Here is a 71,141-nt window from a genome sequence, read left to right as displayed (position 1 = left end):
CGTTCATGGGGATGGGGGTGGGGACGTGAGTATTTCATTTATACGGGGACGAGGACAGGGATGGGGTTAAAACCCGGCGGGTGCAACCCCGTTGCCATCCCTTTTTGTAGCAAAGGCAGTTCGAGTTGTCTTCGACTCCGCCTCTGCTTGCTTCCGGTTGGGGGTGTCAATACCATATATAAATATGTGTTTTTGCACGTGGCCCGTGCTGTCCACTGCCCACAATAATCAATTTTAGAGATGGTGGATAGAGAGCATCACCTATAATAGTAAATTTTCCACAACAAAAAACCCAAAATTAAAAAAAAACGTCTTCACCACCTATGCTGGATTGGACTACTGTCATCGTCGTTGCCTCCGCTCGCCCCGGCTCACCGCCGTTGTCATCATCGCCACCTCCACTGGATTTGGCCTCCGTGCGGTCCAAAGGCCAGATTTGGTAGCCGTCGCTATTGTCGTCACCTCTGATATATCCAACATCCTTGTCGTCATAGTAGTCTCTGTCGGTGTGCCGAGTTGCCACGCACCGCTCATCACCGTCTCCGCTAGATACTCACACTACTGTCATTGTTCCTGTTTGGATCCCTGCATCACAGTTGCCGAGCCACCGTGTGCCACTCAAAGCCTCGCCTAGCCGTCACAGGACACAGATGAGAGAAAGTGTGTGAAGGAGAGCTGAAGGTAGGGAGGTGAGAGAGAGCGGATGAGATGGGGATGGAGATACAAAAGTCCATCTTATCTCTTACTCACAAGTGACACACATGCCACATAAGAGGCCCACTTAAAAAAACATTTTTGGAGACGAGCCTCCTTATGGGCTGTCTATGAAAATGCAGTCTTTTAGATTAATTTTTAGGCGGCCGCTGATTCACCTGTTTATAATTTCAAGTCTAGTCGTATACAAAATATATTTTGTAGCAGTGAAAGTTTGATATAATTACTCTATTAAATACCATTACTATGATTTAATATTGTTGTTATTATATACATGTTGGAAAATATTTTCTTATTATTATATAGTTATATCACACAAGTGATATATCAGTTATTATTTTTAATCAAATATTATCCTTAAGAAATAAAATACAACCTTACATTTTTTAAATGGAGGTACGAAGGACATCATCTTTTTTGCTTTCGCTTATGATGATCATTCAAATTTTGGATTTTCAAATTTTCAATTCAGTGTTGATTTTAGGGTTTTTATATGATTTATTTTTATGTCTTTGTTCTTAGAACGCTAAAATGTATATATAAAAAAATTATTTATAAATTATTTTATTTAGAAATATGTTGTTTATTTTTTTAAAAAAAAATGAGACGGCAAGGGCCCATTGCGGCCAAGTCAATCGATCGCGCACTTCTTGGTGCCGCTGCAGAAGTCTACGAATATAGGAGTATATACTTTTACAGCATGTTCTTCTCAGGACTCATGGTGATGGACTGATGGCCACATGGACTAACGGGCTACTGGGTTGTTTTTTTAAGACTAAACGATATGTTTATAAATAAAAGGATACTTTTTTAGCAAAATATATATATATATATATCTATTTTTAGCGAAAATAATAACGGAGAAATAAACTAAAATTAAAAATATCTAAAATTAATTTCAAAATTAAAATTAAGATCTAAATTTTGTCTTGGAAGTAAAAGCAGAGGACGATATTCGGCTGGAGCCTACAAATAAAACGAGAGATTAAGGCTGCCATCGTTTCGTTTTTTGGAGAAATAAGCGAAAACGTGTTTTAGCGCACGAAAAATAATTTATAAATAAAACTTTTATATATGTATTCATAGTGACTCAAAAGCGAAATATGTAAAACAATCCATGATGAAAGAACCATAAAATCAAATTAAAAATTAAGTTCTAAAATTCAAATTTTAATTTATAAGTAGTTGTAACTTAAACGATGGAACCTAGATTACTGCAATCATGATATGCGGTCATCATAGTGTTCGCCGCCGACGTCCGGTCGATCATGATTGATTGACGGCCGCCGCATGCACCGCCTGGCTAGCTCGGCGTGGCAGCACAGACATGGCTCCGCCTCGTTTGCCGTGCTACTCGGTACGTGCGTCCATCCGCCCCGCCACAAGCGCCGCAGACACGTACCCGCGCTGCCCCTCAGGCTTTACTGTCGAATTCCGACTATCGTCCTTAGGCTGTGTTTAGAGCCAGTTCAATGGTATACCATCTACCGTCTCTAATTTATCTATAATTAATCTAATATCTATAGTTAATCTAATAATTAATTTATATAATAGTTACATATATAAAACATTAATATATGGTCTCATATGTCATACACACATGATATATTAGAGCTCGTGCTGTATCTAGCTTCTCTCTCCTTTCTTTTCTCTTTAAAATATGTTTATAGCCAGCTATACTTGGCAAAAGTTTTGGGAGACATGTCACATCGACACGTACAATCACACATTTGAAGTATTATACGTAGTCTAATTACAAAACATATTTTAGATTCCATCTAGAAACTGCGAGACGAATTTCTTGAGTCTAATTAATCCGTCATTAGCACATATTGGTTACTGTAGTACTTATGGCTAATCATGCACTAATTAGGCTCAAAAGATTCGTCTCACAATTTCCTCCATAACTGTGTAATTAGTTTTAATGTTCATGTATATTTAATGCTTTACTTAGGTGTCCAAATATTCGACGTGATGTTTTTGGAAAAAAAATTTGGTAACTAAACAGGGCCTTACGTTTCTACGCGAAAATTTAAATTTTTAATATAATTTTAAAGTTAATTTCAAAAAAAATTCATGTATTATGTTTGTCTTTTCCTTAGATCGGCAAGAACGTCTAGTATAAAAGTTGGAAAAAGAACTACTGCATGTCCCATCCTTACTATTTGAAAACGAAACATCTTCCCATCAAAAATTCGAAATGTATCAGTAACATGTCATATAGTCACACAAGACTTTTTTCCCTTTTTATTTATAAAGACCCTTTATTTTTGATTTTTTATTTTTCTGTATAATTATTATTTATAATGTATCTATCGAAGGTATGAGCCCCGGGTATCCCCTGCGTGCGTATGACACGCGGTGACCATGGGCCCACGGACCGAAACCCCCAGAAAGCCACGCGCCCCCAGGGGGTCAGGCCCGAAAGGTTGGCAGGCAACCGAACGCCGGAGGGGTCGGGTCGTCCTCGGCCTAGGAGCTACGCATTGCGGGGTCCCCCTGCATTTACGCCAGCCACGATGCCCAACCACCACATTTATGGCGATGGGAGGACGCCTAGCGCGCCGCTCTCATGATGGGCGCAAGCGTGCCCCTGGCCACATTAAATACGATCGCATACGCACGTCTTCGTCCATGCTCTCTTCGAGAAAAAGCAGGGGAGACGAGACATTCCTGATAGCATCGTGACGTCCCTCCCTCTCACCGTAGGGATAACCCGCCTTCCTTGCATCGCCGTCGCATTAAATGCGATGGACGATCACGTGAGAGGAGCGGTGATCCCCCGTTTGGACCGCTGAGTCGAATAGGGGGTGTTGCCTACTCATATCGACTGACTAATGAGACCCGTCAGTGTCGGTATAGCGGCTTGTTGACCTGCAACGGTGTCCGCAGCAGTCCTAAGAATAGAGATTTCCCGCCTATCACATGGGAGAAAAACTAAGACTGTTGTGGTGTCCTCTTACACTATAAAAGAAGGCCCCGGCCAATAGAATGGAGGATACATAAGCTTGTAACACGTTCACTCTAGTAGTGCACAAACAATAAGAATAGGGTATTACGCCTCATGGCGGCCTGAATCTGTATAACTGCTCCAAGTCAATCTAGGGACCCACCCCCCTCTAATCTCTCTCACGTTACTTTCTTTTCTTGAACAAGGCTTTTGGACCCTAATCCGTACCCTGGGCCGAAGTCACAAAGGGGTCGTATAGACTCCTGCTGGACGAGCTCACGCTACGACAACATCAATTGATACATAATATCTATTGGTACCAATCAAGTATCGATTGATACCACTTAGTATCAGTTGATACCAACTAAGTATTATCTGGTATCGTACGAGTATCTATTGGTATCAGTGTGATATTAGAACTAATATCGGTGAGATATTATATACCTCAAAGGAACCATCCTGTTCTAAAACTGAATACCATACAATAGCAACTCCCATAAAAAATTTATTCATATAATATTTTTTGGTTATAAATACATTGTTACTCATGAATCTCTTTTCTTTAGGTATGTTCGTGTCCGTATGGAGGCGGTTCAGATAATTTCGGATTGAATCACGATTTTTTCGAAAAATATTATGTCCACTCAAATAATATTAGATATAGTGTTTGACAATAACTTTATATTAATATTTTCTTACCATTTTTTCACTCTTATTTAATACTCCCTCCGTTTCATAACATAAGATGTTTGACTTTTTTGTTTACAATGTTTGACCATTTGTTTTATTTAAAAAATTATGAAAATATTATTTATTTTGTTTATGACTTACTTTACTATCAAAAGAACTTTAAACAAGACTTGTCATTTTTATGTTTATATTACATTTTTAAATAAGACGAATGGTCAAACGTTGTAATAAAAAGTCAAACATCTTACGTTATGAAACGGATATAGTATTTTTCTCTCTAACTTTACTTTGTGTCTGCCAAACAATTTTGAACAGTTATATAGGTGTGGATGGAGGAACTATTCGATTTTATTCCACACTAGACACAAATTAATATTCACACCGGGATCCACTACGGTACGATTGAGGACTCATGCCTTTTCGTCTCTTTCCTTCCGGATTATTTTCTGATTATACAGAAAACACACCCATATATACCATCACGCATGTACACCCCAACATCAACGAAGTTAGGACTATTTTTAGTGGGTTTTTTTGGTTGCGACTTATAAGTTGTCATATATGTAACTGAAGCAGAAAAAATAATTTTGGAACACGATTTTTATACCTGTTCTCTTAACTCTTTAAAAATTAGTGTTAAAAAAAAGAAAACGATAAAAAACCTTCTAAGCTAACTAAAAGATTGAGTTTTAGAACTTAACTTTAATTGTGACTTGTAGGCTGCCAATAGCTTTTTAAAGATGCTTAGGGGTGCTTTCAATTTTTCATCAAGCTAATGGGGATATTGGTTGTTTTGGAGCAGCGTTGTCAACCACTTTGATATATTGAGAAGCTCCTAATCAAGATGATAAATGTTGAATATGCGCAAGTACAACATATTAATTTAATTTATTTCTATCGTGTAAATTTTAATAATCATATTGTGTACGTCGGCGAACAATTAAGGCATAATAGGCTCCACATTGTTCTATCCAACACACATGTATCGAGTGATTGACTATGAGAGCATCCTCCCTTATAAGGAGGTCTCACTTTTCCAGAATAGAAAATACAACATTAAACCCCTCACATGTCATTTCATGAGGTAGATTTTTGTGATTTTGCAAAAAAATAATCTTCATAAAAGTCTTATAAAGAGATCCACCCTCTTACAAATAGGGTTAAAACAAGTATAAAAGGTAAATCTAAAGCTGAAATAATCATTAATTTAACTAATTGTATTGGATCGTTGATGTTGTTGGTTGTTCTTTCGATTGAGCCGACCTTTACCTCTTATAGAACGGTTGAGCTTATCTTCATATAGCCTTATCTGCATTCTATTAGATCTTAGGATTGATTAGGACTTAGAAAACTGCATATATTTCCATTAAAACTTAAGAAATATCTTAATCTGACTTAGACTCGAAGTCTAAATGGTCAAACTGCATGCGAGGTCAGCACCTGTTAGATCGCTATAGTGTTTCGGGTCAGATGGGCCTCATATTGCTGTTAGACCGGCCACATGGTCATGCCGTCGCCATATAGACGAGCAGACCGGCCACCTACTAAGGGTTTGCCCTGTTTTTATATTTGGCCAAATTTTTACATATTTTGATCCCACAACTAAATTTGGGTGTTAACGTGATCATTTTTAACACCTCTGAAAATTACTATTTCTAGAAAAAAGAGCTTTATATATCATCTTTACTTTGACAACATTTTGTAAGTTGTTTCTTAGCTTTATAATATAATTAGATATTTAACTCATCCCTTTAAGCAATTGCATCTAATCTAATCTATCTAATTAGGGTTGACTTCGGTGCATTTTACTGGTAGTATAATTTAATCCATACCATTGATCTATTTTTATCGGACGACTGTGATTAAATTATATTACCAACAATATTAGGTATAATAGAAATTTGAAGGAGTAATATTGTTCTTTTATTGTGATTTTTATTAAAAACAAAATATTACTAATTAAGTAATTAACAAAGTAAAAAAATGCTTTTTTTCTACTGATAGTATAATACTATCAGAAAAATACACCGGAGAGTTATCCATCTAATTACTCGTGTCGTCTAGAAAACGCACAAAACTAATAACCCAGCTCTGACAAGGACTTGGCAACAAAATCAAAATAATAGCTAGGGGCAGATCGGGAAACAAAAGACATTTCACTATCAATGACTTGACAGGCTGATACACACACTATCTAAATAGTTGATCCGGCTTATCAGAAAAACCGAAACCAAAAACACAACGTACATCATTAATTAAACAAAAACTATAGTAAAACTCTTTGATATTATCAAATAGAAACACCAACTTCACCCATAGATGTAAGGGCTCTCACCGTGCACTAACGTGGTATTTGGCCAAGGACGTCAGGTCGGAAAGGGTGCAAACGTGGACTTAGAACGGCTACCTCGCTCGGCCACTCGCGTCCAGTAGAGGCGCCGTGCGGCTTCGTCAGATTTTCGCATGACGCTAGCCACTCGAGGGCAAGGCTAAGCATTGGTAGAGCGAGTGGCTTAGCGCCCCGAGCTCTGGCCGCCGCTGCTCGTCGCCGTCAGCCCACCGCCGCGCGTGCTCCGGCTGCCACCACCCGCCGCCCGAGCCCGCCACCGCCTCGTGCTGTCCGGAGCCCACTCGCCGCCCCCCACTACCGCCCCAGCCAGATCCGCCGCTGCCTGTCCAGTCGACTCGGCGAGGAGGGAGGAAAAAGTAGAAGAAAGGAGAGGAGTCCCGCAGAAGGGAGACAGAGTCCTGCAAAAGGGAGAGAGAGGTAGGAAAAAGAGAATAGAGAAGCCATTTACCATGAAGCCACTCACATTAGAAGGAGAAAAGTCTTATTTTCCATTTCCTAGGTGCGTGCTAAAGCCACTGACGTGGATAACCCATACTGTGAAGGCCTTAAGGGAGACAAGTTCTATAGCAATACCTTTAAGAAAGAGAACCATGCCCAAAAACATTGCCGTCACTGGCCAAGGCAAGTCGAGAAGGCTTCCGCCATAGAGCCCTACATCACCCACTGGAACGCTAGGCATGCTTATATGGACACCACCAAAGCGTCTCAATACCACAATTAAATAGATCCGGTAGAACCTTCGGCTTCACCATGAAGAGCATCTGGCAGACGGAGATATTTTATATCGTTGCCAAGATCATTGACCCTTTGCCAATGCAGCAGCTCCAACTTTATTAGCTAGGGGTGATTGTTTGGTTTTTTGTGAAAAAGTCAAACTATATATTTACAAACAAAAAATAATTTGCGAATAAAAAAATTATATAGTGTTCTTAGCGATGTAAAAGTCAAGACTAAAAATAAGCTACGATGAAAAAGCCTAAAATAACTTCACGTTAAAATTTAATTTTGATTTATAAGCATAAGCAAAAGCGAAAAGATGAGGTTGAATGTGCAGCCGTATAGATCGGATGGGTGATTCTTTACTGATGATGATCTAAGCTAGATACCTGCATGCAGTCCGGCATTGCTTGATTGTCAGAGAGAGAAGGAACTGAACCTGAACCCAGGCATTTAACGTCAGCTTAGCCATCGTGATCATATCATCTTCCTAGCTAATGCCCATGAAACGTAGTAGTCATGCATGATGTGGACAGATTAAAGCTAAATTAGCCGTCCCAGAAACTCTCTCTCTCTCGTACGCACGCTAGCTAGCTCCATCGATGGCGACGGATGAAACGAACGTCGACGGAAGAAAATAAAACGAAGCATATGCACCATGCATAGTACTAATTAATACTGGCAATGTGGACATGATATCATACTAATATATGTGTAAGGATCTCCTAAAGGTATATGATATGATCATTGTCGGCCAAACTAATAAGAAGTATATTCTTGAGCTATCATCTTTTTCCATGTGGCACATGCACAACTGTTCTCTGTGTGTTTAATCTGAAACTTTCTTTAATTTGTTAGCCGTTAATTAAACTGATCCGCAAACATGAAATGCACCTAAAGAACGTATTTAACTATTCGCCTGTCAAGTAAGAACGGCACGTTTATTCAATCACGTTAACATTTACTGTAATAAAAGTACACAAATTGCAAAATACAATTACAGCTGAGAGTATGGATGAAAACGGTTCGGAAACTTTTTTTTTTGATTCTAGACCAATTTTAGGAAACGAAAATCATCGGTCAGAGTTTTGCTAGAAATTATCGGGAATGGAAACGAATTGAATATTTTATTCTCGGAAAGGAAAACAGATACAATAAGCGAATTATCCCTCATAAGTCGGATTGGTCAAAAACCTTTCTAGATTTTTTGTTGGCCCATATGTTGTGAAACCACAATATTTGTCCAAATAGCCAACCCACTTCAATACATATATGATATATGAACTTTGTAATAATCTAGTCAAGACATATATACAAACACTTTAGTTTGTAATGACTTGTATGATGCTCCCGTAATATGATATATGAACTTGTAATAATCTATGAGACATGCGCTTTAATTTATAATAATCTGTAAACGGTATACTTTACTTGGTATTGAAACAATCATTGACAAAATGATCTATAAACTTGGTTGTAATTCTAATTATATAAATTGGTGTTGTTACTTGCTAAAGTTTGGATTTTTTGATCTATTATTATAAAAAAAATTGAAAGCTCTGTTTGAGAGTTTTTATATTACGACAAATTTCCATTACCATATTGACTCTAATTCATATTTGCACCATTTTCATATTCGATAATATCCGAATCCGTTTTCGTATCAGAGGTTTCCGATTTCGATTCCAAAAAGATATGGAAACAGAAACTGATTTCCGTCCGTTTCCAAACCATTTTCATCCCTATCCGAGACTGACGTGAGGAGTGTAAGCCCACATGTTAAGATTATGACAAGCTCTTAACACACACACTCTCTCTCTCTCTCCACAATTCCAAAGTGGGCCCATGCCTACCTTTCCCCTTGATAGAAACACAAGTGCTTTGTTGGTCTGGGATATATATGTCATGCCATTGCACACTGTCAATTGGCATTGCCATCGGTCAAATTTGATCAGGCTAGCTACAAAACCGGTGCAATCTTTGTCTTCTCTCTGATTTAGTAAAAGCTGGCTGGAATTCGTAGATGAACGAAGGATAGAGATGCATGCATTAGAGGATGAGAAGGTGAAAACGAAAGCGATGTGGATCCCATCCATACATATCCGTTGGGGCAGTGATTCAGACGATTCAGACGCAAGCCCTTGCTCGAAAGCGATATGTTGTGTGGAAGATATATAATAAATCCAGAACAAATGTTGCTGCAGTTTTCTACCAAAAAGCGAGCAGTGCATACACAAGCAGAAACTAGGAGCCTGTTTGATGGGAGCTAATGCTACCATATATTTTTTATTAAGTTGACTAATTTTAGTCTTGCCACACCTTTCGTGGCAAATAGAATGACAAATTATATTTAGATAAAGTTAGACAAGAAATAGTGTGAATTACGTGTGGGTCAGATGACGAATAGCTAGGCAAGTTAGAGTTATGATAGGTTTCAAACACTATTCATACTAAATATCGCTTGCCTAAGATTAGATGTGACAGAAATAGTTTGAACCAAGTATGCCCTTATTGTCAAGGGCCAAACTGTCATATAGATGAACATGATATATCCTGATTATTTAACAAAAGGTCAATTATAGTGTCTCACCTTGTCCTTTCTTCTTTTATTATTTTTTTTGGCGAGGATGAGATGTACAACATGCATATGACAATCTTGTAATTGATGGAACGCAAGAACTGTTGACATTTTTTTATATAAAAAGGAAAAAGTCTTCTTACACCCTTAAATATTAGAGGTGACCTACTTAACCCCTAATGTATGAAACTGTATATTCCACCCCTGAAGTACGAAACCAGTTCAAATACCCCCTAGAACGGTTTTATATGTGGTTTTGTTGAGTACGTGATGATATGATGGTGGTTTTCGCCATGTGGAGTATGGAGAGGGCAGTGATATGATGGCAGCTAGTTCAGTGCTTTTTTTACAAGTAAACTAGTTTGAGAATGATAAATATTACTGATAATATGTAATTTTTAGGATTGTTAATAAATGAGTGAAAAAGAAACATTTGGTTCAAATTGGATTTAATGGGTCAATCTTTGTGCCATACAAGCAATAGCGCTACCACGTCAGCAAAAACCACCTACAAAATTGCTTCAGAGAGTTATTTGATCTAGTTTTTGTACTTCAGGGGGTGAAATATCCAGTTTCATATATTATGGGTTAAGTAGATCGACCATATTTCAGGGGTGAAGTAGACTTTTTCTAAAAAAAAGCTTTTAGAGAGTTGGGTCCATTTGATGTAGTCCAGTAGCCCACTTTCTTTTTAACAAACCATGGGCTATGTTAGGGCAGCCATCATCATCAGAAGATAAAAACATGTGATAGGAAGAGAGAAATTTGCCCCATTCCAGCCTGATAAGATTAAATTGAGGTTGCTGTATTGGAGCTATTTCCTCTGAATAAAGGTAACCATAATTACTGACTTATTAAGCGGCTTGAACTCATGGTTCTGACAATCTGGATTCCAAGCCATCCTCTGTGTTGCGGTACGAGGTATTGAAGACATTATAAACATGTAAAAATTTTAAGTGTCTCACAGGTTTCTTTCTATATATTAACCAAACCTTCTCTAGAATGGGCAGCATCTGGATGGCAAAGCTTTATATTCAGGATTAAGATGTCCGAGAGCACAATGTTGCAACTCAAGAATAGCTCCAAATCGCTTTTTTATTTATTTTCTAAACCTTTTTAATAAATAATTTTATCATTAACCCTTGGAAAAAATAGTTTTACTATATGAACCTTTTGTCCACGCTAATGTGGCAAGACTAACACTGCCACACTACCTAGTTGGCGTGGCAAGACTGCCATGCCTGGCACGCCACTGACAATGGCTTACCACGCTAAAAAGTCTGCATGGCAATGTTGTTTTGTCACGCCAATATTAGCGGCGTGGCCAAAAGGTTCATACGGTGAAAATATTTTTCCTAAGATTTAGTGATAATATTATTTATTAAAAAAGTTTAAAAAATAAAAAAAATTCTCCAAATCATACCTTCTGAAAATGCAGATATTGAAGGCATCATATAGATTTATGCGACTGAGTTTTAGGATTCTCATAATTATTCAAAGAAGAGATCCTTATCATACATGTCCTGTTATTTATCGCATAGCCGTGTAAGGATCTGTGATATATGAGCGGTTTCAGTAAGAGACAGGGATTCGAACCGAAGGTGGACCAGATCTCATGTCCTCAAGAATGAGGTTGAAGAGCGTTTGAGCAATTGGGCCTTCTTTCCCTGTATTGGATATAGGAATAAATTAGCACGGAAAAGATTTACAGTAAGTAATGGGAGGGCTAAAAAGCAATCTACTTTTCTGCTGTAAAGTGAAAAATGTCAGTCTCATCTTTTCGCTTTTACTTATGGTTATAAGTCAATTTTAATTTTCAACCTTAAATTTTATGTTGATTGGATTTTTTGTTCATCTTAGTTTATTTTTCAGCTTTAGCTTTTAGATCATTAAGAATACGTGTATAAAAATTTTATTTATAAATTATTTTTTTGTTGTAAATAGGCCATTTGGGTTTTTCCCTGAAAAAACTAAAACAGCCCTGATACTCTAGTACCAAATAAGAACATCTAACTGAATTTCAGGAGTGAAATCCATTTTACCTGAGCCAATCATCTGATCATCCCACTGAACAACAGGCTTGACAAGAATACCACTACCAATGAGCATCATTTCATCGGCAGCCTTCCCTTCCTGGACACTCACATTCCTCGAAGTGATCCCACTGAGCATTCCATCTGCCACTAGCTGCTCAGCAAGGGCCAGAACCCGTTTCGCGGTGCACCCGCTAAGGATCTTGTCGAAACGGGGCATCAGGAGCTCCCTGCTCCTTGTCACAAAGCCAACGTTCATGTTGGAACCCTCGGCGACAAAACCCTCGTCATCCAGCCAGATGCCAGTGAACCCACCATTTTCTTCACCTTCCACCTTGGTGAGTGCATTGGGCATGTAGTTTACACTTTTCATGACTGCAAACTGCGGAGACTTGATCGGTATCGATGAGGTGATCACCTTGCAGCCTGCTGGTGCTGGCAAGGATGGACTCTGAATGACAATTGCATAGAGAGCAGAGTTTGCACAACCAGATGAAGATAGCTGGAAGTCTCCTGGTCCAGCAGATAGCCAGTACCTGAGCGATCCTTGGGTGCATTTTGATGCACTCACGGTTTGGATGAGTATGCTCCGAATTGTTGAACGATCAAAGGGCAGCGCGATTTTGGCCATCGACGCAGACTTCAGGATGCGGTCAAGGTGCTGTTCTAATTCATAGAGGTGCCTGCCAGTAAACTGCAAAAGTTAATACTGACAAACGTGGTGTTTGGATAAGAATTTCATGGAAATTAGTAAAAACAATGATCCCTTCTTGTTCATTTACAAGTTTCTACACACACATACACAAAAATCTATTATAAATTTGTTACAGATATTTAGATATCTGTTCTTTTCCTGTTTGGCATAATTGATTGAAGCCATAAGATCTTACCCATCCATAATAGCTGCAGTATCAAAAACACCATGTCCTCTATGAACCATGTGATCATCAATTGGTATCACCATTGCAGAAGGATCTGTGGTAATTCCACCAAAAATACTGGAATACATGGCCATGTAATTTTGATTTCTGGCTCCAGAGGCATGGTATTCATCAAGCCTTTCTGCAACCTATATGGGTAAAGATTTTGATTTTACGTGTCTGCAGTGATAACACTTTTCAAACGAAGATCCTACTCTGTCCAATCATTTCGTGAGAACCTCTTAGACAGATAATAAACCAGATACTGTTATGAATAATTCAAAGTAATAGGAAACACAGTAATCAGCATGACTGGAGCTATATCCAAAGGGCTTGTTAAAGGGATCAGTGCATACGACAATTAGTGTTTTGATGCATAATTCAAATTCTTCAGTCCTATCAAATCGGACTGTGTTCAACTGCAAGATTGAACTAAACAAATACTCAAGGGTGAAGGTTCTCACCACTTACCACCTCATGCCAACTACTAAGACATTGCTTTAACCAGAACTCATTGTTGGACATTCTTACCGATGGCAATGGCATTTCATGATACAAAATTACTTCTTTTTAGGGAAAAAATAAGAGAAACTCCTAACACAAAAAAAATAAAAGATTACTGTATGTTATTTATCCAGTTCTCCATACACGGGCGGTATATTGCTTTTGCTCTCGGATAGAAAAGTCAACTTGTAAGCACAATCTAAGTGTAATGCACAAATGTATGCCGCAGACTGTTAAACCACAGTCAACTTAAGAAATCCTAGAGGCAAGTGTTTTGAAAGGTTGTCTGCTCCAATCATACTGTGGTTGAAACAATGTTTCTAAAAAATAATCTTAAAACATAAAATGTGATTTCAATTGAGTAGCAGCCTCATCTTTTCACTTTTGTATATGCTTATAGGACAAATTTTAAATTATCAACCTTAAATTTAAAGTTGATTTTGGGAATTTTTTTTTAATGTAGTTTATTTTTTAGCCTTGACTTTTAGATTGTCAAGAACACGTATATAAAAGTTTTATTCACAATTATTTTTTCATTTGCAAAAATACCATTTGGTTTTTCTCTGAAAAAGCCAAAAGGTCACCCCTTGGATGACAAGGGGATGGTCAGGTATTAATCAACTTAACAATAATTCAGACAAAAGGAGCATCTAACTTTTGTCTTGCAAATATCATCCATCGATGGTAATGAAACTCGTGCTAACAAACACAGAAAAGAAAAGGAAGTTGACCTCAGCAAAGGACAAGAGTGGGACATCATTTTCGGTGACAATGGTCTCGGCAGGTGCTGCAGGGAAAATATATTGTTTAGTTCCATGACAAACATTATTTTTTTTTTAAAAAAAAAGAGCATCCTGACAAGCACATTATATGAAGTCAAAGCAATCACATCAGAGCTAAACCATGAAATCATTAAGGTGCGAAAAACAGCAATGTAAACCTCACTTAAGCTTCTGAAAATCCTGTTTTAAGAAATTTTTTTTTGCTCTCATTTTCCATATTAACAAAACAATACCAAGAATTGCAGTTTTTCTTAACAAAAACTAGCTAAAACAATATTAGAAACATCTCTTAGAAAAGACATTCTAGTAGAAACCTTAAGGTCAACATCAAAGGGTAAACCTCAAATCTAATCCTAAAGATATGATCTTTCATATTCAGATTGGCCCCTTTCGCATGTATCCAACTATTTCAAGCACATCCAGATCACTATGAAAGCGACAGAGGACCATGACATATTGTTACAGCCCTGTGAACTACAAATTGCAGTTTTTATACTAAAGAAAACAGGTCTCACAAGTCACAATGCATCAGACCACCATTAAGGATCATCATCAGTTTGATTCACAGACATGGACCATCATCAGCATGAGCACACAGAAGGCAACCAAAAGACCTGCTTTCAGGACTTGGCAGTTCAAAGTTCGAGTTACTACTGAACGTTTCTGAAGCAGTTACTCCCAGAAGATCTACATGAGGAAAACATCCACATTCCCCCACCACTTCAGAAACAGTTCAATTCGTCAATCTTTTATAGCTGGGCTGAATCAATTGGAAACAACGGCAAGGGGGGTAATTCAGTTCGAGAGTAGTAAGAACTATGAACACACATGAAAAATTGAAGAGCAGATTGCATGATAAAACTATAGGATCGATGGGATACTTCAGAACTGAACAAGAATGCAGACGCAGTACGCACTTTTATCCATCTGAGCATCTCTCCCTTATCCTGAAACTACACACTGAACAGAACTGACAGAACAAACGGTCCCAAAGAACCAGATTTCAGAAAAAGAAGAAAGGTGTCATCTTTTTGGCTTCAACCTAAGGTATGAGCCCGAATTCGAGAGAACCTAAGGAGGAAGACAGTGGAGTAGAACACAAACCGGTCCAATTCGAGCTCGTGGCGGCAGTGATCACCGCCGCCCTCGCCCTCCATGGAGGGAACCCGGCGGCTGCGCTCCACGTGACGGAGTTCTTGTGCGCGACGAGGGAAGGACGGGGCGACGGTGAGACGCCGGCGGTAGGAGGTGAGGCCGAGAGAGCGGCCATCGGAGGAGGACAAGTGTAAGTGAATGATAACGTTAGCATCGGTGGCAGTCAAGTGGATGATAACAACTTACTCTCCATCCAATTTTTCTTTGATATATCCCAATATATCATCGTATCCACGTAATAATAAAAACTTATTTTATATTGGTATATATAAAAATAGTTAGATATATTAATTATACAACAAAATATTTTTTATTACACAATTTTTCTTACTGGCACCCTTATACAACAACTTTTTTAATAAATGGTAAGGGCCAATTTTAAGCCATTATCATCATAACAATAATTTTTCTTACTCCTCTTCATCAAATTTACTTGTATGGCGAAAAAGAGAGTCAACCAATAAATAAATAAATACCATTATGCGTATCCTTAGACAGGGTATTCAATTTTCATTCTTCTAATTCAAAATTTTATATAATATAAGCTATCTTTAAAATTCACTAAAGAGTAATTGCACTAAGCGTTCTTTTCTTACCAAGTTTCGTTTTGAAACCCCTCGAACCTATTTTTTTTCACTTTGAATGTGTAAATTTATTAGAGAAATGCTACGGTGTTCTCTAGTAATAGTATGACTAGTAAACTTGACCTGGACCATTGGTTTGGAGAATGTTACAGTACATTTTACTTGCATTGGTGGTAGTACAGTAAAATTTATATCTAACTATATATTTTTATAAGTATATTAAATATTCAATTTCAAACTTTGGTAAGATATATTTATCAATGTATCTATTTTAAAATGATATATGACACATAATTTTATCGTAGAGCTATATATTTTGGTTCCTATTTTATTCTTATAGAATTTCTACACATGCTAGTATAGTATAACCAGATACGTTAGATCTAAAGCAATGAACGGCTTACAATCATTTAAGGGTACCTTAAAAGAATCCATTGGTTTATAAGAAAATATCAATACTTTCAACTTAGTGATTAGTGATAATGTTGTATATTAAATCTTCCTAAGAGATTTTTATATATTTATCAGATCGTATTGCTTTAGCATGTACCGAATGACACATCCTCCACCACGCACTAATGTATGGTTTCACTGTTCCATGGGATATTTTCTTGGATAATTATGCCCGTCCATATTTCTCATGTTTCTAGAACTGTCGAGAGAATAGTAGAAATAGATTATAAATTTTGATTTTCTATTACCTATAGAGAGCAACATAGTGAGACTAAATTCATTGTTGTTACGGCTTACGTCACATCGAATAACTTGTTTAGTCACATCTCACCCTGTTTCGGCAAATATAAGTTTATTGATGTATCAAAGATCGTTATGTGTATTGAAAAAACAGTTCGGCATAGCCCAAACCACAACAATAAAATATATACCAAAGTGTAATTTACTATATATTTAATAATAAATCATCATTGAAATAAAGGATAATTAAGTAAGGCTTTTTAATAACACGAATGATTGAATGAGTGTTTAAAGATGCCATCTATTAAAAATCGGTGGAATCGTCGGAATGAATCAAGTATTTTAATCAAGACAGGAGGAATGGTAATCAAGTGAATTTTAATCAAGACAGGAGAAATGGTAATAAGAACATGACAATCTCTAAAACAAAGAAGCATCCAACTTCTTTGTCTTGCAAATATCATCCAAATGTGGTGATGAAAGTAGGTCCAACAAACACAGAAAAGACAACGTACTTCACCTCAACAATAGACTTGGGAGGTTACGGGTAATTGTTTGTTGTTAGAAAAAAAAACCAAACAACGTATTTATAAACAAAAAATAGTTTATAAATAAAATTTTATATACACATTTTTATCAATCTAAAGTCAAAGCTGAAAAATAAACTTCAGTGAAAAACCCAAAATCAATTCTAAATTTAAGGAAAAATTCAAATTTTGACTTATAAGCATAAGAATAAGCCAAAAGATGGGGCAGCACCGCCGCAGGAGAAGAGACGATGTTTTAGTTGCATGGCAAACATTGTTGAAAACAAAAGGCATCTCCTAGAAGCGCATTATATGAAGAACAAAGCAATCACATCAGAGGTAAACCATGCCATCATTAATGTGAGAATAACAACGATGCAAAGCACATTTAAGGTTTGAAAAATCGTATTTTAAGCAAAATGTTATAGCTCTTTTTTCATCTAAAATTTCATGTCAACAAAGGAAGAGCCCATGATTGCTTTCAAAATTAGCTCAAGCAATACCGTAGAAAAAACACTCCGGCAGCAACCTAAAGTCGACATCAAAAGGCAAACTTCATAATCCTAAAGATATGATCCTTTCGTATTCATCACCCCTTTTCACACATATCCAACTATTTCAAGCACATCCAGACCAGTAAGAAAGCGACAGGGAACCATGACAATTTGTTACAAATTAATTACAATCTTGTGAGCTACAAATTTACAATTTTTCACTAAAGAAACTGGCATCACACTGCATAAGGCCACAATCACAAATACCTTTCCAGACTTGGAAGGTATAAATTTTTCCACTATGGATCACAATCAAATTGAATCATTAAGCACCTATTTGTTTTGGAGGGAAAATAAAGAATTAGATTCCTAAGGACTAGATTTCTAACAAAACCATTCGATTCGAAGAAATGAAGTATAGGAAAAACAAAGTAAATTTTCCTTTCCTACGTCTGTAGAGAGAAAAATATAGAAATTTTCATTCACTTAAATCCTTTGGAAAAATTCCAATGGATTGATGTGGGCATGCATTTCTATTCCTATGGGTTAATTCTCTGAACCAAATAGGCCCTAAACTGAAATATCAAGGATATTTATCAACGTGAGTACCTAGAACACAATCACAAATGACTTAGAAGTTGATTGTTAAAACTAAAGGTTTCTGAAGCAGTTATTCCCAGATCATCTGCATCAGGAACATATCTGCATTCCTCACCACTTAAGTACCAATTCTGTTCATGGACCTGAGTGTGGTAGCTACGCTACAACCATGAAAACACACGCAGGTAGACAGCAAGACAGAAACTACATGGAAAATTTCAGAATATATAGTAGGTTAGATTGGCAAAAACCGCAGGAATGGACTGATCTACCATCAAAATTCGTTCAGATATAAAAAAAATGAAAAAATAATGTAAAAGAATACCATCTTCGTTTCACAATACAGCATTATTCGTTCAGATATAAATCTAGTGATATTATTCTTTTGTGATCAATCTTTTTAATTCTTTTGAGTAACTTGTACTTTGAGCCATGACTTATTACTAGCTTTTACTTTCAATCACCCTAAACATATCTTTCACTTTTTGACCAAATAAATTTATCATTGTTGTAATTTGAGCTACTCCGAACAATCTTTTTGCTACACATCGACGACTTCAAAGTTCAAACATATCGGATCTAGTACACCGAGCAACTCTCACCTATGTGCAATCTATATATTGGGTGAAAAAGAAGTTAGACATGATGTGAAGAGTTATTTAGGGTAGTCTAAAACTCAACGATGGTAAATTTATTTGGTGTAAAGTGAAAACCTAGTTCTAAGGGTGGTCCAATATAACCATAGGTGATAAAAGGTGACCAAAAGTAAAATTTAAACATTTTCATTAGTAGTAGTCAAAGTCTAAATTTTTTGACTTAGCATTTTTGTAATTGATGGTAAATTTATTGGGTCTAAAGTGAAAACCTAGTTCCGAGGGTGGTTCAAGGTAACTATAGGTGATAAACAGTGGCCTAAAGTAAAATTTGCACCTTTTTAATTAGTAATAGTCAAAGTATAAAAATATTTGACTTAGCACTTTTATTAATAGTTAAAGTTTAAAATGTTTATCTTAGTATTCTAACAAGGTACACCCACTGCATTTTAATAGATGACGTTGTAGACTTTTTGATATATGTTTAACTATTCATGCTATTAAAAAACCTTATGTAATTACTAATTATTTTCTTGTGATTAATTCTATCATTAAATATGTTTTAATTATAACTTATTTTTTATTTTTGCACAAAAGTTTTGAATAACACGAATAGAAAATATGTGACAAAAAGTCAATGGTGGTATACATTAAAATATAGAGTAAGTAGACAGGTAAAACAAAACTACTATTGATCCATTGTTAAAGCATAGCAAAATTAGACTATTAAAATACATAGGATGCAGACCTGTTTGAACAAAACTATTCCTAGTTTGTTTTGTAATTATAAATATTTTAATTGGTAATTGTAATTTTTTTACATGTAGATATATTATTGGAACAGTAAAGAAAAAAGATAAAAAATATTATCATTTGTAGTAATAATTATCCTACTCTCTATTAAGGAGTAAGAACAGCGCTATCCTACCGAATGTTATCTGCATATGCAACTGAAGCAACCTAAGTACGAGCCAAGCTACAGCAACGCTACCCCCTTCGCTACTGGAAGTAGGCGGGCACTGGAAGCGAGCCCGGATCCGGTGCGGCGCAAGCGAAACTGGGTCCCGCGTACCACCCCTCCTTATCCGCTAGCGCCACGTACCACGCATCCTCCTTGGGCCACGTCAGCACCAACATTCAATCCCTTCCTCCTCTCCCTTCCCTCTTCTTCTCCTCCTCCCGTCGACTCAACATCTTCTTCTTCCCTACGTCCCAGCGTGCATTGTCCAGTGGGACGCGGTGCTGCTGCTAGGACGCAACCACTCCCTCCTCTCCTCTCTCTCTCTTCTTCTTCTCAAGGTTCAGCGAGCTGTCATCGCTCCACTTATCGAGGTGATCTGGCTCGGCACCGCCGCCTCGACTCCTTTTACGCGAATCACACTGAGATTCATCAGACGACCCGCCAAAAATCCCCATCCGCCACATGTCTTGCTGCTGCTATTTCCAACCCAGCCACCACCACCACACGCAACTTGTTGCATTGGCATTGATTTGATGAAACAACCAAGCAACACATAACTTTTTTTATACCCAACTGGATGCCGGCCAAGATCGTCGAGGTGGTATTAGTGTCGATTAGCGAGAGGTGGGTGAACAGTAGAGGGACACCGTGCGCTTGTTTGGGTTGTGGTTCTTCTTCTTTCTCTCGCCGGGGTCTCAGGAAATTCACGGGCAAAACCATGACGAGCGACATGACGGCGGCAACGAGTTCTTTCGGGTTCAGGTTCTGGTTCTTGACCATTCTTCCACCTAGTAAATGCGCAACCGTGGCGAGTAGTACGACGGTGGTGGTGTCGGCGCCCGGTGAGCCTCTATCAAGGAGAACAGATGATGCACAGGCTAAGCACAACATGGCTAGGCTAGCGCGTGGTGCTCTTCTTGTTGATTATACATCAGATGACGCACACACGCACGCTCAATGTTTCTTGTGGCGTTCGGCATCGGCTCCATCGGCGAGCGCCCATGGAGAGTGGTTCGATGTCAACCATGCGCGAGGAGTACAGGTGCAAACGCTCTGATGAAACTGGCAACGTCTCAAAGACATAGCGTTCTGTTGCAAGTAACACTCACAACATCAATGCAGAAGATGTGAATCCACTAGTAGCATCATCGCTAATTCGCTACACTAGGATTAGAACACAAACAAAAGGTTGAAATAGAAACATAAGGACAAAAATCAGTTCGTTGCTAATTCGCTAATTTGCAATGAATGACAAAACCACTGGCTCTTTCCTCGGAAAAAGAAAGAACCATGTAAGTATTGTCAACTATTGTGAAAGGACATATAGTCTAGTGATTACAGTGACCTGAGTAGCACCTAAGGTACTAGGTTTAAATTTTTATAGGAGCATGAATTTCAAATTGAGTTATTTGAGAGGCTAAGTTCTCTACTTGGGCTTGGGCTAGGTTGCCAAATTTTAAAAATTGGCTACATATATCCAATTGGATATAGAGGCCATGTAAAAATACCCTTCTCTAAAAAAAGTATTGTCAACTGTTCAGTACTAGCTTTTGAAACCTAATGCTAGTGCTGGTTGGTGCTAATTATTTTGTAGAATTGGTTGAGAGCAAGGGAATAGAGAAGTTGTTTTGCTTTGTGTCTTACTAAAGAAGGAAGCTGCTTGTGTAGAGTAAGTTGTAAGTTAGCTCTCATTTACTTCAATGTGCAAGAGTACATCCCTCACACCCTTGGTTGCCTATTTATAGGCCACCACTCAACATGCTACATATCTAAACTAGATTATTATTTTAGAACTTATCTTGAAACATTCAACATATATATACATACTATACTTTTTTTTAGAGATTTCCATAGTTTTCTAGCTATTGCTTGATACCTACTTCATGAATATTAAAGAGCCTTAGCCAAGCATGAGTTGGCTAGAAGTTTTAAGAAATAAATTAGCTTCAACCACGCATAAGTTAGGTAGAACCTTCAAAAAAATGCATTAGTTATTCATGAGTTAGCTAGAAGATTTAAGAAAATAAATTAGCTCGTCAACTCATGGTGCAAACGCTCTGATGAATATGCAGCCCATGGGTAACAGTTTTTGTAGATGCCTTTACTTATACACATAGGAACGACTGTTAGCAAGCCGACAACCTCCAATCTACGATTCTACGTACATCATTAGTTACATATTCGTACTTCACAATAAAACTATATCTAAAAAGGAATATTGTTTTTCAAGAACATTGTTTGAAAACAGATATTATGCAGTTTATGCCATAGATTTTTGTCAGTCTCGTCATTTCATCAAAACACGATATCCAATAGTGATATATAAGCTTAAATCAATTGGAACATTAATGTTGCAAAAGGTTGTATATCTTTACCAAACATATAGAGCATCAAATGTGTGACTAAATAATATGTGATATGAAACTAAACTCCTTAGATTAGAAGAATGGTTGAAGCAAAATTACACATTGATTTTTTAAGGAAAAGAACATGAAGCTGGAACTAGAGCTGCAACATGGAGAAGGATCAATAACTTGAAGGAAAAAAATATATAATCTTGCAAACTGGGCCTACATGTGGTGAGTACAAGTGGTGAAAAAAAATCTACAGCTAGCTATTTGTATGTGAACTGATATGTAGAGCACCAGGAAGAATCAACCCTATAGGTTTTTGAGCTAAAAATTATAAGAATTATATAAAGTTGTGAAAGGACCCTGCGAATTTGACCAATTACATCCTATATGTGTAAGGCCTTGCAGTTCTTGTTCTTTATACTGAACAGCTGAATAGATGTGTGATTTGTGATAATTAATTAACTATCTAAGAGTACAAATGAATGAGATGTAAAATAAATTTAAATATATTTTTTAAAAGATATTGTACGGAGTAGTACCATTTAGAAAGTTGAGAACGTGACTTGACCGGATGATTGATGCATACAGTAATCACGATCCAATTAGACCCATTTGAAACTGCGAACCAGCCCAAATCGGCTGTTACTTTTCTTGCCAAAAAAAACCTTCGAGCCCCGTGGAACGTGACCACGGGAGCCCACGAAGGGAGCGGTTTGGCACGCGCGGCCCTCGCCTCCGCCTCCTGCTAAGGCCAATCTCATGCTCAGTTGTACTACATGATTTTCAAAACAATTAACTCGATAAAACGATTCATGAAACAACTACTCATAGTACAATGTTTCATCGTACTATTTTCAAAGTTAAATAAAATATTTAATTACTGCTGAGTTTGATCGTATAAAATGCCTTAAGCCTCTTAATTCACTGTGCTACCGAAAACTTGGTAACAATGCCCAAACGTTTTATGACCATGAAACAAATTCCATCTCTCTCCTCACAATTTCATGCAAATATTTTCTTTTGTCATGTAAATATTTCCTTTTGTGCTGATATATCATCTAATTAATGTGTATGACACATCCACGAAACCTCCATTGATACCGGTCGTTTTGTGTGTTGCCTGTGTTCTATTTTTTTACTTGTGCGATGATTCTTTTTCGTGGGGTGGATGGGCAGACAAAACTTCTATTTTAAAATAGTAAGATATTGATGATTGAAAAATAATTCATATATATTATTAGCGATCTAAAAGTAAGGCTTAAAAATAGACTACGATAAAAACAACTCAAAATCAACTCTAAAATTAAATTTTAAAATTTAAATTTCATCAATTAAGTATAAGAATAAGCGAAAAAATTCAAGTATCGTTACGTTCCAATTTCAATATCAATCCACCAACCTCAGGTGAGCACAAGCAAACCTACCACGATTCGCTGAAATATTCAGGACAGAGATCAAGAAGAAATAAAGTTTAGAATGGGAAAAGCACTAGATTGGGAAGGGAAGAAGTTGACCGGAAAATCAGAGAAAACAGAGGATAGGATTGGGGAACAAGCAGAAGGGGAGAACCAGACAGCAGCCTTCAGTTCATATGTTCTTCGCTGTTTTGCCCACCTGCTGCTTGCTTCGTACTACCCTTTGACTGCAGTAGGCCTACAGACAACCCATTTGTCTCCAAGCATCGAGACCATCGGGTCATCTTTTATGTTTTTAAAAGAAAGACTACATGATATATTTATAAACAAAAAATAATTTACAAATAAAACTTTTACATACGTATTCATAACGTTCTAAAAACCAAAACTGAAAAATAAACTAGAATGAAAAAAATCTTAAAATCAACCTCAAATTTAAGATTGAAATTTTAAATTTTAGCTTATAAAAATAAACAAAAGCCTAAAAATAGGGCGACTTGACTGGCCCATGTCCGTCACAAGTAAACTTACATGTCATAAAGCAACCCTAGTAGAACACTAGAACTTGTGATCACCCGAGCTAGAAATGGTTGCCACCAATGAATCTTCCTTGCTATTGGAGAAACTGCATATTTTGTCCATAACATTGTACTCAATGGCACACTGTTCAAGCATCATGCACTGCTTTGAAGATTTCTCCACAGCATTAGACTAGAAACTGAAGCCAAGGAAGATACGCAGTAAGCGCCAGAACGGTATTTGAAGTCAGATGACAGTTGCAAGCTTTGATGAAGCCGAAACCTGAATCCGCAACACCACTTGAAATCAAAGCAAAAGAAAATGAAATATATCATGAGCAGCCAAACAGATGGGCTTCAATGTCTCAGTTATGAGATTGAATTGCATGCATTTTTCATAAGATGTAAATCCACTAGTAGCATCATCACTAATTCTCTGTCTACATCATTGGTCCTAGTACCCATATAAAAGACTAAAATAGGACATGACATGACTCCATGTAAGGAGCATCGTCAGGCACTAGCTGTTGAACTGCCGATGCTGGTGCTCAGATAATCTCTGCCATACCATTCGCCAGCAGTACTGCAGTGTGACCGCACTCATGACGCATAACAGTGGTGTACCAATCACGCATCCATCAGGTGCAAGATTCATTAGTGTCTGAAATGAACAGATGGTATAGTCAGGCCAAAACCAAATTCAGCAGTGCATTGTGTAAACCATACTTGACTGCACGCAAAGATATCAAGAAGAAACGTTCACATGTCCCATACCGCATGCTACTCAACTAATGTAATTACTAAGATGGAAATATAAAAAGGATTAAGGATACTACAAAAGATGGATACCGGTGACATAGTTTCATGATGGTGGAAATAAGACACCGTTTAAACCTTCCATGCAAGTTGAAGTTTGCCTTCAAAAATCACAATGCAATAGGTAATAGGTTCTGTAACTTCTTTTCAAAATCTGGAAACACTTATCAATGCATTACCTTATACATGATATCATATATTTTTCCTATAGTTTGGGGGTAACATACTAATATTTCACTGTTTCAGTTCACTACAAAATATTCTCAACAACAAAACAGTGAAGTGCTAATACATGTGCTGTACATAGTATACAGTACGATAGTTCAGCACATTTCAAACGACATATCCACTCTGCGGAAGCAATGCTAAGTCAGAATATGGAATAACCTAACAAAGCTTCAACAGATTAAGTTTTCATGACTTTGTATAGTCAAACCTATATTTTATATAGAGAACACAACGAATGCTGCATACAAAATTATCAAGACATTAATTTCTTGAAGCATTGTTCAGTTCGCCATTAAGAGATACTCAGTTCAAATTAAAAATTCAAAACCTAGTTCTTACCATTACAGAAGCAATCAGATGAACAACTGGAGCAAATACTTGATCACTCCTCTTTCTCTCATCATACCCATTAAAAGCAACAATCATTGAGAATGTGTGGATAACCAGGAATCCAAGTGCAATAACGGCTGCAAACGGCACATGGAGAACATTAACATTGAACAATACAAGTTCAGGACAACACAATTTTGCATCAAATACCACCCTGATCTATGAAATCAAAAATAATGATGACAAATGACAGCACAACATTAATGGAAAGAGGTGTTTTATAAAATTCTTTACCACCAATCCAATTAGAATTTAGAAGGCTTCTTTTCTTTCTAGAGGTTAGAGCTCAATTCATATTAGAGAGCCAGGAGAAACTATGACTTACCCGATATGAGGAAAAATGGCATCCTTGAGCACCTTTCAACATAAAATGTGGCTCTGCCAAATGCTGGAGTTAAAAGGCTAAGACAGAAAAAGACAGCGTGAGCCACTCCATGACCTAAACCACCAGCTGCAAAGACATTTCAAAGTTCAAACAATAGCACCTATAATCTTTGACTTACAGTAATATGAAGGACAAATGCTCAATTGCTCACACTAATTACTAAGCGAATGCACATTTTGGATTTAGAATATTAAGCTGAGCCAATATTGTATACTTTGTGTTTTGATTATTTTCTAACTTTGATCATTGTATACATATGTGTGCCTTGGCTCTGTCCTACGCTCCACTTAGAAGAATGCATCGGTGTTGGTTGCAGTGAACCTTCCAACCATACCAACTCTGCACTGCAATTGTTTTGAGTCACTAAAGCCTACCACATATTGCACTTTCTTATATATCTGTAAAATATGAACTTAACGCCAGATGATCCAAGATGACCTATAATGTAATACAAAGCCTAAAGTTTACATTTATAATTACGTCAAACTGTTAAGTGCACTGTAACAAGAATATGAACTGCTGTTAAGTGCTCCTTGTAAAGAATGTGAGTGTTGAAAACTCACACTCAGTTGTTTTAAACAAAATACTGACATGTATGATTTAGGTTACCTGTATCAAAGTCAATGCCATTTAGATAGTCTAACTAGAAATTTTCGGAACACAAGCAATTATTAGCCTATGTTGTGGATGTTTGTTGGATAAAGGTATGACCGTACCAAGAGCAAGGTAGGACACACCCTTGATTGGTTGGCCATTGCTGCCACCAAGGCAATAAGGCCTGTTGAGAGGCGAAAGAATTCAAGAGACTAAAGACTTCAATTGTTCGTTCCTTGAATTTTAGAGAGACAACCAATCCTTATGTAGATTGGATTGGATTGGGTGACTTGACTATTATGAAACAGATCAGCAAATCTAATCTTATCTATAAGGCAACTGACGTGAACTCGTTTGATGTTATGTGAACAACAAATACATATATTGATCACGTGCTACAGCAGCCATGCAGGCCATCCTGCCTGCAATTGGGCCCAAGCACATGACGCACCAGGAAAATAGAAACCTGCTGGATGCTTGTGAATAACACAATGTGTAAGTTCAATTCATTTTGTGTAGAAAAATTGCAAGAACACACCACCTAAAAAATGGAGGTATCATTCAGCCATCTGCAAATGCAATATGTATTTGCTCATAGAAATGAGAAGATAGTAAAGATAACAGTGCATACCTATTTTAAATGAAAAATTCAAGGTAAACACGAGCCAAAGAGAAATAAATATTTTCTAAAAGTACTGGATGGAGAAATATTTAGCCAATCTTGCCAAGTGCATGTTGACCTATTAATGCAATAACGTACCCAAAGATATTAGCATCTTGTCTGTCAAACAGAGGCGCGGTTTAGATATTCTATCAGCGAAGGAATCTAGCATCTCTTCCATTTTCCTGAAAACAGTTACCATCACATATCATATGGAAAGAAATAAGAAATCAAGTTTAAGTTCCATATTTATGTCATCACTATGCATAACAAATACGTTATAGGAACTGCAAGAAAAAGGCATTAACTTCAAATTTTAATATGGTTTACCTACTTGTAAAGCCTCCAAAAGACAAGACGGATGCCTTCTTGGAATGCAACAGATGTAAGGATAAGAATTACATATGGCCACCAAGCTCCTGATGTTATAGGAAGAAACACCCTCCATATTCCCGAGAGAATGATCAAACTTATAAGCCAGAACAGAGTGCTGTGCAAATAGAATTTAACAAAATTAAGATTTAAATATGAAGATATAAAAGCATTTTGCATTTCATAACCTAAAGAATTAAATTAACATGTAAATATGAAGGCATAACAGTGTTTTGCATTTTAGAATCTAAAGAATCAGTCCCACAAGTACCTCACATATGTGTGAATACAGTGTCGTAGACTAGTAGTTAGTTACTGTTATGTACCATGACAGCAGAGTTTATGCAGCATGTCATGTGAATATTGCTACTATCGTACCAAAGAGTACTGCCAAATAATGGTTCAGATAGCAATTACAGATTTATGGGGTATGGCGTGCTCAACCCCTGACACAACAGCAAGGCTCCAATGCCAACTTGGATTGAGTGATTGATTTCTAGTTATTTTGCTTACTGAAATTCATAAAGTCCTTCTAATTTCTAATATAGTGGAAGAGGCCATCTTTTTCTTGAAAATATATATGATATCTTGGTAGCTAAACACTTAATCCTATCATACTAACCATGGCTGTCATCAATAAAGCCAGCTTCCTGTCAATGTGTGCCTTCCTGGAAGCATGTTTGATAAGGAAATTCCCAAAAGTAATAGTCTATCCAAAAATTAACAAATGTGCAGGAGTTGAGCAGCAAAGAAGAAAAGGTTTTTGAAAGGTCCTAAACCAGACCTTCAATAGAAGCCTAAGAAATGATCTTACAGTTAAATGAAAGCTCTGATGGGTGACACGAGTCTAGAGAACACACTTATAAAAAAGCAAACCCCAGCCTATACACCCTGATATTGCTATAGTTTGGACAACGGAAGTATATTTCTGTAATCAATAATGGAAACAGCCAAGCATTGAAACTCTTATATTCAGATAATACTAATCCATGATTTTTCGAAAAAAAATATGATCATACATATCTCTCCAAGATATTTCCTTGTTTTACATTAGCTCTGTTTTGTTGGACAAATTTTCTCTATACAAAGACAAGGACATGCCCCATCAAAGTCATATAAAGCAGTTAGAAAGTCAAGAATAGCAACATCAAAGTCATGGAGGGAGCTTTAGGTTTTCATTTTTCTAGCTGCTACAATGAACAATTTCAATGACTTACTAGTAACAGTAAGCCTGCGTATTTTGTATTTTGCATATCCAAATCAAGGACATATTGAGGATATTGTGAGTTTAATTGCAGGGTGCAGAGGTGAACATTTCTATAGAAGTTCCGTATCCTGCTGGATTGCATATTACAGAAAGACATACTTTCTCCAGTTTGATAATTCCTGCCATTTTGGACAACAACGCGGTCTTTAAAATCTATCTTTGACCATAATTTTCTATAAAATATATAAAATAAATAAATAAATATTTACTTTTACTAAGTAATTTTTAAGACTCATCTATACATGTCCTAGTGTTTTCAAACTAAATATTTTAAAAGTTATTAATAGTCAATGTTTTAAAAGTTTTACCACACTCTTGTCCAAAATGACATGAATTATGGAACTGTAGGGATTATATGATGTTTCTACAATGTCCAAGCAGGCATGTGATCAGTTTGTTACAAAAACACTATCCTGCACAAAATCTCCTGATAATAGATACATCCATAAAGTTAACATAGATCTTGACTAACTTACAGCATTGTAAACCCATAGGTATGCGGTAGATCAATACTTGCAGTGTTATGGTGTCAGGATACATGACAGCAGAACTGGAAACAAAATTTCAGTGGCAACAATTTACTAAATTTATATAAAGCCATTTATCCACTCAGAGACACTGCCAACAACATTTTTTTTAAATAATTGTAAGCTTCCTGCAGCATATGATGTAATTTCGATGGACGCTGCACACCAAAATAAGGGCAAAAGGTGATATGCGCAACACCAGGGAGAGTGGCATCATGTGCACAGCTAAGTAATCTATGATTTGATTTTCCACACATCTGCTCCTTAATCAGACTCACAGTTTTTCTAATAATAAAAAGTCGCACCATATGATACGGCCAGAAAGTAGCATCCGGATCCAGAGCACAGAGTAATAAAATCCACACGAAACCCTGGCACAATCGACTTAATTCCTCATCTTTGGACGCCAATCGAACGCCTCAGATGCACGAATTTGTCACCACGTCACAAAAAACGCGCGATTTGATCCAACATGCAGCAGGCGGCTCAAGAGACCCGGCGAGGATGAGGGAAGAGACCTGGTGAGAAGGGTGAGCACGAGGAAGGGCTTCCTGGCGACGACGCCGGCGAAGATGGAGAGGGCGGGGCCCAGCGCGATGAGCGCGTACCCTAGCCCCGCCGCCACCGTCATCTCCTATCCTCACGGCGACCGGCCAACGCAGGCCTGGGCAGGCCGCTAGCACCGGGCTAGCTCGGCGGACGCGGTGTGGGGGCCTGCGCCGTACGCCGGCGAGAGCCCGTGGGGAGAGGGGAGAGGGGAGACGCGGCGAAGGCTTCGAAAGGAGCAGAGCAGAACAAGACGAAGAGGGGTAGAGGTAGAAACGCTGATTCCAGTGGGTTCGGATGAACTGGGATTCTCCGTGCAGAAATACGTACTATACGTATAGGGAGACGTGTATTACCTCTCTATTATCCGGTGACCAAAAGTCACGTATCCTAATAGCATGTTGAAGGTAATGTTAATCGTTTTGTTTCTAAAATTTTGTATTGGGTTGATCTAAAAGTTATGTTCTTCTTCGAAAGAAATCTAAAACTCAATAATTTGTATTACAAAGGCCGCGTTTGACATAGCAAGTTAGATATCTAAGCCCTCTCGTTTTTCACGTGCACGCTTCCCGAACTGCAAAATAGTATATTTTTTGTAAAAATTTTCTATAGAAAAGTTGTTTTAAAAAATTATATTAATATATTTTATATTTTTTGATAATTAATTAATCATGTACTAATCTATAAATATGTTTTCTGTGTCGGATAACTATCCCTCCCTAACCCACTGCTGAACGCGGCCAAACACATATTTATATTCTAAATTTAGAATACGAGAGAGCTGATTTTTAGGCATACATAAAAATTGGGTAATAGGATTGGGAACATGTTGGAGACATGTTTTCTAGCCTAATTTCTGAAATTCAATTTTAGGTATCAATTTTACATATCTCGCTTTTACTTCCTAAATAGGTCATATCCTTAATATATGATGGTCTAGCGAGGATCGATAGGTTATTTAATATATGTTAACCAAACATAGGAGGGTATGCCCAAACCGGACGTTAACGAACGAAAAAGATAGCGTCATCAATGGTCATCCATCAGCAACCACTTCCACAGCACCATTACGGCGGTACTTTGTTGATCCCCTTTCTTTCTCGTCTATTCCTGGCAGCAAATGCTAGTGGAGTGGTACTAATTGTGAGAGCACAAGTTGAGGCGCCGAGAGATTCCTAGCAGTCTGACCGGTGCCGGTTGACACACTGCAAAGCCATGTCGCTAGGTTGACCGGTGCTTTGCTTCAGGCTAGGAGAAAGGCCGAGGTCCAACTGTCGTGGTGGCTGACAACGGAATTGTCGTCGCGTTGGGGAGGGTGCCAACCATGCTGGTAGTAACGCCGGCCTGACACGCAGTACTGCCAGCGGGGTGTCACCGACCCGAGGTTAGCTTCTTTTGCTCTATTTTTCCGATGCCAATGGCCTAATATGGTGTGTGTGTGGTGCATGTGGGATGGGGAACTCGGTCCGAGGGCTGCTGATAAGTGGTAGCTGCTGCCTATGACACGACGGTAATAATAGATGGCCACCGACACTTTCTGCCCAAAGGGGAGCTAACGGTCATCTACAGTGTTGCACTGTGGAGATCGTCCTTTGGTACCTTGCCACTCCGCTGTTGAACACGGCCGACATGGCTCAGGGTAGGAATGGTTAGTTTAATCAGTTTTTCCACTTGAACATATTCATAATATGCTCTAATAGATTTGAAATGATGACTCTAAAATTTAATGGACCAAATGGTTCTAACGATAAGAACATAGGGTCTATAGATTCGTCTTTCTAGTTATTGTACTTATTTTACCTATTTTGTTCATATTCATTTAGTATGTACAAACTCGGACCTAAAACTTTTAAACTCATGTTCACACTATAAAAATATTAAATTTAACTAAAATTTGGTGGGATGGTTTTTTACGTAGAAGAGCAACTTTGTACAAATTTTAATCAATTTCTACATATGGAACCCATGTATATCTATTCTCTTGTTAATTAAGTTGTCCACGGATAACCTATCCAACAATAAGTTTAGCATGGATTGACCATATTGAACTATAAGTTCATGAAATCAATACAACGTGGTTTAGGTTAATTCATATGCTAATCATTACCATGCTTAGACATGGTCCATTTAATCTCAATAAATGCAAACTATTTTACTTTTTAAAAGAGGTGAAGGCTTATTGTATTTGTGAAATAAAATGGTGAAAAACATGCTTTTAGATTTAGACGGCAAGTGGTGTGCATATAGTGTTAGTTGCATACCGACAGGTGGAGTGCACCTGAGTCGATTAAAGACCGAACTTCATGTGCCATCTATTGTTTACCATATAACCACATGTGTTATTGCAGGTGACCCTAACTAATTAAGTTGTATATATGTTTAGCCTTGCAATCTGGAGAGTAGAAATAGTGGGAGATAATATGAGTGATGGCTCTAAAAAACTATCCATGTGTATGTGTGGGGACGATGAAGTCTACCAACGATAATGAGCTTGAGTGTATCTAACACATAGGTATGTGCCACGTGAGGAGAAAATAAATGCTTGACGATAGTGTTGTTTCTACTTGTGACGGTAGGCATGGCGGGGCTCACCATCTTAACGGCACCAAGGTAGCGCCCTAGCGTTGGACCAATGTTTGGCTATCAATGCACGTATATTGTTTGATTCAGTAAGAGAAGACCAAATTATCAATATTTGTTTGTTGTATTTTTAGAATATATATTTAAGTTATCAAGCTTTATATAACCTAAATAATACACGGTTGTTGTGACTCTGGTCTGGTCATATATAATATATTAGTGTCATGCTACATTTATGTCTCGTTGAATAAATGTTGAGAGTAGAACCCAAGCCACCCGTTTTGTGTTCAACCTAGGAGGTAACGCTAGGTGACGAATCCTACACAATAACTCCCTAGATCAAGAGCAGACAATTGACAATCAATATAGACAAGTTTGAGATGTAGTTTGTGTAATGCCCTACTCCTGTGTGTTGTGTTGCTTGGTTCTTGCTAAGGTGGTTAATTTGTCAAATGGTCAAAAAGTCCTCTACTAATCTAGGTTCTCCTCCAATATAAATCAAGGGGCATCACCATTCCAACTCAAGCAACATCATAAAAAGGAGCTAATTAGATCACATTGGGAGAACCTCGTAGGTCTCATTGAAATATAGTTTGACATGTCAAGTATTGTCCATTGTAGTAAATAAGATGATACATGGTGCGCTTCCTAACTGAGGCTTACTAGCCATCCTAGGGTTGACAATTTTCCTGCCGAGGCCGAGGACCCGCCCCTATATGATATATCCATACTACACTATATTAATGTCTTTTCACAATTAGTTCTTTTGTAAAAAATCTACGGTCTCAATTTTATTTGACTATAGTTTTTAATTTGAGTACTATTTTCTCTGTTTGTTTTTTTAAACCTAATTATGAACCTTTGACCCAAAACAATGCCAATCAACCGGTACAAGAAGTACTCCTACCGGGTGAATCAAAGCCGGACTTTTTGGGCCAACAAGGCGACCAAAAAGAACGAAAGAACTCATTCTTCTCCCCCTTGTGCAAGGCAAACCAAAACCAACTAACCGACGAAGAAGAAATCCCCCCATGCCTCCCGATTCCCGCACCTACCCGCCACGCCGCGTCTAGGGTTGCCGCCGTCCCCCCTCCCCCCTCCTACTCTACCCATCCTGCTCGCTTTCTTTCTTGGCCCCCATGGCACTGCTCGGCGACGCGCTGCGGCAGGCGTTCATGCCGCGGCGCGCGTACGCGGCGCTGCGGGACGAGGAGCGGGCGCTGCCCCGGCTCCGCCGCCCGCTGGCCGCCGCCGCCGCCGCCTGCGTGGCGGCCGCGGTGGCCGCGGCGGCCGGGGTCAGCCTCGGGATCGTGTTCCCCGCCGAGCCCGCCGAGCGGCCCTTCTGCCGCGAGCGGCGCATGCTGGAGGCGCTCCCCGCGGCGGCCAGCAGCAGGGAGGAGGAGCCCGAGGCGTACCGGTACCGCGGCGGGGCGTTCTACATGACCACCGCCGAGGCCGCCGACTTCTACTGGATGGTCGTCTTCGTGCCGTCCGCCGTCCTCTTCGCCGTCTCGTCTGCCTACCTTGTATCTGGTGAGCAGCTTGTGTGTTGTGCCGTGTTCTGTATTGTCTTTCTTTACAAATGTGATCTGGGGGTATTTTACTATTTGATGCTGGTCCTATGTTTTACCAGAAATGGTCATAGGACAAAATTATTTTCATTGGTAAGCAAAGTCATGAGATTTATGAGGTCTACTTAGTTATATAGGAATAGGACATGGACTGACCATATCTGCACCTGAAATTGCATTTGACTTTTCTCTGGACCAATCGTGTCAATTGATATTTATGATTAACCGGTGGGGAATCAAGTTAACTTTTTCCTGGAAAGATGATATTTTGTGCAATTCCATTGAGTGAAATGAAACTTCATGATTTATGATCTTTCCGTTTCATAACTTCATATTGGAGGCTTTGCTGAGAATTAGTTCATCCCAGTTTATGAAAGTAGTTATGAGCCAATAGTTTCATGACTTAGCATAGTGTTTATCACATTTTTTTACTAGTGACCAGTGGCAAAAGGTTTAGATCATAATCTGGATCCAGATTGTAACTGTTCGTTGAATATTGCACCATGTAGAACTTACATGCAAACAAGAGGATGTATTGACTAATCGGCTCTGATTTCCTTTTCCCTTTTCCTGGTATGCCATTCATCAGGTTTTTGCAACTGATGCTACATCTACATTTCCTTAGTTCGTACTATAATCGTATTAAAAGATGTTCAATTTGAGAATGCACTTGAAACATAAAAAATATCTCCATTGTGTAGTCATAGTACACTTGCACAGCGGAAATTGAGGTTGCATTTGGACTGAGTTTGTCTAAGAAATGTGTTACAACTCACAAAAGGTAAGTAGAAGCTGGGCGCTTGAAAGGGAAAGCACCAGGTGAACAAGGGCACTTGTTTGTGAGGAGAGGACTCAGGAAAGTGGGACTTTATTGATTTATTCTTTCCTTGCTTTATTAAACAAAACAGGTTAACTTTTTAACAAGAGCCAGCTAACAAATAATCCAGCCATTCAATTAACAGCCCTTTTCTATAAGGAACTAATATACTCTCATGCCTAAGCAGCTATCAAGCCTGTATAGCCTATTTTGATAGCCAGTTGGCTGCTTGCCCATGATGACAGAAGTGCCACTCTGCTGCTTGTTTAGCTGTCAGTTGGCATCTTTCACCATGGCCATGAGAAAATGGTGAATCCATTTAAGTAGCAAATAAAAAGAGCAGTATTTTAAGATGTTCTTAGAAGGTTTCACAGTATTCCTTTTTTTACTGGTCAGACAAAAACTGGGGAGGTTCTTCAAACTTTCTGGAATCCAAATGATGTACAGAGGACAATTTTTTCTGTGATTTAACATTAGCCATGGCCTTCTGTAACTTCCAGACTTCTTTAATCTTAGCTCCTTAAATTATAAGTACATCTGTGAAGGAAACAAGTGTCAAATTAGAATTAGGCTTGAAATAGGATAATAGGAAGTTACGAATTAACGACCATGAACTATGATCATTTGATGAGATGCGTGCCAGACAGATGTACCGAAAGCTACTTACATTAAGAAAGCACCCTGAGCTCTCTGTTTATGCTCCTGTCCTGTGGTCTCACCTTTCAATGAAGTAAGGTGGTCTGCCTTAATTTACATATCATTGCCTGATCTTGAGTTCTGCTATCTTGCCTCAAGGGTGTTTCATTTCTTTCTTGAAGATTCATTAAGAACATAGTAAAGATTTGAGGGAAAATCTCCCCCCGCTATCACATTACCTCATGAATTTCTTGGATGTGATGGCTACCGGTCAATAGCTGCCAGGAGGTATACAACAGACAAGATCTCTAACTAACATGGGGGTACATGGTTTTGTAACTTGGTGATTACAAGAGCTTTCAACAGTGTGGATGTACTCGATGGGGGGCTGAGGCATTGGCAAGTAGAGAGGTCGTTGAGTCGCAGCAAATTAATCCAGGATCATGTACAATGCTTGCTGGTTGAAGCCCCACTGGTGATTTCGGAGTGCTCATCTGAGGATGAAGTTAGTTGTGCCATTGATTTAACTGATGAAACTTGGGCACAGCCAAGGAGATGCAGACCTTGTTGAATCTGGGATCTGGCGAGTGGCGAGCATGAGCATTTTGACATCCTTTCTTGAGGTAACCCAAACAGAATCAGTATGCTGCTGTTGTAAAGGCAAAACAAGTAACCCAGTTCAGTTCTTGTGCCCTGAACTCAGGCTTTGAGTTCCAATTGAGCAATAACTCTTGAGCTTCACAATGTAGGAATAAACATGGGATGGCTATATTCTACCACATCACTTTCTTAGCTCTTGTATTGCCTGCAAATTAAGTATTACCTCTGTTCTAAAATATAAGCATATCTAGGTTGTTTGGCAAACACTAAGGTTTTGTCAAAGGATTCTCTTTTAGCCACTTCAGTGGTCAAATTTTGAATTGTTGAGATTCTTTTACCAAGCATTTGATTGGTCGTGGAATCATTGGAATCAGCAAAGTTATGAGAATCAGTGCAGGAGTGCTTATATTGTGGTGCAAAATTTGAATTCTAGAAATGCTTATATTTTGGAACGGGGGGAGTATCATTTATGAATGATTCATGTTGATGTTTATTTTTATATGGTATAATACAGTTTTTTTTCTTTTTTCCATTCCCATTTTTTTCATACCATAAACCTTTTCTGGAGTAATAAAGCTGCATATAATTGCAGGTATATCTGTTGCATATGCCGCTCCAAGAAGGCATCCATTTATCTGTGTTGTTGAGAATAACTTCTGTGCTTCTAAAAGAGGTGAGTTTTATGCATATTTATCAGAGATCTTTTTAAAAATTGCATCTTGTTTCTGGCCTTTTGGTCATTCTTTTTGTATCAGCTTTTGAAATATTTAAATGAATTAGATTTCTGGAACACATATCTCTGCATTTTTTAATTTTGGTGCTTTTGAGACTTGGTACTGATTTTCCTTCACTCCATATACCCATGTTCCCAATATTACAATCATCTTAAGATTGATCTCTAACGTTCACAATACAGGCAACGAAGCTGTAAGTATGATAGAATATTAGAGACAATTAACTTCTCCAAAGATTTTCAATATGGATAAAGAAGCCCATTCAGAATGTTCAATGTTCACTTACCTCTAGTTGAGATAAAAGTGATCCACTCCGAAATACTCCCTCTGTCCCAATAAAAAATGAATTTCTGTTTTTTTTTGGATGGAGGAAGTAGATCACTACTATAGGGTATAGGCTTCACCAACATTCACATTGTCTAACACTGGTCTCTCCCATCTATTCAGCCAATAGACAGAACACTTCTGACATTATCTACTAGCTTGAAATAAGTGGACGCCAGTTTAGAGAAAGTGATTCTGAAATTGAAACTTTTTTGGTATAGACCACTTAAGTATAATGATTAAAAATGAGATTTTGATTATATATTTGTCATGCATTTTACCATTAATTGTGCACAAATTCTCACATGGCACTTTCATTTATAGTCCTGTGATGATGTCATGATTATCTTATCTGTTGTGGACAAGATTGGATATTAGTGGCTGACGTGATAAACATCAACATCCAAGCATGTTTGATGGCTGTCTTCTGGATCTTTTTAGCATCTGATTTCATGGTTGTATTGGAAGAAAAATTCTAACCTAATCTAATACTCGTATAATAACTTGTCAATATATCAGTTTTGGAATGATTGTATATGGCTGATGTGTTAGCTGGTACAATTTTCTAATACAACGTGGCAACAGTACCGCCTGTTGTATTTCACTCTTATCTTTTTAGTAAAATCATATTTTCTGCGGAAAGTTACTAGCAAAAATTTTAAACGTGATTGTTACCAATATTTTGATGTCTATTAATACAGTAGTGTATCCTTTAATATCAAACTTGGAATTGCAGGCGGTGTTCGTTGCTTGGCTATACTTAATGCAGTTTTTGCTGTCATATTTGGTCTCATGGCAATTATTCTTGGATCAACGCTTCTTGCTCTTGGAAGTAGTTGTTCTGTTCCTCTCTTCTGGTGCTATGAAATTACAGCATGGGGTTTGGTAATCCTATATGCTGGCACTGCCTTCTTCTTGAGGAGGAAAGCTGCAGTGATCCTCGACGAGGGTGATTACACTCCCCACAATGCGGGTCTGGAAATGCTGGAGACAAAAATAGAAGTGACACCAGAGATGCAGAGGCGAATCAACGATGGCTTCAAGTCATGGATGGGGTCATCTACTCTATCCTCTGATGACGAGGAGGAAGCTTCGGATGACTATATAGAGCACAATGTGCCTAGCCCAACAGCTTCAGTTCAAGTCAGGCAAGAGAGTAATCTAGATAGCTGACTAATGTATAAACAAATGTACATAGTGCTCCACTTATTCCTTAATGCTTGTAAATGCTTGGTGGGGGTTTTAACTGCTAACAAGTGATTTTGTTTGTTCTTTTCCCCTAGAGGGAACACATGCTGGGGGTTAGTTTAGCAGCTGAAGTTTCATACAAGAGGTTCCCTTTTTTTCCCATGTACACTTCCCTATGAAACCTTTCCTTTCCATCCCTTTTGTCTTGGGTCATATGTGTTGGTGGAAAGGAGTAAATAGCTATACCCATGTAAGATACACTGCTCTCGCTAGTCAGCAGTTGACAAAATATTGTTGGGTTTGGTTGGTATTTTACTCTTGATTCAATTGCTTCCTTGGGAATCGATATCTCTGAAGTACCAAATGAACTTATTATTATGACATATGGAAATTACAAAATTCCACACCTTTTTTACCCCGCTACATTGTTTATTTTGATTGTGCATAGATTGTGCTGAATATGATATGATGTGTTCACTCAAATTTCCCACTGCTCTGTTTGCTGAGGCTGTCCCTCTTACCGTTCAATCTTAACGTGCTTTTGGCAGTACAAATTGCAACAATAATCTATAGTAATTACAGTGCGGCTTGAGTCTTGACAAGAACCAAAAGCATTCAGAACTAGTAACAAAAAAAGATTAGCTTGAAACAAATGAAAGAATTAATACAGTGTATGTTCCCCGTCCACCCAGTTACATTACATACACCACAAAAGAGTTCATCGTTTCCTTTCTTCCGGAGAAGATGGAATTCGGGACTAGTCGGAGCAATCCACGTACTAGTTCAAGCATGGCAGATGAACTGATCACCTTTGTTCTTCTAACCCCCCTCTCTTCTATATGCAATGGCTTTTTTATCGTTCTTGAAAAATATCTTAAGGTTCCAATAACTTTAATATAAATTTTTGATATCTCAAGATACAAGTATTTTGAGATACTTTTTCAAGGACGGTAAAAAACTCATATTCAATAGAGAGGAAGGGGTTAGGGAGAAAAGAAATTAATCAAAATAGGAATTACCACCAGCATTGGATTGGCTTTGGTAGGAGGAAGAGATTAAGTAGAGAGTGAAGTGAAGGCAAGCTGATCTCGTCGTGTTCGTCGTTGATCTCTAGTGCCGTAGTGTCCGTCGGTTATGTACAACGTGCAAGAAAGCAAAGCGGCGGCGGCGGCGCCGTCGTCTTCTCCGGCTCCGGCGCGTGGCGGGGCGATGGAGATTGGTTGCGATCATATTTGTGAGAATGGTGGTGGTCAGTGGCGAGCGGAGGGGCTCCTCATGCCGCCGGCGGAGAGGCTTTCGACGTAGGAGAACTTCTTGGGGGCGAGGCTGGGCGCCTTCTTGAGCTTGGCCTCGCCGGCCTCGTCGAGGGTGCCCTCTTCCTTCTTCCTCATGAGCTCGTCCTGGTCGAAGTGCCAGCCCATGAAGTCGTAGAGCGTCATGGACGCCGGAGCCTCGTTGAGCTTCTCCAGCTCCTCCTTGGCGTCCAGCTTCCTCGGCGCGTCCCCCTCCATCACCCTCCTCGCCGCCTCCGTCGCCGTCAGGTTCTGCGCCGCCGCGTCCGCGCCCAGCACGTCCTCGATCCTCGACATCACGCTGTACGCCAGGCTCTCCAGCACCCTCGAGTAGCTCTCCAGTAGCGCGTACCCCACGTCCTGCCATTGCCATTGATGACGCCATCAAATCATCAAATCAAAATAGAAGAGCTCAAATTAACTAACAGATCGATCGAGGTAGGAGGAGGACGAACCCGGTTGTATTGGATCTTGGAGATGTCGAGCTGGGACTGCGGGGTGCCGGGGAACTGGAGCTTGAGGAGGTGGAGGATGGTCTCGGCGCGCTCCTCGAACTGCTCGCGCTTCTCGAAGCTGATGATGGAGCCCCAGGAGGACTTGGCCTCCTGCTTGGTCTGCATCTTGCGCTTCCAGATGATGGTGGAGGCCTCGATGCGGTTCTTGAGGTCGAGCACCTTGTGCTCCGTCGACAGGTCCATCCCCTCCAGGAACTCCAGCGGGTCGAACTCCTCGTCGGTGATGCTCCGGTAGATGGCGTCGCCGAGGCTGGTCTTCCCCTTCTTGGGCAGCGACTCGATGTACACCTCGGGGATCTCCATCTCCACCAGCACCTGCGCGTTGATCGCCATGGCCGCCTTCAGCACCTGGTTCACGCACTCCTTCTGGTACTGCAGCCACTTCCTCGTCACCTCCGACAGCCCCTCCGCCGGCACCTTCACCGTCGGCATCCACCACTTGTCGTCGTCCCTCTTGTTGTCCCCTCCCTTCTCGTACCAGAACTCGCTCTGGTCCACGAAGTTGTCCATGTACCCCTGCCATTGTTGCCATCTCCGTCAAGATCGCCGTAGATTGATTGGTTTCAAGGATGGAGGTGCGTGCGGCTTACGATGAGCATGGCGTCGAGCTTGCGGAGAGCAGGGATGTTCATCTGGAGGTCGCGGCGCTGCGCGGTCGACATGATCTCCATGGTGGTGCCGTTCTCGGCGGTCTGCCGGGTGGGGACGAACTCGACGATGTGGTCGGTGACGGAGAGGAGCCACCCGACCTCCCTCTTCCACCGCTCCTTGGTGTCCGGCGCCATCGGCTCCAGCTTGCGGTGCTCGCCGAACACGGACGCTGCCAGGTTCGTGACGGCGTTCGACAGCGCCAGCGCCGAGGAGACGCCCTTGCCGGTGCCGGACATGTCCTCCCCGAGCAGGAGCTTCGCGAACTTCTCCTTCAGCACGTCCAAATCTACCCAATTCAAGCAAGAATCGATCAGTTTTTCGTACGAGTTAGCCGGATCGAGGACGAGAGACGAACGGCGGATCGGAGTTCGCGGCGTACCGGAGGGCGGCCCGTCGCGGGCGAGCCGTGAGCGCGGCCCGCTGGCGGCCGCTCTCCCGTTGGGTAGCGGGGGAGTGCCGCCGCCGCCGCCATTGCCCTGAGGCTCATTCATCTCCGCCGTGTCGCTGCTTCTGTTGCTCTCGTGGCTGTTCTGCTGCTGCTGCTGGCGGTGGTAGTGCGAGTGCGCGCTGTTCTTGTCGAGGCTATGGCGCCGGAGGAACCGCACCATCACCCAGCCCACCGCCTCGAGCTTGGCGCGCAAGGCGTTGGCGCGTGGCACCCGCCGTTCGCTCACCGCCGCCGCCGCCGCCGCGCCTCCTCACCTCCCGCCGCCGCCACACGAAGAGCTACGTCAGAGCAAGGAAACCAAGCCACCACCGTCGCCTCGCCGGAACGCGCGCACCACGCACAAACAAACCACCAAAACACAGACGCTCGCGCCTCGGAGCAAGACAGGGCCAGCAAACCAATCAAGCAAGAAGAAACACAAAAATCAAATCCAGCTAGGCGAGAGAGACAGACATGGCGCGCACTACTTTGCTGCCACGCACGCACGCACGGCCGGCCGGCGTTGTGGAAGAACAAGAAGAGGAAGAGGAAGAGGAAGAAGTAGAAAAAAAAAATTTAAAAAGGAGGAGGAGCGGGCCGCCTGCCTAATTTAAGCCGCGCGCGAACGTGGGGTGCATGTCGCGCGCGCGCGCTCGCGGCCGGGTTGGGGAGGCGGAAGGCGAGGCGAGGAGGAGGAGGAGAAGAAGAATGTCTTCTCCGTCCCGCCCCAAATGGTCGTTGGTCGGTAGGGGGAGGCGTTGCTTTGTTTAGAGAGAGAGAGAGAGAGAGGGGGGGAGGAGAGAGAGGTGGAGACGACGGGAAAAAAGCCCGGGAAATCGGCGGGAGAACGCTCCCGCCAACTCCGCCGTGCGTGGCCGCCCACTACTCTTCTTTTGCTCGTTGTTAATGGCGGCAGCGGGTGAATACGCTCGTGTGGAAAAATTCTGGCCGTCCGATTTTTGATCGGACGGACAGAGTGGTGTTTTCGGTTTGCAACAGAAACATACATGTCCCGGTTCTTTTCTAACGGGATAAATTTGTGATAAATGTTTTGAGATTATAAACAACTGAATTATAACTACCACAAATATAAAATTTTGTCTTACAAAGGTGAAATGAGAAATCTTTATATTGGGAACTTTTACATGAAACGTTCTGTTTAAGAGCTTACAAAACATGTCAATGATAATTCATAGTCAATATGATAAAATAATAGGACATAGGTATGCATTAGTATTTAAAATCGAAAAGAAATGCTGATACAGTTTGTGTCAAGCCAAGGGAAATTGACACCCTCGTCTTTCCGCTTCCGCTTTTGCTTATGCTTATAGTCCAAAATTTTAATTTCTAACATTTACTTTCAGATCGGTAAGAATAACTATATAAAAGTTTTATTCATAAATTATTTTTATTTTTAAATATATCGTTTGGATTTTCAAAACAAAACAACGAAAATGACCCCCTCAGTGCATGGCATTTGAACAACAGCATATAATGCACATAATAACATGGCTTATCTTGGGAACAGAGCATATTTACTTTCGTTTCAAGATATACACATTTTACCGCAGTACTACTCTACCACCATCCTTGGACGGTTTCTCCGATATACTAACAGGATCACATTTTCGCATTGCATGGACTATACACATTTTTTAACTTCAATTTCACAGTCCTGATGATGAATGACGTCATTTCTCCTTACATATGCTGTAAACATCAATCCTTACAAAAATTCATAAGAGAATAAAACATGTATATGCCATAAACGTAAATTATAGATCATAGTCTCACAAATAGGTTAACCGCCATGTCAACGCTTAAAGGCTTCAAAAGTACTATGTAAAAATGACGATTAAGTATGAACAACATTTTGACTGGTAGAGAAAATCCACTACTAAAACATAATTCCAAATTTCCTTTCTGAAGTATTTTCAAGGCTGCCAACTCTGGAGATTTGGAATTTTTTATTTTTAAAACTTTTTTAATAAGTATTTTTTATTAATAAACCTTGAATAAAAAAATATTTGTACAGTTAACAAGACAACGGTGCCACGTAATCTGGTTGGCATGACAAGCTTGCCACACCAGTGTTGGTGACGTGACAAGCCTGCCACGATAAAAACTCTGCGTGACAATGTTGTCTTGCCACACTACTGTTGGTGGCATGACCAAAAGGTTCATACGATGAAAATATTTTTCTTCAAGGTTTAGTAATAAAATAATTTATTAAAACATGTTAAAAATAAAAAATTCTTATTATTGCTAGGTACTGCCCAAGAACAAGAATCAACAGCACTTCTATGTGGTATTATTAATCAAGAATGAGCAATAAAATTCAAGTGTTAAAAATATAGGTATATGTAGATCTAATTTATTCTATAAATAAATTATGACATTAAATATGCAAAGTATCAAAACAAGATGATCTAGACATGTATACGAAAGCACACCATATGAACATATCAAATATGCATAACATGACTGAAATATACCAACGATTCTTAACAGGATTTTGAATATGTGTTAACGCAAGAATTTGGATAATTGCCGTTGGGATTAAACTGTGATTAAAGACACAATCGAACAGGAAACATGGCAATCGGATAGAAGAACAGGCGGAATACGACTCAGATTTAGCCGATGGAGTCCGGATCGGATAAGAAATAGAGTCCGATTAGGCCTAGAATGTTATAGATAGATTCAGAAATAATTAGAGTCCGTGTAATTTAATTTTATCTGTTAGTTTAGATTTTTCCTTTATCTCTAAGGTTGTTAGAGTCCGATCGGGACTTGTGTGTCAGAGATAGAATCTACGTATGAGTTTGTTATATTTTTTATCTATTAGGAGTCGTATGTCGTGTCCAACACGAACTAGCCTCCACCTGAGGGTATAAATATGTATGCCCGGGGTCATTGTAAACCATCTATCTACATGATAATTTAGATCAACTACTTTCGACGCATCGCCACCCTTTTCTAAGGTTTCAACTCCAACGGAACTTGTGTTAACACTAGAATTTGGTAATTTGCTGTTGGAGATTGTTAACGCCAGAATTTGGTAATTTGCCGTTGGAGATTAAACTATAATTAGAGACCGAATCAAACAGGAAAACAGAGCAATCGAATAGAAGACCAGGCGTAATACGACTCAGATTTAGCCGATGGAGTCCGGATCGGATAAGAAAAAGAGTCCAATTAGGCCTAGAATGTTACAAATAGATTCGGGAATAATCAGAGTCCGTGTAATTTAATTTTATCTAGTAGTTAGAGTTAGTTAGGATTTTATCTCTAAGAAATTAGAGTTCGATCGGGACATGTGTGTTAGAGAGAATCTATCTAAGAGTTTGTTATTTCTTTTTATCTATTAGGAGTTGTATGTCATGTCCCACACGGCCTAGCCTCAACCCGAGGGTATAAATATGTATGCCCGAGGTCATTGTTTTTCATCTACATCAATCAATAGATCAATTACTCTCGGCGCATCGCCACCCTCCTAACCGGGGTTTCAACTCCGGTGGAACTTGGCACCCGATGTGGAGCTGCATCGTCTCGATCTCCGACGGAGGGATAAGTCCTACGTTCCGCCGAGCCACGGTAATTATTCGACTAGATTAGAACCGTCTTGGTTCAGTCTGATCTTCTAATCTAGTTGCATGATTGCTAGTTATCGTATCAGTTTCAACTTAGATCACTTTCATGTTTTGAGTTTATTTGATCGATCACTTTGGACGATCTGTGTTGGTTTGATATTCGCTATTTGACATATTCAATCTAGTACTGTCTCGGTTCAGACCGATCTAGTACATTGCGTTTATTCAGATGGGTTATATCAGATTGATGTATTTTGCTCATTGTTTTATCGGAGTACCAGCCAATAAGTTATCAGTCATCGGCTCATTGGCTTGATAGCAATCTAGATTTGTTTAGTACATATCCTAACATTGTTAGGTTTAATCTTGAACTATCTCGGTTAACTCCGATCTTCTATGATTATTCTTAGCAATCTGGGCTAGGTATTTTATAAATCTTGGTTGTTTGTCCGCCATCTATAGCCGATGATTTTTGTCGATCTACATATCATATTTACATCAATAAAGTAGCTGATTGCTTTACTGCATTATTTTTATACCAATCGGCTTGGTTTAGTTAGATCAGCAGTTATTTATGTTGCATCAGCTTATGAGAATTACATGCAAGTTGGGTTTAGCCAATCATAACATATGATTCATTGCTTATTCCAAGTAATTCGTCGGTTTATTTGTTAGCCTTATCAATCTTCATGTTTCCTATGATCATATCGTACTCGATTGCATACTGTCTTGGTTAAGTCCAATCTCTGCACGTCTAGTTCGATCTGGTTATAGGGGTTCGTCCGATCGACTGAGATTAATAAGTAACTTGACGGATTACGTTGGTCTAATATTTATTTCAAGTCTATTTCTATTGGTGTTTCTAGCATATCTATGCTTTTTACAGCCGATCGTTCATCCTATCGGCTAACCGCTGCAGCATCAACGTCTGATCGGCTAGATATTTATTCACCTATCGGCTTGTTTTACCGTTTATCTTGTCAGTTGCAGGAACAGACTGACTGTCATGCCCGCACACCTTTTCTAAGAATTTAGGTCCTACACTGAAGCTGTCTAAGATTGACTCCCAGGCCTTTGTGTGTGACGCGTCAACGTTCACATTTTAACGTCAACAACTTGGCACCTGACGCGAGACTGCATCGCTTCGATCTCTGGTGGAACCTACGTTTCACCGGGCCAAGGTAATCGTACTGGCTAGATTAGAACTGTCTCGGTTAAGTCCGATCTTCTAATTGGGTTGTGCGATTGCTAGTTATCATATCAGTTTCAGCTTAAGTTATATCTGTATCTTGAGTTGATCTGGTCGACCACTTTAGGTGATCTACATTGGTTTGATATCCGCTGTTTGACATATTCAATCCAGTACAGTCTCGGTTCGGTCCAATCTAGTAGATTGAGTTTATCAGATCGCTTAATTAAGATTGATCTATTTTGCTCATCGTTTTATTGGAGTACGAACCGATAAGTTATCAGTCATCGGCTCGTTACAATGATAGCAATCTAGATCTGTTTAGTATCTAGCCTGACATCGCTGGACGTAATCTTGAACTGTTTCGGTTAGGTCCGATCTTTTATGATTATTCTTAGCAATCTGGGCTAGACATTTTATAGATCTGGATTATTTGTCCGCCGTCTATAGCCAATAATATTTGCCGATCTATATGCTCATTCAATTTATATCAATAGAGTAGTCAATTGACTTACTATATTATTTTTATACCAACCGGCTTGTTCGTTAAGATCGGCAGTCATTTATGTTGCATCGGCTTACGAGAATTACATGTAAAGTGGTTTTAGCCGATCGCAGCAAAGCATTCATTATTTATTCTAATTATTTATTTCAAAAAATTCATCGTTTATTTATTAGCCTTATTCATGCTGAACAAGCGAGTGTTTTCAATTTTGCAAATTTGCACTGGGCAGAAAAACAGATCACCAGACTGATTGACATAAGAATGGTGCTCCTCCATCTTAACAAAGCAAGACTTGAAGAGTGCGGGCTTCCATTCCAGTCAGCCCAGCTGTTGTAATCACTAGCTTAATTTAAACATCCTTTAAGCCACGCAATTACGAAAATTAATCAACCAAGCTTATACGCATTCTTTATATGACAACCACGATTTTTATCAGCCCTAATGTACAACGCAATACAACTAAATTATCTTCAGACGCAAAACAACTAAATTATCTTCAGGCGGCGCACAAAAGCGCGCCCCACTCCCTAGTTCAGGATAAAAGGAGTCATTTTTACCTTGATGAAGCATGCCCCTTTAGATAGAGTATGTTTCTCGAAATGATAGATTGGTTAGTTGCAATTTTGTAAACAGATCATTGAGGTAAGTGACGTACCCGGTCGCCACCTCCAGCACCACCGGCTCACGTCGTCGTCGTAGTCCTTCTGGTCGCTATTTTTTTCTGGACAGTGTAAGAAAAAAGATGAGTCAATGTGGATCGGTGGTGGATCGTCAGAGGAAGAGAGGTTTTTGACAGAGCACATCGGTGCTGAGGGAGAAGTCGGGCTTAGCCAGCCTGGGGAACTTGATTCCAGTTAATCTGGTACACGGCAAGCAAACCCACGGATCAAGCATGCAAAGTAACGATCGCCTAAAGTCATGCAAAAATTACTTCATGATTTTTGTGATTGGGTAGAAATATAGAAACTGTTTTGCAAAATAACCACCAATTTTTTTCTCTTACTCCATTCACTGTCCCCCTCTCTCTTCATCTCTTCGGAGTTCTCCTCTCTCTCCTGTCCAGAGGCGCATCCCGGTGGCGGCCGCCCCGCGGTGAAGCTCGGAGGCGGCACGTCACCTTGGCAACTGACAACACGTGCATATTATCAATCAACATTCAGCTGTTATTAATAGTAATCAAGCTTTACAGGAAGCGAACAGTAGCAAGTGCTTACTTTGGCAGCAGAGCTTTGAAAAAATTTCAGGAGGCAAGGGTGGTTGTCAGGGTTCTTGTCAAAAGTAACAACTTTAGGGGTGCTGCTGGCATCAATGAACTTCTCCAAAGCACTAACATCAAAATTCTGAAAAAAAAACATAATGCATACGCTTAATAAGCTATAGGAGACAATGGCCACACAATAAAAATAGTTAAAACAATGAAGTGGTATTTAAAAGAGGACTAACCTTGCTGTCAACAACAAGCTCATCAAATGGTTTGAATAGCCTGACCAACGGCCTCTCGACTGCAGCATCACCACGTGGAAGGTGGTTAGCATGCAAAGTGTGCCCAAAGTCATAATCAGATCTCAGCTTCTCTGCAACCTCCATGAAGTTTGTAAACTCAGTGCCGCTGAACTGGGAAGATTCCAACCTATTTCCATAGAAAATACAAGTCAACAGCAAATTTTAAAGCATGAACAGTGAATAATAAACAGAAATTGAGACAATATTATAAGGAATTAAGATCTTACAATGTAGACTTTCTTATCATCAATAAGGTTGGTTGCGTCTTCTGGTGACTTGATCTCCTTGGAAGCACGGCCAACCTGCTTCTTCAAGTAGTCAACAATGCCCTCGGCCTCCCTCGGGCCCTTGTATTTCTGAATGTTCTTCCCCTGGTTCCTGAATATCTTCAGGGTTGGGAAACCCGGGATCTCATAACTGGTGTCTAGCGGCATGTTTTTCTCATCGTTGGCATCAGCTTTAGCAAGAACAATCGGTGGATCATGCTTGCTTAGTTCTTGAGCAGCTTTCTCATACTGAAACAGACCATGCACCAATATTTAATACGTTGGATCAAATAAATTTAGGTAAAATTGTGAAAAATGTGCTGGTAAGGAAGTGGTCCAACTGTACAGAAATACCTCTGGAGCAAGTTTCTTGCAGTGTCCACACCTGCAAATTGGCTTTATCCAGTCAGACATATTTAGAATTAGCATTGGTTAAATTTGATTCAGATAGCACAATAGCAGCATAAAGCATAAACTTTAATGTACAAAAACAATAGTAAGAAATTGTATCAGAACTACAGAGGACCACATTTATCTCTATTCGCAGGTAGCTTCAAGGAAAAAGAAAAACTGAACGCAATCTGGATTTAAGACCTCTGAAAGTGAAAGAACACCCGAATGCGACCCTGATACCGACACGCTAAAACCTTGATTCACCTCAAATGCAATCTATACCACTGAAATTTGACTATAAAACCTGGTAGACCTTGTCAAAATCTGCAACAAAACAAACATCAGATCTATGTAAAATTTCAGAAAGCTGCAGGATATCATGACAGAAGAACTAACTAAACCTGCCTTCCTGCTTCATGTGATCAACTGAACCGAGGATCGAGCCAGAGAGTGAAGTGCAATACACAAATTTTCTCCATAAATCCACTAGATCGAGCCAGGAGGAAATAAGAAAATTCTATTGTGAATGCTGGATCACAGCAAATAAAACGAGGTGGCCAGCGAAAGCATATAAGTGACCAAGTCAAAACTCAATGTGGAGGTTATTCCAAGCTATCAAGTCAAGTACAAAATAAATGAAAGAATGGCATGCCTACAAAATACAAATGGTCTCAACCAAATATCGTAGTTTTACTTAATTACCTTGCTTTGCATTGTTGTACATTTCGACCAGGTATAGCGCGTGCAACAGTTTCCCAGTTCTTCTGCCCATATCTGTTTACCGTTCGAATAAGTATGTCATCTTCCAGGAAGAGAAGTCGATTTCATGTTGTTAGGGGACATGATGATCAAAGAAGTAATAAACTCAATAAGTCTTACTTCAATAAGTCGATTTCATGTTGTTAGGGGACATGTTTACCGTTCGAATAAGTATGCCCATATCTGCCCATATCTGCATTGGCCGGTGCGTCTTACTTCTGGTTCGATGCGCTTAACGCATTCCTTTTCGGACATAGGCCGATGACCCCAACCCTGATGGACGTAGTCATGCTCACTGGCCTCAATATCACAGCCACCATCAACCCATATAAATTGAGGAACAACTTTCAGCATCAGTTGCAGACAAAAGGGGCTGGTGGATGGAGTAAGTATATCGGCAGGCACCAGAAACCATCCAAGCCAGTTGAACATTGAGAACACGACGCTTTTCTCAATCTCTGGCTCGAGCGATTCGTCTTGTGTGGTCAGACTCTGGGACCTACTACCAACATGGAATGCTCGGCAGAATACCTGTCTGACGGCAACATCCTCCCCCTAGGCTGATTCCTACTAGGTGCAGTATATGAGCTGTTGCACCAAGTTTCCTTAAGCTATCAAACGGTTAGCTATCGGACACATCACCGACCCGTGGTGGTGTTTGCAGCTATGGTTGAGGCTGTATTTTTCCAAAGTTCTAGAGCTCTCCTCTCTTACCAGCCACAGATTCCCACCAGACTACAAAGAATCTAAGACACCCCGTAGCCGTAGATTCCCATCAACTCCGACTATGATTTCTCAGTCTCCGAAGTACTTGTTCTAATCTTCAGCCTTTTTACCTCTGATAATTACTTCTCTTATCTGACTAACTTTTCTGTCCTCTTTTGCAGGCTTCTTTGGCTGCCCCGACTATTAGTCACAGTGGGAAGCCGATCGAGTACTCAACCACGGCCGTTGCAGCGCCTGGGCATGGTGCTCCCTCCCCCTCGGAGTACATCAAGAACTTCGCTAAGCCACCAAGCCCTCTGAGGAGGTTGAAGAGGAAGAAAAGAACCAGCAAGGTCACCAAGAAGAAGGCCAAGATAGCTGTAGAAGCCATACCCATGGTGGCCATATCGGCCGATATTGACACGGCTATCGATGCTGGGGCTGATGAGCAGTTGGACGATGGTGCCGATCAACAAACAGCTACCCCTCAACCTCCTCCTGCCAGCACCACAACTAGCTCACCTCTGAAGACGGGTAGCAAACATAAGGTGATAACCCATCAGCCCTGTCCTCGAAAGCCCAAGGTAAGTTTTAATGCTGCTTCTTAGTTCTGCACCCTCACTGATACTTAATTTTACTCTTGACAGCCTTCTATAGCGTCTGCATTTACTGATGTGCCTACTTCACCGGCCGATCCTGTTCCAGAGCCGATGACTAGTGCCGAAGAAATCATTGTGCCGACGACTACACCTATTTAGCCAGCCGATGCTGCTTCTTCTGCCTCAATGATGCAGATAACCTTTGCTGCAACTTTCTATCCTCCACTCCACGCTTTGGCTTACCCGTCATCTTTTATTCCAGGACTTGGATGATTTTTCTCTTTTGATATCGGTCAATATCTAGACCCACCCGAGGCTGATGTCAATACTTCTGCCAGTCTGCCAGCCGATGTCAAAGAACAACTCACTGATATTCTGCCAAGACTGGATTACCCCATCCCTCATCAACGATGCCAGTCCGATCAGGTCAAGAATCGAAGAGATACAAGACCAACTGCCCGACAACCTGATCGATGCAATTGCTCCAGTGGGCCACATCGAATTCCATAGGCTTCCTGTACTCCGAGCTCGTCAGCGGATCGAAGACCGCGCTTCGTAAATTCCGGCACAAGTGAAACTACAGGCCAATCGGGAGCAAGCCGTAGCCGAGAAAGCTAAGCTAGAGGAGCTCAAGTCGGTTGCACCAGGCATATCGGCCGTCATTGAGGAATTGAAAGCAAAGAAGGCCGATTTAGAAGCACAGCTAGCCAGGGTCACGGAGAGCCTCTCCACAGCAGAGCAAAACTAGCCAATCTACCATCGGCCATCGTTACCCAAGAACAAATCCTGAAGTATGTCATCCAGACCGCTGTTTGTAGCCGCCGGTCCATCGACAATGATGACGATTTGAAAATTATCCAAGATGTCGATGACGTTCGCCTGCGCGCGATCAATGCCCTAAAGAAACACTTGGGCCTGTAATTCTTTGACGGTTGTACCTTTTATTGGCTTGCGACATAACTTGAAGCGATTGTTAACCTTTAGATGCTTAGTAATATACTTCCTGCCTTTCTGCCATGGTTGTACCTTTTATTGTCTCTACCTTGATGTATGGTGATCTTTTGGTCTAGGGATGTATCAACATCGACCATCTTGAGGCCATACTTAGCTGTATTGGCTTTTACGTTAATCGGCTTAGCCGATCACGAATTTATCCATACGCTCGGGTAGTACTTCCTCAGAAACTTGTCCATACGCTCTTCCGAACACTTCTCCATCCAAACCGTCTAGCATATAGGCATTCCCGGGTGCACACTTATAAATCCGATAAGGCTCTTCCCAATTAGGCGACCACTTGCCAAAGACGTTATCTCTGGACCCAATCGGCAGCACTAGCTTCCATACCGATTCACCTTCTTCAAAAGTTTTAGGTATAACCGAGATTGTGCAATATCTTCTAGTTCATCCACCATGAGATTATAATATTCATCGACCGTCAGTTGATTTTGTAAAGCCAATCTACTTGAGCCGATGTTATTCTCCCACGGTAATACTGCCCCATGCTCGTAGCTAGCTGGTAAGGTGGTACCTGTATAGATCCATGACACGCCATCCGATGTGACCAAAGCGAATCGGCTAGCGAGGTATGCCATCTCCTTGGTTGCTCGGCTATCTTTCTCTTTATCAGCTTAATCAAACTTTTGTTCGACGCTTCTACTTTGTCCATTAGCCCGAGCATAATAGGGAAACGAGTTGAGCAGTTTGATCCCCATACCGACGACGAATTGTTGGAATTCATCCAAGATGAATATTGACCATTGGTCTGTAGTAATTGTTTGCGGAATCCCAAACCTGTAGATTATGTGCTCTTTCACGAAGTTGATTGAATCGGCCGAAGTTACTTTCTTCAATGGTATGGCTTCGACCCACTATTGACGCTGAAAATAACAATCACCGGTCACACACGTAGGTATGCTTGTCCACTAGGTTCAATGCTGGGCGTGCCAATCAGTTTGCTCCTGCAACTAACAAGATGTAACATAGAAAACGGTTAACCCCGAAACCGCTATTGACCGGATAGCCGATACCGCCCCAGGACCCTAGCCGATGACCTAGACGATCGGCTTTACAGGAATTTGATGATAGTGAGGGTAAATATGCTCAATCGACTAAGTCCGAAGAAGGATAAACACCAAACATACTAACCAAACAATTAATCTTAAAAGATCGGACTCAACCGAGACAGTCTTAAGATTAATTAGCCGATCGGACCAATTTGGCACTTATCGCACGTGGACTAAACGTGAAATTGAGTATAAACCAGAACGCTATACCAACTACAAGTACAAACCAATAAAAATTAACTACACATATGCCAATACTAGATCTAGAAGATCGAACCCAATCAAGACAGTACAGACCTAAATATAATCATATGTGAAATCAACTAGTCCTTGCAACATGCGAGTAACAGGATAGCAAACCATCTACCAACTAATCCATTAAACCCAGCCGATCGGACAAATCTCTATAAGCAGATCGCACCAAATATACATAAATCAGACCTAACCGAGACAGTGTGCAATCTAGTACGATATAATCATAGAAATATAAAGATCGATGAACTTAATGAATAAATTAACAGATTACTTAAGATAATACTGGCTAGAACTCCAGCGATAAACCCTCACGAGCCCCCAATCTAATCTGACAACACAAACCTAGCCAACTAGATTGATCAAACCGAACCGAGACAGAATCAGGCTACCCAGAACCGTGCGAACAGATCAGATAGAAGAACTCGCGAGGATTTCATCGAGAACTATTACTACTTCAAGCTAAATAGATCAAAGTAATAACAGAACTCAGCCCGCCGATCAACCGGGCAGGAATCGGACTTAACCGAGACAGTCATGTTCCAGTTGATCAACGGGTTTTGACAAACAAGAACTTGCATTGCGAAGCTGACAAACCCCGCGCCGAGAGCTCAAGCAAGTCGAAGGTTCTGAGGCGAAGTGCCGAATTAGATTGATCTGAAGATAATTTACAAGTACCACGGGCACACATATTTATACCCCCGGGTGTTAACTAACCTAACTGGATAAGAATCCTTACTAACCAACTTGTAGCGTTCGGACTCTAATTAAATATAAAAATCCTAAACAAACTCTAAGCTAAAGCCTAAATATTCTACACAGACTCACAACTAACACCGAATCTATCTTCGAGCTTTGGGCCTAATTGGACTCCAACTCTTGTCCGATTCGGACTACATCGGCCGCACCCGCACTGCTTCCGGTTTCCTGCCTCCAGCCAATTCACCCCTCTCCTATCCGATTCGGTCTTTAGTTGTGTTTCAGTCCATAACGGCAGTTTGCCAAAATCTGGCGTTAACACCCACTTAGTGAAATAGTCTGTTGCCGCCAGTATGAATTTATGTCCTTGGCTTGATGGAGGGTAAATCTGTCTGATCATATCGATGCCCCATCCCCTGAGTAGCCATGGCTTGATGATCGGATTCATAGCTAACACTGGTAATCTCTATATGTTTCCAAGTTTCTGACAATCTTGACAACTCTTATAATAAGGGAAACAATCTTCTAGCATCGCGGCCAAAAATACCCTACTCTTCACAGTAACCACTTCATCTTGTAGGCCGATTGATGGGTGCCGCATATTCCATCATGTACTTCACACATCACCACTTTGGCTTCTTCCTTGTCCAGGCACCTCAGCAGCACGCCATCAATCGTCCTGTAATATAGCAGATCTTCTAACAAAACATACTTAAGAGCTTTGTATTTAACTTTCCTGTTAGCCGATGATGAAGGGCTCTTTAAATATGCTATTATGTCTTGTCGCCAATCATCGGCCTCTACGCATGTTATTCTAGCATCTGCTCCTTCAGTCTATCCTATCTGAGTAATCTCGGCTTCGGTTCCTAGGACCATCGGCTTGTATCCCGATGCTCCTTGGGCAAGAGAGTTTGCTTCGATATTCTGCTCTAGGGATATGCGTCAACGTGACTTGAAATTCTCTGTTAGCTCTTTGGCTGCTTCATAATAGGTCCTGAGTATATCATCTCTACACTCATTCTCCAGACAACTGGTCGATCACCAATTGGGAATCTCCCATGACTTCGCCACCTATTTCTTTCAGCAACCCCAATCCCTTGATCAATGCCTCGTACTCGGCCTGATTGTTAGTCCGATACAACTTTATTGTCTAAGCAAACTCAAAGCATGCCACCCGGGGCGAAATTATCATTAAGCCGATTCCGCATCCATGTCTGCAGACAGATCCATCAAATAAAACGGTCGAGGGGACGATCTCCACGTAATTGGCTTCTTTGTGAGGTTGAAATATGAAATCGGCCATAACTTGTCCTTCTACTGACGGCCGATTTATACTTGAGGTAGCGCCAGAATCCACTTATCCATTCTTACTTTTAGTACTGGCGCCGATAGCATGTACTTGATTACATCGGCCTTGCATACCACCAATTTGTGCATGAAAAGAACAAGCATAAGCATAACCTTTCAACTTCCAGGTATCTGGTTTCCGTGTCTAGTAGTTTCCTACTTAGGTAGGACACGACTCTCTCCTTGTTATCAACTTCTTGTATTAAGACCGAGCCGATTGTTTTCTCGTCGGCCGATAAATAAAGCTTGAAGGGTACCCCTTTTTTCGGTGGCATGATGACCGGAGGGTTCTTCAAATACTCCTTGATTCGCTCGAAGGCTCTCTAGTGATTCTCCCCCACGAGAATTCTTGATCGGCTTTTAATTTCAGCATAGGAGAGATAGGTTCGATCCTTTTGGACAAATTTGATATGAACCTCCTTATGAAATTGATCTTGCCGATCAAGGATTGTAGTTCTGTTTTGTCTACCGAAGGCTTTGTCTCGTTTATTCCCTACAAGCATCTCTATGTTACCTCGATTCCTCTCTCATGTTCCATGAATCCCAGGAATTCTCCGGCCGACACGACGAACGCACACTTGGTTGGATTCATCTTCAGCCCATATTGTCTTGTCCTTTCTAGCACACGCCGAAGATTATTGAGATGGTCGTCCACCATGTCTGACTTGACCACCACCTCATCGATGTAGATCACCAAAGCGCCGATTAGATCATGAAATATGTAGTTCATGGCCCTCTGGTATGTTGCTCCAGCGCTCTTCAGTCCGGACGCCAGGACGACCCACTCGAACAAGCCGATCACACCTGGCATTTGAATGCAGTCTTGTGTATATTTTCTTCAGCCATGAATATTTGATTGTATCGTACATTCTCGTCCATGAAACTGATCATCTTGTGTCCCGAGGCTGCATCGACCAGCAAATCAGCTACTGGCATTGGGTATTTGTCCTTAGGTGTAGCCCTGTTCAGGTCTCTGAAATCAACGCAAACCTTGAGTTTGACGTTCTTCTTGAGCACTTGTACGATGTTGGAGATCCACTCTGCATACCAACAAGGCCTGATGAACTTGGCATCATATAATCTGGTGATGTCGGCTTTCTATATGTATAATACGGCATAAGGTTGACCGCCGCTCCTGTATCGACCATGATCTTGGCCATCAGCTTGCCGTCAACGTGCCCCTGGATATACAACGGTTTCAGGTGTCGATGGTCCTTTTCCTCTTGCTTCTCAAACACAGCTTGTTGCGGTGGCAGTACCAGCTAGGCGGTTGCTTCCTAGACCTCGTCATGGGACCAGTCGGCCCTGTACTCTGCCGGCAGCAGTATCACCATGTTGACGTCCGCCGAGGCGTTGTGTACTTCAGATTTAACTCGCCACTCCTTGCGCGTCTTCTTTGGAGCCGATGGCTACTGCTCTTCTACTTGCTGTTGTTGGAGCTCACAGTGGCGAAGCCTCTGCAGCCACCTCTTCTAGTTCTTGGTGAATAGGCCGCTAGGGCTCCACTGTTCGGGCTTCATTGGCTGGTGTTGTTCGTAGTTTTCGTAGTACTGCCCAGCCTTTTGTGCACCGAGATGCGGCGCCTTACCTTTCTTTCTGGTATCATCGGCTTCCTGCGACGTGACCGTCGGCTGGTATCTTGCCACTCTCCAGGGTTGCACTCGGGGCAGTCCTCTATGGATGGCAACCGGATTCTCTCCTCCCAACAGCACTGGAAGAATGGGCAGTCCCAATGGTCATCGTAGTCGCCCTGTTCTTCGTGTTCCTGACTTCTTTCCTGCCAACGGTGGTACTTGTTCATCATGGATGTTGATGTGACGCGCAATATACCTTGACACCTCTTGGGTTGGCTTGGTCCGTAGCCGATGTAGGCATGCACCAAATTTACTGGGAACGGGTGCCCATCGATCTTCATCGCCTTCTTGTTCTCCTCGAACTTAATCTAGCCTTGTTCCACGGCCGATTGAATTTGTTGCCTAAAGATATGACAGTCGTTTGTGTGGTGAGAGACGGAGTTGTGCCACTTGCAATACTCTTCTTTTTCAACTCCTTGGCCGATGGAATTACGTGTCCTGCAGGCAGTTATATGTGCTTTTCTTGTAGTAGGAGGTCAAAGATCTTGTCGGCTTTGTTGACGTTGAAGTCAAACCTTTCTTCTATCTTTGCTCTTTGCACCCAAGGACAGGTGACCGGCTTCTTATTCCTCGTCCACTCTGCCAAGCAGATATCGACCTCATCCGGGTCTGAGTCTAACGATTACCCAGCGAGGTAGACCACCCCGCGTTGGAATTTTTCTTTTCTTGCTTCTTTTATCGGATCTCATGAGCCGATACCTTCTGTGCCAGGTGTGCTAAACTCTCGAACTCCTGCGCCGAGAATTTCTCTTTGATTTGGCCGAGTAGCCCTTCTTGGCAACGGCTACAACAACGACAAGATTGATGGGTGGGTCCTCGAGATCGGGGCCACCCATCACATGACCGGCCGACGGGAGTTCTTCACCGAGCTTGATCCCTGCGTTCGATACTTCGTCAAGTTTGGGGATGCCTCTGGTGTGGATATCAAGGGCACCGACTCCGTCATCTTCACCACCAAGTCCGGCGAGCATGGGCTGCTCACCGGAGTCTACTACATCCCCACGCTGAGGAACTCCATCATCAGCATTGGACAGCTGGAAGAATAAGAAGGCTCATGCGTGGTGATCAAGAATGGAGTCATGAGGATTTGGGATCGGCGCAAGATCGGGGAGCGTCGTGGTCGCCTCCTTGTCAAGGTAACCAGAGGCAACAACCGACTCTACATCCTCAACGTGCAGTCTACATCCTCAACGTGCAGGTAACACAACCCGTGTGCCTCGCCGCCCGCCGGGACGACGAGGCGTGGCAGTGGCACGAGCGCTTCGGCCATCTCCACTTCGAGGCCCTGAAGCGGCTCAGTACCAAAGAGATGGTGCGAGGCATGCCATGCCTTGACCACGTGGAGAAGTTCTACGACGTCTGCGTGTTGACGAAGCAGAGGCGGCTCCCCTTTCCCCATCAGACGAGCTTCCGAGCCAAGGAGCGGCTCGAGCTCGTGCACGGGGATTTGTGTGGCCCGTGACTCCGGCCACACCAGGAGGACGACACTTCTTGCTGCTCGTCGACGACCTCCCACTACATGTGGGTGACGGTCCTCGGTAGCAAGGGAGAGGCTGCGGACGCCATCAGGCGCACGCAGGCTGCTGCGGAGGCGGAGTGCGGCCACAAGTTGCGCGTCCTGCGCACCGACAACGGCGGCGAATTCACAGCGACTGAATTCGCATCGTACTGTGCCGATGAAGTATTCACCGCCACTACTCCGCACCGTACAGCCCGCAGCAGAACGGCGTCGTTGAGCGGCCCAACCAGACGGTTGTGGGGATGGCTCGAGCCCTCCTCAACCAGAGAGGGATGCCGGCTCTCTTCTGGGGGGAGGCGGTGGTGACGGCCGTCTACATCCTCAACCGTTCACCTACCAAGGCTCTCAACGGCAGGACGTCGTACGAGGCTTGGCATGGGTGCAAGCCATCGTTCTCCCACCTGCGAGTCCTCGGCTGCCTCGCGTTCGCCAAGGAGCTTGGCCACATCAGCAAGCTCGACGAGAGGAGCACCCCAGTGGTGTTCATCGGCTACACGGGGGGCTCGAAGGCCTACCGCATCCTCGACCCAGAGACAGCTTGTGCGCACGGCGCGCGACGTGGTGTTCAAGGATGGACATGGGACAAGACGGTGGACAACGGCTCTACTCCGACGTACGACGACTTCACTGTCGAGTACATCCACTTCAAGGAAGCTAGGGGAGTGGGCAGCTCCCCTTCACCGAGCGTGCCTACCCCAGTCTCCGACTCTCCACCAACTCCGGCACCCGCCACTCCGGCAGCACCATGCTCTCGAGCCACGACTTCGGCTGCGCCGAGCTCTTCGCTGAAACCACCACAGCCGGCGACCCCACGCACTCCGGCGCCAACAGCCACCCCTTAGGGCACGTCCACACCAACACCAGCTCACGTCGAGCGCAGCCAGGTGCAGTTCGCTACTCTGCTCTCACATGATGAGGAGCGCATTGACGCCTACCATGATGGAGAGCCCTTGCGGTACCGTACAACGGAGGACCTCCTCGGCGATCAGCCGGTGCCGGGACTAGTGCCTCATGACCTGGAGGAACAGTTGCACCTTGCGTGCGACGATGGCGAGCCTCGGTTTTTCGCAGAGGCCGAGAGACACGTGGCATGGAGCGCCGCGACAAAGGCGGAATTGGACGCGGTTAAGGAGAACCGCACCTGGGAGCTTGCTGACCTTCCTCATGGTCATCGTGCGATCTCCCTTAAGTGGGTGTTCAAGTTAAAGAGGGATGAAGCCAGAGCCATCGTCAAGCACAAGGCTCGCTTGGTGGCACGTGGTTTCGTGCAGCAGGAGTGGATCGACTTCGACGATGCCTTCGCCCCCGTGGCACGAATGGAATCCGTGCGACTCCTTGCGCTGGCAGCTTAGGAAGGCTGGCGCGTCCATCACATGGACTTCAAGTCGGCGTTCCTCAACGACGACTCGAAGGAGGTTTACGTGCACCAGCCGCCGGGTTTTGCGATCCCCGGCAAGGAGGGCAAGGTGCTACGCCTGCACAAGGCTTTGTACGGCTGCGGCAGGCATCGAGGACGTGGAATGCCAAGTTGGATTCCACGCTCAAGAGGATGGGCTTCGAGCCAAGCCCGCACGAGGCAGCTATCTACCGGCAAGGAAATAGAGGAAATACCCTGCTGATGGGTGTTTATGTTGATGACTTGGTGATCACCGGCACCAAGGATGGGTGTTTATGTTGATGACTTGGTGATCACCGGCACCAAGGATACGGAGGTGGCAGCGTTCAAGGAAGACATGAATGCCACTTTCCAGATGAGTGACTTGGGGCCCCTCTCCTTCTATCTGGGGATCGAGGTGCACCAAGAAGACTCCGGGATCACATTTCGCCAAACTGACTATGCCAAGCGCGTCGTTGAGCTAGCAGGGCTCAACGATTGCAACCCAGCCCTCACCCCGATGGAGGAGTGGGAGGTGGACGCTACGCAGAACCGGCGTCTTGTGGGGAGCCTTCGCTATCTTACCCACACACGACCGGACTTTGCGTTCTCCGTCGGCTATGTTAGTCGGTTCATGCAGCGACCGACAACGAAGCACCAGCAGGCTGTGAAGAGGATCATCCGCTACGTTGCGGGGACTCTCGACCACGACCTCTACTACCCGTGGTGCCCTGGAAAGGCACAGTTCATTGGGTACACCGACAGCGACCACGCCGGCGACATCGACACTAGCAAGAGCATGAGCGGGATTCTCTTCTTCCTCGGCAAGTGCCTCATTAGCTGGCAGTCGGTCAAGCAGCAGGTGGTGGCCCTATCTAGCTGAGAGGCCGAGTACATAGCGGCCTCCACTGCTTCCACCTAGGCACTCTGGTTTGCTCGACTGCTCGGTGATCTCCTCGGCAGAGACACTGGAGCGGTGGAGCTTAGGGTGGACAGCAAGTCCGCTCTGGCCCTGGCAAGGAATCCCGTTTTTCACGAACGGAGCAAGCATATCCAGGTAAGGTACCACTTCATCCGAGACTGCTTGGAGGAAGGGAGCATCAAGGCGAGCTACATCAACACCAAGGACCAGCTTGCGGATCTGCTTACCAAGCCCCTTGGGAGGATTAAGTTCCTTGAGCTTTGCTCCCGGATCGGGATGGCTCAACTTTCCCACAAGACGACGCACAAGACTTAGGGGGAGAATGAAGGAATAAGTCTTGGGTTGTTTGGTCTTGGTCTTGTGGTGTCCTAACCTTGTTTTTTCAGCTTTTAGTTACTAGGACAGCATCTAGGACAGGTTGTTAGGATGCTCTAGGACAGGTTGTTAAGATGCTCTAGGACAACATCTTTTAGACTAGTAGGCAGCTATAAATATGTATCCAACCCTCCCCCGGGAAGGCATGACATTTGGTGTTAAGTAAATAGAAAATTGCCCCAAGTTTGAGTGTCATCCTCTCACCAATGAGAGTTACAATTGAGATACTAAACAGTATTAACCAGTACTCCCAACGGGTTAATCAGCGCGTGATGAACAGTCAAATTCACTATGTCCTGAAGATTCGGCTGGTTTTCTAGGGGTGGGTTGTTGGACTGATCTGGCTCCAAAGTTGGTGTCGGGAGACGAGACTTCTGGACCGAGCCACCCCTGGTCATGCTGAACGACTCTAGGCACAACTTTTGATAGCTTTCCATGTGCTGCTGCACCAGAGCCTTCTGCACATCAGTGAGCTTGTCGATCGTGACGGGGACGATGTTCTGTGAGCTAATCTCCTTGGCGGCCATCTTCCCTGTCTTGAATGCTTGCTCGTTTGACTAGTCTTCTGGTTGAACTTGGGTCTTGCACTGGGTCCCACTAGGCATGCCAAAAATGTACTGAGGCTGAAAATAACATGTCACACTCGAAGGCCAGGGAGTTACTCTAAGACCAATCCAGTGCAGGACCTAATTCTTAGATTTGCTGGGCGTGCCAGTCAGTTTGATCCTGTAACTGACTAAGATATATCATGGAAAACAGTTAAACCCGAAATCGCTATCGGCTAGATAGGTGATACCGTTTCAGGACCCTAGCCGGTGAGCTAGACGATCGGCTTTACAAGAATTTCGTGATGGTGAACAAAAATGTCCAGTCGGCAGAATTAAGAGTAAGATAATTACCGGATAGCTCAATCAACCGGTTAATCTCAAGAGATCAGACCTAACCGAGACAGTCTTAAGACTAACAGGCCGATCAGACTGATCTGGTACTTATCACACGTACAATCAAGAATCGATGGGAGACTAAACATGGAATTTAACGTAGATCAGACTGATATAGTAATCACTGGTACAAAACAATAATAACCAAACGTATGCATACTCACGCTAGACCTCGAAGATCAGTAAAGCATGGCAGCGTACGAGTAATCAAACAATAGACCAACGTAATCCGCCAATTTATTTATTAATCCTAGTCGATCGGATGAGTCCCTATAACCAGATCAAACTAAACGTACATAGATCGGACCTAACCGAGACAATATGCAGTGGAGCACGATATAACTATAGGAAACATGAAGATCGATAAGTTTAATAAATAAACCAACTAATTAGTTACGATAATACTGGCTAGAACTCCAGCGATAAGCCCTCACGAGCACTCGATCCAATCTTATGACACAAACTCAACCAACTAGATTGATCGGACTAAACCGAGACAGAATCCAGTTGAACAAGCTTATATTAACAGGTCGAATAAAGGAACTCACGAGGACTTGATCGAGATCTACCACTACTCCAAACTATAAATAGGTTAAAGCAATAATAGAACTCAAACCGCCGATCAGCTAGGCAGGAGATCGAACTTAATCGAGACAGTCCTATTCTAGCCGATCGACGGGTTTGACAAACATGAACTTACATTGCGAAGCTCACAAACCTCGCGCCGAAAGCTCAAGCAGCCAAAAAGGTTGGCGATGCGCCGAAGTAGGTAGGAGATCGAACTTAATCGAGACAGTCCTATTCTAGCCGATCGACGGGTTTGACAAACATGAACTTACATTGCGAAGCTCACAAACCTCGCGCCGAAAGCTCAAGCAGCCGAAAAGGTTGGCGATGCGCCGAAGTTGAGTAGTTGATCTGATTGATGTAGATTATTTTACAAAGCTGTGGGATTACCTATTAAGATAAGACGAATGATTGATTTATACCAAATGAATGACGTTTGAAATAATTGGAATTCCAAAATGAATATATTGGATGAGGCAAATAAAATTCACTGAAAAGATTTAAGGATGATAGGGAAACTCTATCCGTACGATTAAATTCACTGAAAAGGCGATTAAAATAGATTCTAAATGATGATAGGGAAACTCTATCCGTACGATTAAATTCGCTGAAAAGAATTTTAGTCGCACCAATTTTTGGAGAGTTAAGGATGCAGGGAAAAAGGAAAAAAGGATTTTTCGATTTTTCGAAACAAAAGAACTCAAGAATTTAACACTAAGGTCAAGATTTTTGAAATTAGGATTTTTAGACTCGCAAAAGTTGAGATGTTGCAAATCTACCCCCTTAAAAGAATCTCATAAGCAATACTTTTACTCTTTTTAAGCAGTACTTTTTAGCCTTCATAAGCGGTACTTTTAGTCTTTATAGAACCATGGTCACCTCTTAGATTTCCTCGAGCTTACAGCTCCTGAGAGTACTCCATATAACTTATATGACATCTAAAACAGGAAGTGTGGTTATCTTTATCTCTTAGAGTGAGAACACCTTTTGGGCCAAACACGTTGTGCTTCGTTTTTACTCGAGAACCCGGGTATACTACTTAGAAACAGAAACTACTTATAACCAAAGTTAAGTGAAGTAGTTTTGTTTCCCTAGTTAGAAACATATAAAGCACTAACCAGATGTTAAGAGTTTACTAAAAGAAATCCTTATTGACAAAGTAGTGCTACATAAAACAAGATAGAACTGAAAAAAAACTACATTTCAAGGTAGATTTATTGCCCACCAATGCAACTTTAAATGGACAGACAAGGCAACTTTAGCATAGATCTATTGCACAAAAATAATTCGAAGAAAATACCAATATAAAACATGGTTCGGAATCACTAGTACATAGAGCGCAACAAAAATATGAAGGGCAATGACTTACATGATGAAATATAAGAAGATAAATTTGATGCTTCTGCACATATAAGAAGATAAATAGCTATGTACAGAAGTTGGGGACCACCTATTCCACAGCAGACTGATTTTCCAGAGTTAGAAAATTCATTTAGGTTGCAATACAAAGATTGAGCAAATTTATTGTTCTCCCGGTTAGCACAACATTATGAGCAGATGTACACATTGCAAACATGTATAAAGATATGATGCAGCAACATATGACTTGTTATAGAATGTTGAATTATATATACCTGTGCACATTTGCTTTGAATATATTGAACCACTTCTAAAACAAAGACCGAAGAAAAAGGTCTGCTTGTCATCTTTATGTTGTTTCAATCTTAGACTTCATAGCCTGAAATATGCTAATGTCACTGTGACAAACTTGAAAGCCTACGAAAAAACTGAATACTAAGTACTGACAAATTTAGTTTAAAAACCAACTATACTAATTTCTGCAAGGTTTGAAAATTAAAAAGTAAGACATTCACTGATTTGCTAATTTGTGAACCTTTCAGTTATCAATAGAAACACAATCGAAAGTTGCATAAAATTATTTATAACCATGTGGTATCTCCTGCCAGATTTGCCATGGATAAAAGTTGTTAGTTGCAGAAATTTATAGCCTAAATTGTACAAATTTATAACCGAAGTTACACGTGATCTAAATGACAGCTATATTGGTTTTGGAGTGCAACATTGCACATAAGAGGAATTTTCAATTACTTCCTGAGTTTCAAAGTCACAAAGTGAAAATATGCAGTTTTGAGTACCTAACTTCTACAAACCAAAACTTTAATCTGTTGAAAACATTTGATACATCATTCCCTCTCTTCTACCTACTTTGTCCAGCCTAGAACTCATGAAACAGAAGTATAAAATTTTAGAAGTTAGTCTACTGATATGTAATTTCTAAAAAAGGTAACAAATTTCTGTTTGCTCCATTCCTCTGGCACAGACGAATTATTTCAGGTCAAAAAAAAAAATGTACAGAAGATATCGCAAGTAGAAAACAAGTTGCATGTTTATTACTGCAAAGTTGCACACATCTACAGCTGAAATTGCACAAAATTATAGCAGGAGATGCGCAAATTTATAATAGAATTCATATGTCAAAGCACAACAAATGTAGAGTGATAACAGGCTTACCATCAAGTACATAATCTATCATACTGATCAGCCAGCTGGCAAGATTCAACACAAGTACAAATATATTCCTGTTCATTCTGCTGGACAAAATGAAATATGCATACATGCACAAACCAAAGCACTTCCCCTAAAACTGAAAACCAAAACTACAAAACTAAATGAGACATATATGTCTTTAAACTTTTCAAATCTCTTTCAGTTTTTACAACATTTGTACAAGTCTTGCACAATTTTTGTGTAAGATTTGCACAAATTGATGATATGCAAATTATGAACATGTGAAAAGCAAGTTTCATAAAAAAAATAAGAAATGAGGGAAAAAGACTATGATCAAAATGGACATATAAGCCATTGATTTGCTATTATTGACACGCGATGAGTAAGCAAGCAAAATCACTCCTGAATGGAGCAAATTCACATAACTGCACTTCATTCCTATATAACACAACATTAATTTGTATGTATATATATGTCCAATAGTAGTTTAGAAAACTGACACCTGTCTGAGACCATAAAAAACATAAACATCATGGATAAAGAAAAGGTATATAGATGCGGATAAAAGAAGTCCTATAGAAACTTACAGTTAGCACATTCGAAGCATACCCCCTCCCTTCCAACCATGGCATAATTCTGGAGGGGAAAAACTGGAAGTTGACCATTTCAATAAAATAAATTGAAATACACAGAGCTGTCCTGCAAGAGAACAGGAAAAGTGTATTCATGCTGCATGCATTTGAGCTGCTCAGCAAAACCAGAAAAATTAAGAAAACTAGTCCATCAAAATAAACTCTAAACAAATTTAGCTGACATCAATGAACTGACAGCCCCAAAAGCAACAAGAGCGCCATAGTTTTTCAGAATAGTATGGTATGAATCTGAAGCCCCAAAATTTACATATATATTTTTAGGAAGAATTTGACTTGGCTCTAAAATAACTTGTTAGCTTCGATCTGAACAGGTATCGGGCTAAACACAAAAGACAAAAGTGGTCCAGCAGAATTGCAAACTTGAATGTCTATATTCCTGAATAATTACGATAGGCAACTCTAGTCTGTAACAGGCAAAGGACGCAGTAACAATGAGCTATATTAGAACCTTCTCAACACTCTGCTATAGAAAATGGTGCAGTACAGCAATGACAACTACGACGAGGGGAGAGCCATCGAAAAGCTCTTCCGTTGCATCCCAGAGAAGTACAAGCAAATCGCTCGCTCCATTGAGTCTCTGTTGGACCTCTCCACGATGTCGATCGATACGATAGGTCATCTCAAGGTCGTCGACAACGATGAGCCATAGCCCCTCTCGGGGCCTATCACCATTGGTGGCAAGCTCCATCTCACTCGGGAGCAGTGGGAGGCCTGCTAGGGTGACGAGAGGAAGGGGGAGTCCTCTTCCCCGATAGGCGGCCGCAGGCGTGGCAAGCCATGCAAGGCGCACGGAGGGGCCTAGGCCGAGGTGCGACGACGCCTGCCATTAGGTGGTGCCCGCAGAGGCGCCCAGGGCAGCGCTGTCGGCAACCACAAGTCGACACGAGACTAACGCCTGCAGCAACTGTGGCAAGCTTGGCCATTGTGCCAAAGACCGTCGACAGCCACAACGTGGCCAGGCCCACGTCGCACAGATGGAGGAAGAAGAGCCGGATCTACTCCTAGAACACGCAAGCATCGAGCTACCTCTAGCGGCATCGGCCACAACGTCTCTCCTGCACCTTGATGAGCCGAAGGCACGCGCCATCCTCGGCGACGACTCCAGCAACGACAAGACTGACGGGTAGGTCCTCGACACTGGCGCCACCCATCACATGACCGGTTGATGGGAGTTCTTCATTGAGCTTGACTCCAGCATCGCAACTTCCCAAGCGACTCCATGAAGTTTGGGGACACCTCCGGCGTAGAGATCCAGGACACCGACTCCGTTATCTTCACCACGGAGTTCGGTGAGCATAGGCTGCTCATCGTAGTCTACTACATCCTATAGTTGAGGAACCCTATCATCAGCATTGGAAAGCTAGATGAGAACGGTTCGTGCATGGAGGTCAAGAATAGAGTTATGAGGAGTTTCATAGTCGCCTTCTTGCCAAGGTAACCAAAGGCACCAATCGACTCTACATCCTCGATGTGCAGGTGGCACAACCTGTTTGCCTCGCCGCTCATCGGGACAACGAGGCGTGGCGATGGCACGAGCGCTTAGGGCATCTTCAATTTGAGGACCTGAAGCGGCTCAATGCCAAGGAGATGGTTCAAGGCATGCCGTGCCTTTGACCACGTGGAGCATTTCTACGATGTTTGTGTGTTGACGAAACAGAGGTGACTCCCCTTTCCCCAGCTGACGAGCTTCCGAGCCATGGAGCAGCTCGAACTCGTGACAGGGACATGTGTGGCCAAGTGACACTAACCACACTACGAGGACAACTTACTTCCAGCTGCTCGTCGACCTCGCCCGTTACATGTGGGTGATGGTCCTTGGTAGCAAGGGAGAGGTTGCGGATGCCATCAGGCATGCGCATGCTGCTTCGGAGGCAGAGTGCGGCAGCAAGTTGCGCGTGTTGCACACCGACAACGGCGGTGAATTCACGGTGGCTCAATTTGCGTCGTATTGCGATCAGCACCACTACTCTACGCTGTACAGCCCGCAACAGAACAGCATCGTCGAGCGACGCAACTAGACGGTTGTGGGGATGGCTTGGGCCCTCCTCAAGCACAGAGGGATGTCGATTGTCTTCTGGGAAAGGGGTAGTGATGGTTGTCTACGTCCTCAACCGCTCACTTACTAAGGCCCTCGACTGCAGGACGGTGTATGAGGCTTGGCATGGGCGCAAGTCGGTGGTCTCCCACCTGTGGCTCTTCGGCTGCCTTGCGTTCACCAAGGCGCTCGGCCACATCAACAAGCTCGACGACAAGTGCACCTAGGTGTGTTCATCGACGTGTTCGCACGGCACGCGATATAGTGTTCGACGAAGGGCAAGGACAGGCATGGGACAAGACGATGGATGACGACTCGACTTCAACGTATGTCGACTTCACTGTCGAGTACGCCCACATCGAGGCAGCTCTTCTTCATCGCGCGTGCCTACCCTAGTCCCCAAGCCCCCATCAACGTCGGCATCTGCCACTCCAGTAGCGCCACTCTCGAGTCATGACTTCGGCATAACAGGCAGCGACCCCACGTACTTCAACACCAACAGCCACCCCTTCGGGCACATCCACTCCGACACCATCTCACGTCGAGCATGAAGGAATAAGTAATGAAGGAATAAGTCTTGGGCTGTTTGGTCTTGGTGTTGTGGTGTCCTACCCTTGTTTTTCAGCTTTTAGTTGCTAGGACAGCATCTAGGACAGGTTGTTAGGATGCTCTAGGACAGGTGGTTAGGATGCTCTAGGACAGGTTGTTGAGATGCTCTAGGACAGCATCTTTTAGACTAGTAGGCAGCTATAAATATGGATCCAACCCTCCCCGGGAAGGGCATGACATTTGGTGATAAGTAAACAGAAAATTGCCCCAAGTTTGAGTGTCATCCTCTCACCAATGAGAGTAACAATAGAGATACTAACATCTGGTATCAGAGCCACACTTCCCTGTAGGTTGAACATCTCTTGCTCCTCCCCTTCCCAAGCTCGAGTGAGCACTCAGCCACCATCAACAGCAGCACCACCGGCTGCTCCTCCTTCCCCTTTCCCCTTCCCTTCTCCACGTAGCAGTCCCCCGGAGGCGCGCCATGTCCGACGGACAGTCTCGGCGTTCGGGCGCCTCGAGCACACGACGTCAGCAGGACGCCGAGCTCGCTGCAGCGCAAGAGCGCAGGCGAGCAGCGGCACAGACCGCAGCAGCAAGGGCAGCAAGGTTGGCAGCAGCGGAGTTGGCGGCGATCAGGGCGGAGGCGGAAGCAGAGGAGGCGGAAGATGCAGCACGTGCGGCGGAGGCTGAGGTTGAGACCTTGCGCAGCAGCATCAACGGCTCCATCGTCGGCGACATCACCGCCGACAGGGACCTTGAGGAGCTGGCGAGAGGAAGGGCGCGGGAGCGGACAGTACAGTGGGCAGCAGCCCACCCCCATGGCGGCGGCGGTCCAGGGGACCACGCCCTCGCCGACGGCGCCCCAAGCGAGGGCGCATGCGGCAACGGTAGCCCAGACGGGCGTAGGCGTGCCGGCGGCAACCTAGAGAACGCACGCCGCGGCGGCTACACTCCCGGTGATGGCGGCCGGATCTACGGAGAGCGTGGCCCACACAGGCAGCGCGACTCTCCCTCCCCTGACCGGCGCCATGGCTACCACGGCATCCAAGCGGTGGTCAGGGACTTTGGTCCCAGTGGTGGGTGGCCTACCCTCACCAAGACCAACTACATCGAGTGGGCCGCGGTGATGAGGGTGAGGCTCCAGGTGCGGCACATGTGGGAGGCAGTTCGGTATGGCGACGTCGACTACGATGAAGACCGACGGGCGCTAGATGCCCTCATCGCTGCAGTTCCATCCGAGATGCAGTTTTCGCTTTCGCAAAAGCGGACTGCCAAGGAGGCCTGGGACGCCATCGCTGCGGCACGCATCGGCAGCGATCGCGCCCGCAAGAGCATGCTGCAAGCACTCCGCAAGGAGTGGGAGAACCTGGCCTTCAAGCCAGGTGAGGACATCGATGATTTTGCCCTCCGTCTCAACACTCTGTTGCAGAAGATGGTGCAGTACGGCGACGACACCTACAACGAGGAGAGAGCTGTCGAGAAGCTCTTCCGCTGCATCCCAGAGAAGTACAAGCAGATTGCCCGCTCCATCGAGTCTCTGCTGGACCTCTCCACGATGACGATCGAGGAGGCGATTGGTCGCCTCAAGGTCGTCGACGGCGATGAGCCACAGCCCCTCTCCGGGCCCATCACCATTGGCGGGAAGCTCCATCTCACTCAGGAGCAGTGGGAGGCCTGCCAGGGTGATGGGAAAAAGGGGGGTCCTCCTCGGTAGGCGGCCGCAAGCGCGGCAATCTGCATAAGGGGCGCGGAGGCGTCCAGGTCAGGTTGCGAGGACGCATCCGGGGTGGAGCCCGCGGAGGCGTCCAGGGCGGCACCACCGGCAACCACAGGCCGACGCGAGACGACGCCTGCCGCAACTGTGGCAAGTCTAGCCACTGGGCCAAGGACTGCCGACAACCACGACAAGGCCAAGCCAACGCCGCACAAGTGGAGGAAGAACCAGCCCTGCTCCTGGCACACGCAAGCATCGAGCTATCTCCAGCGGCACCGGCCGCATCGGCTTTCCTCCACCTAGAAGAGCCGAAGGCACGAGCCCTTCTTGGCGACGACTCCAACGACAAGACTGATGGATGGGTCCTCGACACCGGGGCCACCCATCACATGACCGGTCGACGGGAGTTCTTCACCGAGCTTGATCCCAGCGTCCGAGGCTTCGTCAAGTTTGGGGATGCCTCTGGCGTGGATATCAAGGGCACCGGCTCCGTCATCTTCACCACCAAGTCCGGCGAGCACAGGCTGCTCACCGGAGTCTACTACATCCCCGCGCTGAGGAACTCCATCATCAGTATTGGACAGCTGGAAGAAGAGAAAGGCTCATGCGTGGTGATCAAGAACGGAGTCATGAGGATTTGGGATCGGCGCAAGATCGGGGAGCGCCGTGGTCGCCTCCTTGTCAAGATAACCAGAGGCAACAACCGACTCTACATCCTCAACGTGCAGGTAGCACAACCCGTGTGGCTCGTCGCCCGCCGGGACGACGAGGCGTGGCAGTGGCACGAGTGATTCGGCCATCTCCACTTCGAGGCCCTGAAGCGGCTCAGTACCAAGGAGATGGTGCGAGGCATGCCATGCCTTGACCACGTGGAGCAGTTCTGCGACGTCTGTGTGTTGACGAAGCAGAGGCGGCTCTCCTTTCCCCATCAGACGAGCTTCCGAGCCAAGGAGCGGCTCGAGCTCGTGCACGGGGATTTGTGTGGCCCGGTGACTCCGGCCACACCAGGAGGACGACGCTTCTTCTTGCTGCTCGTCAACGACCTCTCTCGCTACATGTGGGTGACGGTCCTCGGTAGCAAGGGAGAGGCTGCGGACGCCATTAGGCGCACGCAGGCTGCTGCGGAGGCGGAGTGCGGCCGCAAGTTGCGCATCCTGCGCACCGACAACGGCGGCGAATTCACGGCGGCTGAATTCGCG

At 42.4% G+C, this 71,141-nt stretch overlaps 6 protein-coding genes and 1 long non-coding RNA gene across 8 annotated transcripts; 2 read left to right on the top strand and 5 right to left on the bottom strand.

Annotated features, from left to right (window-relative positions):
- Positions 1–11,438: 11,438 nt before the first annotated feature.
- LOC102720767 (D-amino-acid transaminase, chloroplastic) lies at positions 11,439–15,562 on the bottom strand. The gene is made up of 5 exons (XM_006647088.3): positions 15,343–15,562; positions 14,188–14,243; positions 12,923–13,101; positions 12,042–12,715; positions 11,439–11,666 (listed from the first exon to the last, which is right to left on the bottom strand). Exons 1-5 carry the CDS (start codon positions 15,545–15,547, stop codon positions 11,572–11,574), a joined length of 1,209 nt encoding a protein of 402 aa, XP_006647151.2. The 5' UTR covers positions 15,548–15,562; the 3' UTR covers positions 11,439–11,571.
- Positions 15,563–24,483: 8,921 nt separating this feature from the next.
- LOC102720487 (gamma-secretase subunit APH1-like) lies at positions 24,484–30,204 on the bottom strand. The gene is made up of 6 exons (XM_006647087.3): positions 29,891–30,204; positions 27,541–27,696; positions 27,306–27,391; positions 25,892–26,017; positions 25,516–25,643; positions 24,484–24,793 (listed from the first exon to the last, which is right to left on the bottom strand). The coding sequence occupies exons 1-6, from the start codon at positions 30,001–30,003 to the stop codon at positions 24,653–24,655; spliced, it is 750 nt and encodes a 249-aa protein (XP_006647150.1). The 5' UTR covers positions 30,004–30,204; the 3' UTR covers positions 24,484–24,652.
- Positions 30,205–33,632: 3,428 nt separating this feature from the next.
- LOC102709816 lies at positions 33,633–38,683 on the top strand. Its single transcript, XM_040521099.1, has 3 exons — positions 33,633–34,031; positions 36,715–36,795; positions 37,917–38,683. Exons 1-3 carry the CDS (start codon positions 33,638–33,640, stop codon positions 38,351–38,353), a joined length of 912 nt encoding a protein of 303 aa, XP_040377033.1. The 5' UTR covers positions 33,633–33,637; the 3' UTR covers positions 38,354–38,683.
- Positions 38,684–38,731: 48 nt separating this feature from the next.
- LOC102709537 (rho guanine nucleotide exchange factor 8-like) lies at positions 38,732–41,980 on the bottom strand. Its single transcript, XM_006648468.3, has 4 exons — positions 41,206–41,980; positions 40,766–41,112; positions 40,116–40,691; positions 38,732–40,020 (listed from the first exon to the last, which is right to left on the bottom strand). Exons 1-4 carry the CDS (start codon positions 41,432–41,434, stop codon positions 39,619–39,621), a joined length of 1,554 nt encoding a protein of 517 aa, XP_006648531.2. The 5' UTR covers positions 41,435–41,980; the 3' UTR covers positions 38,732–39,618.
- A 5,361-nt stretch (positions 41,981–47,341) lies between these two features.
- LOC102709251 lies at positions 47,342–52,964 on the bottom strand. 2 transcript variants are annotated; one of them, XR_005811076.1, is made up of 9 exons: positions 49,582–52,964; positions 49,405–49,476; positions 48,904–49,026; positions 48,664–48,694; positions 48,271–48,558; positions 47,984–48,170; positions 47,755–47,880; positions 47,544–47,665; positions 47,342–47,450 (listed from the first exon to the last, which is right to left on the bottom strand). It is a non-coding gene; the product is annotated as an uncharacterized LOC102709251 (long non-coding RNA). The 2 variants fall into 2 exon arrangements; XR_005811075.1 differs by having other exon boundaries at positions 49,405–52,962.
- Positions 52,965–54,794: 1,830 nt separating this feature from the next.
- On the bottom strand, positions 54,795–56,286 carry LOC121053472 (uncharacterized protein K02A2.6-like). Its single transcript, XM_040520412.1, has 4 exons — positions 56,117–56,286; positions 55,994–56,031; positions 55,641–55,930; positions 54,795–54,899 (listed from the first exon to the last, which is right to left on the bottom strand). Exons 1-4 carry the CDS (start codon positions 56,284–56,286, stop codon positions 54,795–54,797), a joined length of 603 nt encoding a protein of 200 aa, XP_040376346.1.
- Positions 56,287–60,012: 3,726 nt separating this feature from the next.
- LOC121053471 (uncharacterized mitochondrial protein AtMg00810-like) lies at positions 60,013–60,537 on the top strand. The gene has a single exon (XM_040520411.1). It carries the CDS (start codon positions 60,013–60,015, stop codon positions 60,535–60,537), a length of 525 nt encoding a protein of 174 aa, XP_040376345.1.
- Positions 60,538–71,141: the final 10,604 nt, after the last annotated feature.

Source organism: Oryza brachyantha, chromosome 2, assembly GCF_000231095.2.
Source record: "Oryza brachyantha chromosome 2, ObraRS2, whole genome shotgun sequence".
NCBI lineage: Eukaryota > Viridiplantae > Streptophyta > Magnoliopsida > Poales > Poaceae > Oryza > Oryza brachyantha.
Note: the sequence above shows the minus strand (reverse complement) of the source record. Positions and strands in the feature narration are given on the sequence as shown.

Coding starts and splice junctions, on each gene's coding strand:
- LOC102720767 (XM_006647088.3), bottom strand. CDS start 15,547: ATGCTAACGTTATCATTCACTTACACTTGTCCTCCTCCGATGGCCGCT. Junction 12,716..12,922: donor ACTGCAGCTATTATGGATGG/GTAAGATCTTAT, acceptor GTTTACTGGCAG/GCACCTCTATGAATTAGAAC. Junction 11,667..12,041: donor TGATCAGATGATTGGCTCAG/GTAAAATGGATT, acceptor TATCCAATACAG/GGAAAGAAGGCCCAATTGCT.
- LOC102720487 (XM_006647087.3), bottom strand. CDS start 30,003: ATGACGGTGGCGGCGGGGCTAGGGTACGCGCTCATCGCGCTGGGCCCC. Junction 27,697..29,890: donor GTGCTCACCCTTCTCACCAG/GTCTCTTCCCTC, acceptor CTATTTGCACAG/CACTCTGTTCTGGCTTATAA. Junction 25,644..25,891: donor GCCATTTTTCCTCATATCGG/GTAAGTCATAGT, acceptor TGCCGTTTGCAG/CCGTTATTGCACTTGGATTC.
- LOC102709816 (XM_040521099.1), top strand. CDS start 33,638: ATGGCACTGCTCGGCGACGCGCTGCGGCAGGCGTTCATGCCGCGGCGC. Junction 34,032..36,714: donor GTCTGCCTACCTTGTATCTG/GTGAGCAGCTTG, acceptor ATATAATTGCAG/GTATATCTGTTGCATATGCC. Junction 36,796..37,916: donor CTTCTGTGCTTCTAAAAGAG/GTGAGTTTTATG, acceptor TTGGAATTGCAG/GCGGTGTTCGTTGCTTGGCT.
- LOC102709537 (XM_006648468.3), bottom strand. CDS start 41,434: ATGGTGCGGTTCCTCCGGCGCCATAGCCTCGACAAGAACAGCGCGCAC. Junction 41,113..41,205: donor CCGCGACGGGCCGCCCTCCG/GTACGCCGCGAA, acceptor TGAATTGGGTAG/ATTTGGACGTGCTGAAGGAG. Junction 40,692..40,765: donor AGCTCGACGCCATGCTCATC/GTAAGCCGCACG, acceptor CAACAATGGCAG/GGGTACATGGACAACTTCGT.
- LOC121053472 (XM_040520412.1), bottom strand. CDS start 56,286: ATGGCCAAGATCATGGTCGATACAGGAGCGGCGGTCAACCTTATGCCG. Junction 56,032..56,116: donor AGAAGAACGTCAAACTCAAG/GTTTGCGTTGAT, acceptor TGGTCGATGCAG/CCTCGGGACACAAGATGATC. Junction 55,931..55,993: donor TCAGTTTCATGGACGAGAAT/GTACGATACAAT, acceptor TTCAAATGCCAG/GTGTGATCGGCTTGTTCGAG.
- LOC121053471 (XM_040520411.1), top strand. CDS start 60,013: ATGAATGCCACTTTCCAGATGAGTGACTTGGGGCCCCTCTCCTTCTAT.